General features: G+C 41.2%; 3 protein-coding genes across 3 annotated transcripts; 1 reads left to right on the forward strand and 2 right to left on the reverse strand.

Moving 5' to 3' along the window:
* Window positions 1-4,925: 4,925 nt before the first annotated feature.
* Window positions 4,926-6,703, reverse strand: LOC143000894 (thiol S-methyltransferase TMT1A-like). Its single transcript, XM_076150370.1, has 2 exons — window positions 6,148-6,703; window positions 4,926-5,539 (listed from the first exon to the last, which is right to left on the reverse strand). The coding sequence occupies exons 1-2, from the start codon at window positions 6,640-6,642 to the stop codon at window positions 5,306-5,308; spliced, it is 729 nt and encodes a 242-aa protein (XP_076006485.1). The 5' UTR covers window positions 6,643-6,703; the 3' UTR covers window positions 4,926-5,305.
* A 249-nt stretch (window positions 6,704-6,952) lies between these two features.
* On the reverse strand, window positions 6,953-11,143 carry LOC143000889 (serine/threonine-protein kinase ULK4-like). The gene is made up of 10 exons (XM_076150365.1): window positions 11,102-11,143; window positions 10,378-10,518; window positions 10,060-10,159; window positions 9,685-9,824; window positions 9,399-9,561; window positions 9,094-9,195; window positions 8,897-8,980; window positions 8,692-8,767; window positions 8,500-8,610; window positions 6,953-8,102 (listed from the first exon to the last, which is right to left on the reverse strand). The coding sequence occupies exons 2-10, from the start codon at window positions 10,513-10,515 to the stop codon at window positions 8,093-8,095; spliced, it is 924 nt and encodes a 307-aa protein (XP_076006480.1). The 5' UTR covers window positions 10,516-10,518; window positions 11,102-11,143; the 3' UTR covers window positions 6,953-8,092.
* Window positions 11,144-24,109: 12,966 nt separating this feature from the next.
* trak1a (trafficking protein, kinesin binding 1a) lies at window positions 24,110-55,380 on the forward strand. Its single transcript, XM_076150378.1, has 16 exons — window positions 24,110-24,377; window positions 27,574-27,768; window positions 39,633-39,709; window positions 42,682-42,798; window positions 43,241-43,341; window positions 43,841-43,949; window positions 44,346-44,424; window positions 44,566-44,696; window positions 44,839-44,913; window positions 45,317-45,454; window positions 45,595-45,671; window positions 45,757-45,993; window positions 46,356-46,687; window positions 48,947-49,420; window positions 50,804-50,900; window positions 52,230-55,380. The coding sequence occupies exons 1-16, from the start codon at window positions 24,374-24,376 to the stop codon at window positions 53,209-53,211; spliced, it is 3,225 nt and encodes a 1,074-aa protein (XP_076006493.1). The 5' UTR covers window positions 24,110-24,373; the 3' UTR covers window positions 53,212-55,380.
* Window positions 55,381-61,230: the final 5,850 nt, after the last annotated feature.

The following is a 61,230-nucleotide window of genomic DNA, read 5'->3' on the forward strand; positions in this document are numbered from 1 at the left end:
GGCCATTGATGTGCCCTTACCTGCGGGTAGGCCATTCCGGGCTGCGGGTATCCCGGGTTGGAGGCGTCGTGGTAGGCCGGAGGAGGCGCTTGGCCCATGGAGGTCTTCTCCTCAGCTGCCCATCCCGGGGCAGGGGCATTTTGTTGCCTTGAGGGGTCCATTCTGCTGTAGCTCTGCTTTCAGATAAAATTGGTTAAAGAAAAAATAAACTTTCTCAGCAACGCCTTGACTGTGTTTGCCGTATCTTCTATGTTTGTGGAGTGAAGTGTGAGTCCCTCAGTTGAAGTCACGCCCAGGCCAGCACAATAAACTTCTTTAATGTGAGCTTTGGACCTTTATGGACGTTTCTGTTGCTAAGCTCGCGAGAATTTCAACCCACATCCGGGCCAGATCTTCAAAACAAAGCACTGCAGGATGTGCGTTGCCTTCTTGAAGATGAAAAAATTAATGACATTCCTATAAATCCGGGGCGTCAAACTCATTTTAGTTTGGGGCCGGATTAGTTTTCCCTTTGTTTTTTAGTGCAAAGAAGTACAGGTTCATATTGCAAATGTCATATTGCAAACTTTACTATCTTTTTACAAAACATATGATGAACAACCTGAAATTTCTTAACTCAGTGGTTCCCAAACTTTTTCTGAAGAGCCCCCCTTCTGTAGATAAGAATATTTTCTCGCCCCTCGCATAGTTTTAAATGTACATACATTTCTCTATGTAGAAATGTGAACTGAACTGACTCACTATCCGCGGATAATTTCAAAAAAGCCTTGGAGGAACATAGTTTAATTCTGCCTGGACACTTTGCTTTCACTGACAACAATACAGGAGAGAAATAATAATAAATCATAATGTGCTTGCTATATGGAGAGAAATTGAAGATAAATTAAAATAAATAAGAGAAGTAAAAGGCAAACTATTCAAAGACATTTCCAGATCAAACACGCAGCATTTACTGGAAAGTGCAAAGCCGGAAATGAACGTAACATAGCGATTCAGTAATTTCCCTCGGGATAATAAACTTTCATCTGATTTTATTTGGATACTGCCGTGGAAAGCTGGCGAGATCGATTTGAGAAGATCGTAAGGCACAGAAAGCCGTTCACAGAGGAAGATTACATGAAAGAATCATTGACTAAAATATCAGAGAATCTATCCTCGGAAAATCACCATCGTTAAACGCTGATCTGACGCTATTTTGGAAACGCTGCATTTATGTGGCGGGATGCCGTCACTTCGCGTGTCATCGATTCGGCCTTGGGTTTGACACTTGTGATATAAATGATAGTATATATATTGTGTGTGGAGGTGAGACCATTTACAACTAAGCCTTCACACAACAGGAAAGATAAGGGTTTCGACATGGCAAAGAAAATACATGCAAGAAATTCGATGTCTTATTGTGATTGTCAGATACATTCGTTAATTACAACCACAGCAGATAAATAGAATATTTTCCCACCCATTTTCTTGTCTCGCATGGGACCTGTAGCACATTCCAGTATTCAGTAGGTGAGATGCAAGGAACCGTCATGCAAGGAATCTTCATGCTTGTCTAACTAATACATTTATTTTGTGATGTAAATTCTTCTAATTTCCGGATTGATCATTAAATCAATCAACCAATTAGTTCTTTATTAATGGGGTTGATTTTTGTTACACTCCCTGATTGCAGTAGCAAGGTCAACAAAGTGGTATTTCACCTCTTATGGATGTTGTTGCAGAAACTCACACTGTCCACTCGATGCACTCAGAGATTTCCAAACTGTTAACTACAAATAATGTGGAACAAAGCCATAATCTTAGTTACATTTTCTTTCTGTTTTGCAGATGTGTGTTTCTTTATTCACTTTCAAGGCTTTGATATTTTGAATATATATTGTGGGGTCCAAAGGTTTGAGACCACTCAGGAAAATGCCTCTATTTTTGTACTATTTTATTATTTGATGCAAACTGGATCGATATTGGATGAATTTGATGAAAGTCCATTATTCAAATAGTTCTTGCAAAGCTTTTAGTGTACATTTTGTGTCATTATCCTGCTGCAGTATGAATCCCTCTCCAAAGATCAGAGGGGGATAGCTTGTCTCTGAAGACTGTAGTAGTACTTTACCTTTCAGGCTCTCGTTATTTATTCAGCACATTCATTCACACTCAGTGAACAAAGCTAAATGTGTTGGTCTTCTGATATTATCATCAGTTTTGCCTTGTTGTGCTTTGCATATAACAGAGTTGCGCAGAACCTTATGAGTTATTATGAATAGTTAACTGAAAAGTTCCTTTAGATTTTGCACATCATACCATTTCTTTGTTGAAAATTGTTCAAAGTGATAGACTTTTGTTTATTTCCAGTTTATTACCTTAACTGGCAGCCAAAGAGTTGCCAGTTTGCCTCCAGGCCATAGCCGAGGTGCCCTTGAGCAAAGCACCGAACCCCAACTTGCTCCACTGGCGCCGGCTCCTGGCTTCCTGCGGTGCCCCCTACAGGGTGTGTGTGTGTGTGTGTGTGTAGGAGGGGGGCGCAAACTTACCATGGGTGTGATTTGCATTGTGTGCGAAACATGTACAGTATGTGTAACATGTATGTATGTGTGTAGCATGTATGCAAAATAACTGCATGAAATGTAAAAAACATGTATTGTAAGACGAATTTCTCAGTCACGAGACAATAAAGGTCTTTCTTTCTTTCTTTCTTTCTTTCTTTCTTTCTTTCTTTCTTTCTTTTTTTCTTTCTCCTCTGTATACCTATGAAAAAACAAAAGTTTCAGTCATTGGTCTTGTCTTGTCTAATCGTATCGTATTGTACACTCTAAAAACAAAAGCATTGGCTCAACAAAAAAAATTAGTTTGCATCAATGTTTAACCAACAAACTACATTAAGTTAGGGAAATTAGCATTTCCGCTACAATCAAACTTATTTTTAATTACCGCTTACTTAAAAATTGATAGCATTAACACAAGTTTTTAAGTTGATTACTCAAAAAATTTAGTTGTATCAACTAGTTTTTCCAAACTGTTAGTTGTATCACAATAGTAACCAAAGTCCAATTTACAATACAAATATCTTACCTAACATAGACATAAAAGCAACATTGGATGAAATGAGCAAATGAATTTAGATTGCACAATGTAGTTGACAGTTACGCAATTAATCATGCCTTTCCTCGCCCCAGGACAAATGAAAAGCCCTCTCTAGCTGAGCAGATTTGTCAAATGAGACTTTATCATTCTTCACTGTTATGCTAAAATAAAGGGTTGGATGGCCAAATTACACTGCTAAATATGACTAGCGTTAGCTACATATAGTAGTACAACATATTCCATCAACTGTATTAGCAGGTGTAGCCTAACGTCTGTGCATGGGTCCACTATTGGTCATATTACAATTGAGAATGTGCCCAAATACATTTCTTTAGTAGAATGTATTTGTAAATGAAATTATAGTAACCTTGAAAATTTCCTTTGTAACGTATTTCTTCAGCTACAGGTCCTCTAACACACAGTCTTAACTTGTGTTAGAATTTGTCCAGGCATGTTACCTGGGGGGGAGGGGACTTGAACTCAAGGTGGAGAATAATTAAGTTACCAAGCCAATTTCATTAAGTTACTACAACTTGAATTTAGTTTTGAATCAATTAACGCAGAAATTTGAGTTTAAATTACACACAATATTAAGTTGATGTAATTACCAACATTATTATGTAAACACAAGTCATCAAAATAATTTTTGCAACTTAAAAAATTTATCTAAATCAATAAATTTGAATTTTCATCTTGCAACCATGCATCTAATTAATTGGTGGTAAAAGGTCCCCTGAATTACTGTGTATTGTATCTTATCTTGAACTCCACTGTACAGTGTATGAAGTTTTTCTCTGGTGAATCAAGAAGTCATTTCAAATGATTCAAACCAATTCATTTGTAAATTTCATCAAAGCATTCCCAGACAGGTGAATGGGTAAGGTTGGGGTGACAGGGGGGAAACTAGAGCAAAGCACCAAAAGGGCCTGAAGGGCCAACAAGTCCCCAGAGGGAACACCTGTAACAACGAGTTGAGTAATGTTCTCGTTTTAAGTAATTTTTTGGTGATGGTAAACCAGTATATTTGAATGTACTATTCTGAGCTAGATTCTGAAATTAAAAGTAACAGATGTCTTAAGGTTCAACTTCAGATTCAAAATGCAAAGGTCGGTGGATGTTGGTGATGATGAGCCGCACTCATGATGTCATTGGGATGGACTGGAAAATTCTGAAACGACAGTAGTAAAATGACACCCATGGGTACTGCTGGGTTGCACCTTTGAATATATACTTTTATTGGCTTGAGTCATTGATATCTGTAAAGGAAATTTTCACCAACACCTGAATGCATCTTGATCGATGCGTTGCGCCCCCTGCAGGACTAGCTGCACTTTGTTGACAGACACCATCATCCACACACACTCGTCCTTCACTCCTTCCATGTCTTCTACAGACACAGCTGCAAACTCTGCATTCTTCTGTAGACTGATAGACTGAATGAGTCTCCAGGACTCAGGACTCATCTGTGTCCTAAACATGAAGGTTATATTCAGTACAACAGCAGCATTAACTGCAACTAACTGCACTACGGGAAAAATTGCCGTAGAGCAGAAATGCCGCCTCTGTACAGTCTTTGTGTCGCAGCGTCCTCTTGTGGCTGATGTCGATAATAGCAGTTTCTGTGTCCTCAGAGGGAGAGGGAGTTTAATCAGGTCAGAGGAGGTTGTATAAATGTAATAGCGCTGAAACTAGCAATCCATTTATTAAGCGACAGTCAATTCATCAATAATCTAAATGATTAATCAATTGTTTCATTGTATTTGTATCAGGTGAATCCATGTTGAGTTGGATTATGAAAAGCATAATAAAGATGTACCTAATATAAATATGGAAATGTACCCACCCAATCACAGCAAAATATAATTCTTTATTATATATTTTTCAAATCATAAACAAATAAGCAACAACCACTTGGTTATAATCTAAGTGTTTGCAATCACAACAACATAATTCCCTATGGTAATACAATAATATATGTTTACCATCATGCAACTGGGAGATAAGGAATAGCGAAAGTATTCTGCAAATAAGCTTCTATAAAATATGAAGATCTGGTGTTCTACGTCACACAAACAAGAAAAGATTATTTAAAAAAATCTTGTTAATATCAAAGATGCTGTTATTTGTGTCACTGAGCAGTCACATTAAATATGACAGCAGAGACACGTTGTGCTTAGCACGTTCAGGTACACTGGTGATGAAAAGAACAAAGCTCATGAGTCAGAATCTATTTGACAGCATAGCCTGAAATGTGTGGTCTGATTATAAAGTAGAGTGGAGCGTCCAGGTGTCGGAGTTTGAGATCAGAGAAGCCAGCCGCCTCCAGCTCTTTCCATGTTGTCCGGGTGAGATCACATCCGTCCCCCACGAAATAGAACACGGGCTGAAGAACATGCTGGAAGAAGTAAATCCAAGAGGAGGCGTCTCCTAGAACGTGCTCCATGAAGAAGAACGCTCCTCCCTGCAAGGCAAATATGAACAACTCAACAAGGATCCATCCATCATCATCCATGGTGATAAATAAATTAAAGCCTTTATCTTAGAGCGTTCAGTGCGACTGTATGTAAATAATATACAGATATACAGTATCACTTGAAAATTTTACTTTATACATTGTTGCTTGATGGTTAAGCTTTGGCAATCAAAACTAACTTAGGGACCTTATAAAAGGATGCACTGAGTACAAGGTAATAAAAAACCACAATAAAATGCTACTACTACTACATAATAACATTGTAGAAAAGGCCATTCTTTCTAATCATTTACTCCCATTACTCCTACATAAGCCAGCTGTTTACTTTTACTTAAAGAGACACACACCAATTTCACATGCCAACATCAGTGTTTTTGGTTATTAGAACACTATTCTACATGTTTAATGTGTATCCATATGTTAAATAATGCTGCCTAGTATTTCTTCATATGAGTTATGGAGTAAAGCTATGTAGCCTGGACATATATAATGGCGACTGGACAAAAACGCAGTTGTCCCGAATATCGGGTGGAAGAAATGACGGAGTATCAACACGTTATATATAACCTAAAGTTATTTGGCAGTTGTTGACTTACTGGACGCAGAATCCGCTGCACCTCCAGCAGAGTTTGCTTCGCGCTGTCGACCGAGCAGAGGACCAGAGTGCAGACCACCACGTCAACAGAGTTGTCCTCGATTGACCCCAAGTCTTCTCCAGCCGCCACCACGAATGAGTCAAAGGTAAGGTGGCTACTGTTCGCCATGCTCTTCTGCAGGAATTTCTGGAAATGAGGGTTTGGGTCCGTGCAGGTCACTTTGCACCCGGCCGGATAAAACTCAAAATTGGTGCCTGTGCCGCAACCGATCTCCAGAATCCTGAGGTGTCCAGCGGGGTTTCTGAACTCTGGAATACTGCGGAACAGGTCTTTCTTCTTCTCGCGCATTTTCTTGTTGTACGATTCTGACAGACGATGCAAACAAAACGGGAAGGCGCGCTTGTAAAATTTGTTCAGGCCGATCGCTTCCAGCAGATAAAGGGGAAGACATAACACATTGACAAGTAAAACGCAAAATCTCATGAGCATCGCCATGTCAGCTGGGTCAGGTCTCACTGCAAACCTGTGAGAACTGAGAAGACGAAACAGGAAGTAAGCTACAACGACATCCGGTCTGTACTTTCAAAACAAAAGCCGAAGGCGTTTCGGCCGTACTATGGAGGGAAGTTCGTCAACATGAACGCCCAGGGCAGTAGGCGCAACATCACATTTAATAATTCCTACCAACCTTAATTTGGCCAGAAAATTCTGAACTCAAAACAACCAAAACCCCAACCTCAACACATGCGAAGACGCAAACATTTCGTACGATAATCCACTGAAGCACTTTTTAAGGAGTGTGGAGCACAATCATTTCACAAATACAATTTTTACACTTAATATACATTTGTAGAATGTGCTGGAATCAATTACACGATGGGGAACTCTAGGAAACTATTGCCCTTCACATCTGGTGCTGATTCGTCAGTTTTTAATGATGCATTTGTGAACTCTGGTAAAACGAGGCATCGTTTCAAGTAATTTAAACCATCCACTTGTAATAAAGCGCCACTCTTTGTTGGTGGTTCGGGTATCTTATTACGATCCATGCATAGTTTCAAACCTACATATTGTTTTACATTCATTGTTTATATTGGCTTGTTGCCTGTTTCTTCTCTCTTTCCTGCAGTATTGCCGTACATGGCCACCAGTAACCTCAGATGTGTTTTCAGTCGCAGTAAGAATGTCCGTAAATATTAAACGTAGTGGATATAGCGAATATGAAGAAAAAAAAGAAGAAGATGCGTGTGTCGTTAGCTAAGAACACAACTACAGCGCTACTAGTGGTCAAACTGCGATAGTGTACCGTTACTCGGCAGGTAACCGGTTCGTTTGCAATGAACTATAAGGTATAAAAGACTCAACACTAAAGAAAACAAGACCACTAAATTCAAAGGGTGTACCACCGCTATAAACAAGATGATGATGTGGGGATATGGGAGAAACAATTGGACCATAGTGCAAAAAATGTCATAAGCTTATGTAAACATTAAACCTAGGACTGCAAAAAACCACCTGCAACTTCAATAACCTTTTTTGCAATAGTGACAAATGTACAGTTCACAGTGAATCCAGCTGTCAGACAGGTGAGCAGTTGTACAGTGGGATGGTGAACAGTAGGAGTGATTTCCTGAAGCGCTCTTTGCCACAGTGGAGCAGAATGAGTCTGTAAGAACAGATCAGAAGATCTCCAGCATCTTGCGGCACACATTGTGGGATCTCCGCTACCTCAGGAAATAAGAGTCTGCTCATCCCCTGTACTGTTGGCCTTCCAGTCCAGTCTGTTGTCCAAGTGGAGAGCCAAGTACTTGAAATCCTCCACAACCCCCACCTCTTCACCCAGGATGTGAATGAGCTCAATCACTGAACTTTTCCTCCTCAAATCCACCACCATCTCCCTGGTCTTGTTGACATTCAGTTTCCTGGTCTTCACGATGACAAACGTTTAAAAGATGCTGACAAAAGATAGGGCACATATTTTTAAATTAAACAGGAATGACTATATGTGCACAATAGGAACATTTGCAAATGATAAGGCAGTTAACATTGAGAAAATAAAATGCTTGCAGGGGTTGCCTATATAGATAAATATAAATGAAGTAAATGAAAAAATACGGATAAAGATACTGTATGTATGAGGGATTATTGCTCAACTTGTTCTCTATCTCGAAAATGAGAAGGTGTACATATTACAATAAGACATGAATACATACCATAAACTTATGTGTCTATGTCTCATAAAACTATGTCTCATAAAGGTGCAGAACTGGATAAGTGTAACTGACAATGGTGGGAACAGCACGTCACATATTAGACTATCAGTGTGTGTTTGTGGTTTAGACATGAACACACCTCGTGCTTGCTGAGCCTCCATCACCATTTTCTTTCTCTTGCTCCAGTTCCCTTTCGTCCTTTATTACTTGTGCCCAGAATGGATGATCAAGCAACTCTGGCCAATCCATCCTAGAGGAAAAACAGAAGATTGGTAAACTGTGAGCCCATGAAATGTAACAGACAGTTATATAAAATCAAAACTGCTATGACCTCTGAAATGTTTCTTTGTGGAGTAAACCTCTAAGAAGGCTTTGGAAATCCTCACTGGGAGGACATGGGGAGGGCACTGGAATAAGTAGGACAGCAGAATATCATTTCATTAATTAAGTATAAAGACATTCCTAATATGACCTCAAACCTGCTGTCATAAGAGCCAATAAATATCTGTAAGAAATATCAGGTTGTGTGTGTATACCTGGCTGAGTGAGAGGTGGTGGATCCTGGTGTAAAATCATGTCAAGCAGTTTATTGTCATTTTCAGAATAAAATGGAGGTTTACCTGGAAAACAGAAAAACAGTAGTTTGCTGTACAGTAGTTACAGTACAACCATTTCAGTGTTGAATGGATGGATATCTAGTAATGTGTGTGCAAGCATGTGTGTGTGTAGGTACCAGTGTACATGTAGTAGAGTATACAACCCAGAGCCCAGAGATCAGAGCTCCTGCTGGTTTCTGATCCCTGCAAAACCTCTGGAGCACTGTAAGCTGCAGGGCCTGGCAACAAAGACACATGCAGAGAAGGACAAGAGAATGAGCTTCTTATAGAGATGGATATGAAGCTATCAGTCCTTCAAGCCTCTAAATATCTACATATTTCAACATCTAGCAAATCCATCATTGAGCTTCTACCTCCATCAACAAATTCAGAAGTGCAGGTCATGCAGAATCAACGGGGAAAGAAAAGATGCACATCTGACCTCGACATCTTCTCTTCAAGTTGTCAAAGTTTTCTCTGCCCTCTCCTCCTCCTTCTTCCTCAGATGTAGCCATATGGTTAAAGAAGTCCTCTTGTCTCTCTCCCTCTGGCTTGGACAGACAGAAGCTGGCCAACTTCAGAACGCCACTAACATCCAGAAGGATCTATGGGACCACAAAGGATACTCACAGCATTCATAACATCAAAATCACAGTGCAGTTACCTACAATGCTGTGCAGAAACAGAAACAAAGTTGAACAGATAATTATTCTCATTGTCTTTGAAACCTTGGCAGGAGTGAAGCCAGAAAAGACGATTCCTGATTCGTGGATGTGTTTCAGTCCCTTGACTAAGCCCCATCCCAACTCCCTCACCACCTCTTCTGGCAGATATCCATCTAGATCTATCATAGACTCCAGAGAGCCACCTAGAGGGGGAGGGAGGGAGAGCAGGAGAGGGAGAGAGAGAGAAAGAGAGAGAGTGAGAAAGAGAGAGAGAGAGCGAGAGCGAGAGAGAGTGAGAGAGAAAATGGCATATTCTGGATATGTGTCCATTTAAAACCTAAAACCCTATTACTCAAATGTAAATAGTTGAAATAGGAATAATGTACAACATCTAATGCACATGGTTGCTTATCAGGAATGCCAGTCACAAGAACAAACCTGAACAGAGCTCCACTACCAACCAGAGGTGGCTACTGGTCTCATACCACTCATAGAATGATACGATGTTTGGATGCTCCAAAGAACTGCTCCTACAGACCTAAAGACAGAAATGACAGAGCTCATATTTGCACTCAGCAGACAACTGTTTAAAGAGAAGTGTGTTTAGAAGTGGGTGAGCTTGTCTTTCTGATAACAGCATATTTGACAGATATGTATGTTAATATACAGTTATTCATTATTCACATGGAGGGTAGAATCCATTCATCTAGTGCAAAATTATGTTAAAAAAGTAATAAATTAAAAGCATGCTCTTACATGGTTGGTAACTTCAGGTCTCCTGCCTTTATCCGTGCGAATGATGGCTACATAGTTGAGGCAGCCTATTCTTCTTGCTTTATACACCACAGAGCTGCTGCCTTTGCCCAGCTTATTACACAGGATGAAGTTCTCCATGTGCTGCCGAAGGAATGAAGGAAATGCAATATAATATAAAATTATGCATTTTCATTACACCATAAATGTGCATTTATATGTCAACTTTTGTTAAAAGTTGTCAACATTAGGTGAAATATTTGAAACACACTGTTCATAAATAAAGTTGATATTTTACATACCACGAAATTGGCTATATGCACTGTAAATACTAGGCAACACATTACCGTGGCAACCGATTACCGTAAAACGTATAATTTGACCAGAAATAACAGTTTATCATTACACAGCTAGATATCAGACTCGTTATAGAAAATAATGACGTTCTGAAAGTGTTTCACATACGACAGTGAATGACGTTAGGTTTTTGATCAAAGTACCTTGCGAACGCGCTGTTTGTTACCGGAAATATTATGGAGCACAGCATTCCACCCAAAAGAGGGAAGTCGAAGAGGTTCGGTTTAAAAATATCCCGAATTATTCTAACCAAAGTCGTTGCCTTTACTTACCTGAGTGAAAGTATATGCCTTTATCAGCAATCAATGCGCAAGTTCCAAGCATAACATTGGTGTTATTGTATTAGTTGTATTCGTTGTATCGATGTTACCTCCAAATGATCTAGTCCCCCGTTGCCGTGATACAGACCGAACAGACCTCAGTGCGCATGCTCAGCTGGGCAAACGCAAAATCGGTACTTCACTCCCACAATAGTAGTGGATATAGTCCCAGTGAGGAAATATAAGATAACAGACAGCAAGAATGCAAGACAAACTGCAGAAACAGGAACAACTAAATTTATCTTAGGTGTACATTCTGTATTAAGTCTAAATAATTGACTTAATACCTGTAAAACTTAGAATGTTACAGGTCAGAAACATAAATCCATCCATCCATCTTGTCTGTACAGGCTCATCCTGTGGAGGGCTGCAGGTCACTCAGTCTACATCACCGGGCAAGACTCAGGTTACATCCTGGACAAATGGGCACCCTATCACTTACACACACAGACAAACTATTATTATTTACACGTTTGTTTGAGCCTATTTGAGCTCATTTTGTGTATGTTTAAAGCTGTCTATTAAGTGAACAACTTCCCGAGTAATCTCCACATTTGCTCAGGATGATTAATCCAGCTCATCAGGGAGTTTTACTCAGTTACTTATTTATATTTCATGTTTAGCAATAGTTTATGCATTGGAATGTGCACAACACACACTTCAGCTGAGAATATGACTGACCAGTAACACAAATTGCACGCAGAACTTTATAGATCATACATCACATCTGTAACCACAAAATAAAAGTCATTAATAACAAAACAATAATTGCACGTGAAGTTATTGTTCAATTATGTTTCAGAGGCGGAGAGAGGAACAACATAAATCTTCTTAGTATAGATGTATTGTGCTGAAGTTTATAATCAGTGAAGATGCAGTTCCCACAATGAACGATTTCCTGTTAGCCAAATATTTCTTACAAAATAAAAGACGGAAACGCGACAAGAGAAGAATAAATAAATCCCTTGCTGAGCGCAGCGCATGAATGAATGAATCGAAACAAGCTAAAAAAAACATTTTTAAAAAGTTGACACCAGCGATAAACTGGAAGGGAATGAATGGTTTATACGTAATCTAGCAAATACGTTTTGCCATGGTTCTCTCATGCGCTCAAGACTTTGAGTATATGACAGAATGAATAGGTTTCCCCCAATTCCCTATGCTTTGAGTATTGAATCAGGCCAGTCTAACTCAAATTAAAATGTGTACATGACTATGGATAATCTGTCAACACAATACAATAATCAGAGAAAGATGCATGTGTGACAGTTATTGTATTTATCAAACTGAAAGTGAAAAATTTGAATCAAGGTCAATAAAGAGTCCAAAGCCCAAGGATTTGCAAGGAATGATTGACAGAGTTCCAGTATAAATATGGCAGGTACATGAACTATCTGCAGATTAAAGTGATAACAGGTGACTGTTGGAGAGGCTGGTGATTAGTCACATTAATATAGACAATCGACCACTGTTACTTGGAGTATGTTCGTATAGAACTCATTTCGTTAATTGGCAACAATTGATATTTCCAAAATTGCAAATGTACAAAAATGCCTGCTCTCTGTTCTATGCTCTAAAAGCGTATAATAAAAACAGAACAACAATACTACATACATATATACACTACTATGCTATTGTTGTTACTAATGTTACTAATAGGCCGTCATTATATTTAATGTTATTTTAACGAGTGACGTTGCAGTTTTAATCTGTTAAACGCTTGCATAAAACCGGATTTTACTTTAAAAGGACCGGACCGGAAGTACCTTATATTCTTTGTAACGTCCCACCTACTTGTAGCTTTTTGTTTCCAATGGGGGGGTTGTAGAGAAAAGGAAGTCTGAACCCCCTGGAGGTCTCTGCTCAGGCACATGGTTGTGAATTGAAAGTGCATCTAGTTTGTTTTTTTAATTCAACTTGCGTGTTTATTTTTCGCCTTTTTCTCAGGATAACCGACTCATATTAAATTATACAGGATCTGATCGCTGAATTTCGGCACAACTGGAAGTTTTTTCTCGTTCCGATGGTGATAAAGCGACGCACCGGGTGAATCTCCTTGACAAGGCAAAAGGAAGGAGGATTTGTTTTCGCTTCTTTGGAGGATTCTGCTGTGAACTCAAACGGTAAGTCTTTATTCATGTGAAGGTCTCAGATGTGAACTTTAAAGGCTATGATGACACTGGAGCAGGTGCAGAAACACACGGTGTGACAGGCAGCCTGTACATCACTACATACTACACGGAAGGATCCGTTCAATTTGAAGATTTATTTGAAATGTTTTAAGATGTTGAGTTTTTCTTATCCCGAAATCCTTGCCTGGTGTCACATTAAATTGCATTTTTATTCCTATTAAGTCGAGTCAACTGTGACTAACTACCAGATTTCTTTGAGTTTTAATTAATCCTATAATGTTAAATCCCATTAAAAGTTGCTGTAGGGTTTGGTGAAAGTTTCTTATCCTCTGTAAACGGATTAATCACAACAACCTCTCTGACTGATCCAATGTTAGATTGCATGGTGTTATTATTATGCCTTATTCCAGCAAATGTGACCAAAGAACTCATACAGTGAAATTGAATATATTAGGATCTGTACTCAGTTTATACCATCATAATGATTTAACCTAACGGAAATGTAATTAAGATTCTGCCTGCTAACATTGCAGTATTTTGACCTAATGAACACGTTTAGAACTAATCAAGTTGATCATGGCTGCATTCCATTTAAGAGTGTCAGTATTGGGGCACACTGGCATATCTCAATAGAAAAGAGCCATTGTTAGTGTTATCAGTTCTACCTGTGCCTTCCCTCTGTAAGTCAAATAGCCTGTTAGATTCTGTGGAAAAGCTCCATTTTATATATTTAGTTCATTGTAAACAGTTTGTGAAATCCTCTTGGGACATCTCCAGGTATCCCACCACAGGTTTGGCATGCAGCAGTATCCTAAACTATGCTCTTTGGCTGCAAATCAGTGTGTTTTGGTATGTATGTATCTTGGACTTTTCACCGGGAGGCATTGAGATGTGTGTGAGTAATGTGTGGTGGTTAGTGCCAGCTGCTGAGCAGAGATTTTCACTCTGTCCTGAGGGGCTAAATAAGGTTTCTGTAGCTTCGCCAACACACAGCACATGATCTGTCCAAAGGCCTGCATACTGTTTCACTGCAACACATGGCAGATCATCATCAGTCATATCAGAACTTGTGATCTTAAAGTGAATCACATGGTTCAAGGACACATTTCACTTTTGTGCATATTTGGCTGGATCTTTGTCATTATTGAGCAGTAGAGTACAGTGTGAGCTTGTTCTCCTCTGCCAGCATGTGTACGCTGTTACAAGGTGTGAAAGAGATTATGCTGACCCTTTTTTTAGTAAAATATCCTTTCAAAGTACAGGAAAAGCCAAAGGTTGCTTTTATGAATGAAAGCATGATTGATATTCCCCTTTACTGCACAGTTATCACTGAAAAGGAGTTTTATGGCTTAACTACTCAATCTGAGGTTCAGAATACATTTAAAAATGGTACAAGTACTGACATCAGGCTTTATTCATCAATCGTGCCTACCAACACATTTGATCTTATTCCGCGTGTGAGAACAAATTCACACGTGTCCGGAATTCATTAAAAACATTAGTATAAGTATATGAAGTTTTAAGATGTGAATTTAAATGTAAAACAAACAATATTCTAACATTTAGGAGAGGACATTCTACTTTGTTCAATAGAAAATGGTTGATGTTTTCATTGCATTTAGCTTGATTGATGAATGAGGCCGATTGTGCTTCGATACAAAAGCAGTTTGTTTTTATGAGATTTCTCTGATAGAATCTCATGTTTGGCTCATGCCACAGCTGGAACACAATTATTGTTCCTCCACTCTCGTCTGAAGTCGATGTAACTCTTCTCTCTGGTGAGATATAAGCTGGAAGGAAGAATATAACAGAATCTTGAACAGTAACATATTGCACATTATATAGCCTGAACTGTGACACGGTGCAGCATGGTTAATGTAAATACAGTGCAGGCTACTTACAGTACAGCAAACAGGAAGAATGTTATTTTTAGTGTTAGAGTTTACCAGCATGTGATCAGTGTGCTGAACTGACACAGCTGTATCTGAACACACACAGACTGAAGGTAGAAATGAATCGTGTGTGTGTGTGTGTGTGTGTGTGTGTGTGTGTGTGTGTGTGTGTGTGTGTGTGTGTGTGTGTGTGTGTGTGTGTGTGTGTGTGTGTGTGTGTGTGTGTGTGTGTGTAGTTCAAATATGTCTTCTATACCGTCATTGACACTGAGTGCTGTGGGAGAGGGTGAGGCCATGAAGAAAACGCCTTCATGCTTTGCGTGACACAATGATGCCTCATGAATACATTTTAGGTGGAAGTTGATCGAGCCCGTAGTGCACATAGTCCTCTGAACTTACCTGAAGCCGTAGCTAGAGAGGATGCTGCAGGTGTAGTAAAGTCTGCGCTGATTGGTGGAGCTGATGTGTGCTGTGATAGGTCGGAGCAGCTGATGCTCGTCTCGTCTGGAGACATTAATTGTCGACTGGTTTTCCTCAGATTGTTTCAAAATTCCACAATTAATCCAGAGGATGCATTCCACGAAGAAATGAAAGGAAACAGAAGTTTTAAAATGCATTTGTGAGACAGAAATGTATTTGCGAAATTGAAAAGAATGTCTGTTGTGACTCAAACGATGTATGTGTAGTAATCATTCCCTCCTCTGTAGGACTCGTGCAGCCTTAAAGGCCCTAATACACTTTTAAACATCTAAGATGACATAATGATACATGCACAATAATACACAGTTCTTTGGGACTTAATCTTGTCTCCGTTGAATCAGTAAGGGAGTAATACTGAAACCAAATTGGGAGAAGTGAAAGGTACTAAAACAGGCTGTAAGACCACTTGATTCAAGGCCAAAGACAAGCGGATAAGATAAGATAGAACTTAATTTATCCCAATGGAAATTGTTGCTTAACAGCTGCAATGGAAACGTATGGTAAATATGATATACAACTACGTATTGTGCGATAGTAACCATGCTGTAAAAAGCAATTGTCCAATGATCAGCGACAGAGTCCACAGATTTGTGGCACATTGATAGTAATACAGGCTACCACATAAAAGCAAAGTAAAAGTTCAGTTTGGTTCAGCTGAATGATCATCAGTCCGTAAGCAATAAGCAGGAACTACGCTGCCAACACATTCAACACCATGCATTTGAGAATGTAGTAATAGTTGGCATACAACAGCAGTGTAAACATTATGTAAGAGTTCAACATCCAGCAAGAATCATCAAAAGTCAAAGATCACAGAACCTCCATTTCTAATTATGAAGAGTTTTTGTTTCTTTCTAAATGTAAGCTCATATCGACAAACTATGACAAACTTCAATAAAATGATTCACATGTCACAGTCAGCTAATGAACTGAAACTTAGCTGGATTCTAGGGGCACTTGATGTCCTTTGACTGGTCATGTGACCTGTTGGTTTCACAATACAGTCACAACTTGCTGCTTCTCATCTCCCCTCAACAAAAAGTAATTGAAAAAACCAAAAAGATTGCAAACAAAATTTGATCAAAAGAAGGAGGCAAAACTGCACATTCCTGTTGTCATTTCGTAGACAAAGATAGATGGTCTGTTTTGTAACAGGAAGTGTGTGTGTGTGTGTGTGTGTGTGTGTGTGTGTGTGTGTGTGAGAGAAGGGGCCCCATTGGAGCTCAGTGTTAAGCGTGGAGCAGCAGTTAGTTCAACGTAAAAGTGCCGTTGCTGAATGTTAATGAGTTGGTAGAAACAGAGCCGATGGCATCTTCTTAACGACGTTTCATGCCTCTGTTTCTCTGCACTTGTCTGTACTTCAGGCGCCATCACAAACAACTGAACTGGAAATGTCTTCTAAAAACAAATGTGTTGGTGAAAAGTCATAGATTTTAACGCCTTTATTTGTCACTAGTTCATCAACAAATTGACATTATTAGAAAGCTACATCTGCCATTTTGGTCTGAAATGAGTAATGCACACAAAAAGAGAATTTATGTTTTTGTTATTTTTGTATTTCTCAAATTAAAGAGATTCATGTTTCTAAAAGTCAGTTTGTGTAAGAGGTCAGACAGCAAGAATGGCACAACTTTAGAGCCCCGACATGCCACTGCTGTGTGATAAATGCTACGTGATGAAATGTGTTTGAATCAAACCGTTCACATCTTTCAGACTTGTATCCACTCTATTTTATTCACTTATATTTCCACCCTTTACATATCCCAGTGACAGAAAGAGACAAAGAGTGTTGAGGGGAGAATCAGTACAGATTCTGACCATTATTGATTTGCTCAAATGGAGGATATTGGAATATTGATTGGATTGATTGATTTACAAAGGGTCTGACAGGAAGGATTGTTGCCTCGATTGATTTTGATCCAAACCTTTTGTAAGAGTGAGAGTTTCTTATAATGAGTTCTAAAGAGTTAAAGTCAGATTTTATTGTTATATCAAAAATGTTTTTTTGTGGAAATCTGCAAGAGAACGGAGCACATTTTTGTGAGAAGGTGTTAATATTCTATGCGTTTTAGACTCTAACATGTTCATGAGAGTTGAACCAAAAGAGTGGGATGACCCTGCTGCCAGAGGTCAGATCATCATTAATCGATTATCAATGAATTAACTGTTATGAATTGATGATGGTTGGGATCATTTGGTTTCAGATTCAAAGCTCAGCATCGTTTCCCTTTTTAACATAGAGTCAAACAGTAGCTAGAAGGTTGTTGTGTTAAGCGGATAACGTTGACATTGCACTTTTCGTCTCCTGACCCGTGCCTGTTTCTGATTTACAAGCGATCTTATCTTACAGATCGTTTCATGGTGGTCCTCTGTCCATGGAGCAGAAACATGAAACCATGAAATCAATACTGCCACTCTGAAGGGTTTCCTGGTGATTTATAGCCAATTTATGCACAACTCTGATAAGATTCAACCTGGTAAAGTCTCTTAGACCGAGTGGAAAAGAAGGAGAGACTGAGGAGGAATGTTTATGAGACTTTACCTCTCATGCTCACTGTTACCTCTAAATAGCTGCCCATCGCTGTATCGCCATTTATTCCATTAGCAAGGACACACTCATGCACATACATACACATGCACTCTCTCACACACACACACACACACACACACACACACTGTACTGGAAACCTTGATCTATCTACCCTATCTACAGGACCAGCTGTGGAAAGTAAGGAAATCCCCTCTAGCAAGTACAAATCACTCTAGCACTTAGCTGTTGAAAGGCACTGCAGAGTTCTGTCCTGTATTGACTGCCACAGTGCCCTCGAGCAGACAGACGGGGATGTTTCACAACTCAAATATCGATTCGATTTATTATTTTTTTATCAGTCATGATGTTCTATACTGACTCCCACAGCATCATTACCTTGTATCATGTGGAAGGATTTTGTTTTGGAAAACACAGTCGATAAAATCCGACACATCAATCATCAGAGCCATGCAGCCTCATTCAAAGTGTATTTAGAATATGATACCCATATTGACTTGTTTCAGGTGCCTAATGGCCACAAGTTTTGTTTCCTTGTGTGTGTTGAAAGGGAAACATACGTATCTACATGTTTTTAAAGAGAGAAGAAGTCAAAAGTCAGTCAAAATGCAGCAGGAGACAGTTTAGTTTGAGTAAATGTTTGCAGTCAATGTTGTTATGTTCACATTGTTGTAGGTTTGTGTGTTAGGATCAAATCAATGCTACATAGGCTTGAATGTTCTTTTGTAACAAATAAGGCATAAGAAAGTTTCTGGCCACAAATCGTCCCCAAGAGTAAAATCACAGTTGCTGTTGTATTCTTGAGCTCCATCAGTACAATGAGGCGTTTACTTCCTCTTAACTCGACCAGGCTCAGGGTGGGAGTGTTGTTGTCAACGCAGACTAAATCCTGGTGCTAACTGCTAAAACTTTGGTTTCTTAAGATGTAACTATGCCTAAACCTTGTTCTAACATCAAGTGACGCATTCAGGCAACAATCAAAACATGGGATATTTGGACTTCATGTAAACCAGGTCATCCATCCGTCTCATTAAAGTGTTGATAACATGATAGCAGGCTCGTTACCAAGGGTCTTTACTCTTCTCCATCAAAGCCTGAGCTCCAACCTTTCCACCCTGCGACCCACATGAGATGTCTTATGTTTAGAAAGACACACGTTAGTTCCTGACCTATACCAGCAACATCACTGCAGCATGTCATGTGTTTTTGTTTGGGGAGTGTATGGTTTGTTGCCATTAGCAACCGTGTTTATAGGATTTGGTTGTCCTTTATTCTTACTTCCCACAACACACCAGGATCTGACTCAATGTTTTTGAGAAGCAATGCAGAGATGAATGTAGTCAGATGGGAGAGAGAGACGGGGGAGGAAAGAAAGGGAGTGAGCAAGACTGGAAACAAAGTCCAGGAAGTGTGTTCAGTGAACACACTGCTGTGTTTTCAGTAGACAGGGTGAGCTGTAATAAACATCAAGTTGGTGTTTGTGAGTTATGACGGTTTGACGATTGATGGTGACCAAGAATCTGCTGACGGCCTGCTGATGGCTGAGTCAGTCCATCAGGCAAAAATTTGAATTTGTTTATACAGTATATATAATAAGCCTTATTTTTCTGAGGTTTCCTATAATCATTTGATTGATTATATACTTGTATACAATAAATACTTATTCATTGTGTACATGCAAGCATTAAAAAATAAAAGATAACATAACATTAGATATCCAGACAGACAGTACCTGCACTTTATACGGTACATAGACCCAACAATAACCCTTAATAAGCCTCTAGTTCACATACGGAACACATGTGACATGCAGAGACAAACAGTTCAAACCTTAATTCCCCAAAAATTGAGACATTGTGTAAAATGCAAATAACAACAGAAAGCAGATTAAGGTTATAACTGATCAACTTTGATGAATCCATTTCTGCGTTGTGGATTTTGTGATTTATTCTCCACATAATACAGTTTTGGAATCTCCTTGTTTATGTCTGTGTCTTTTCAGAACTTGTCATTTTTTTCTCCATATGTTTTTTGGAGCTCATACATAGAAGCAAATGAACATTCTCTGTTTGCTCTCCCTCTGCTTTCACTTTCAGGCATGCACCGGAAAGCCTCTGTAGATCCACGAGTTTGGTTCTTATTCTCCAGCCACTCCTGAATACTCCAGTGTCCACTCCAGTGTCGGTGCGTCCATGTTTTGTCCATGGCTGGTCCTGTTTTAACTCAGTGACCAAACGGTGCCAAGCTGGACCCGAAGGCTTCACCTCTCCACACCTGTTCCTGCCCCTCTGTCCCGCCCGCCGAGCAGGCATCCAATCACATAGCTGTGTTCCCCAACCCAGGGCTTCAGGAAGAGGAGGAGTATGTCAGTGAGGCAAGTCTCCAAGCTGCAGTCAAGGAGTTCAAGGAGTTCAAGGCCACCTACAGAGATGCAGAGACCATTACCGGTAATGATGCATGCATGTGTTATAACTATACAGTACATACAGACGTACAACGCACTGGAAACCATTTGGCAGCGTTGAATCAGCCCTATAAACATTAATATGTAATTCAGTTGTCAAGCTGCAACATCTGATTCAAAAATAGAGTAAAAGCTTTGCAACCAACAAGCTCCACAAAATCCCTAACCCAAAGCAACGCACTGTCTCGCATGACAATCACAACAACTGACCGCAGTCTTTGATTTGTTCATTGCACATACCGTAACACAACTTTGACTTATGGATGAAGCTGAAAGGCAAATGGAAGGCTACAGAAGTGTGTGCGTGTGTGTTTGAGAGACATTGAGCTGTGAGAAATGTTTGCTCCCTATCACCCTCTTCTAATGTCACATCCTGTCACTAGAGCAGCTCTAGGAGACTCAGCTGTGTGTTTGTGTACTGGCATGTTAAATAGGGAAAAGCTCCCAGTAGACAGACGCTCTACATACAAACTACATCTCTCCACTTTTCTTCCTTCTTCTTCTCATTCTTCTTCCTCTCCTCTCAGGACTCAAAGGGGTCTCTGAGTTGAGCTGCCCGGGCCGTCTGTCCTCTCCTTATACAGTCTGGTAGCCTGTTAGGGCCAAATATGTGCCAGATACCATCATAACCAAAAGAAAACAACACGGAGGACTAATGGATATTAATTCTAAAACAAAGCTTTTCTTTTAATGCTAATCATACTATGACCATTTAAACCCGACTTAGACAACAATTCCTTTACAACTGCAGTCTTGGTTGGAGGCCCAGAACTCTGAGACTGCAGCACTACAAGACTTCATCCTGCACGCTGTCTCCTCCTGCATTTCTCAATATGATTTCTCAAGCTTACTTTCCAAGTAAGATTGTTTAGTGCAGCAGTAATCAGCTACTGTTTCCTGCGGGGCTTAGGACCCTGTGGAACATGGAGCAACAGGCTCACAATGGAATGGGAAGGGAGGCTGAGTGGAGCCCGGCCAAAAATATCTCAACATGGCTAGAACAGTGACAAGTCCTGAACAGGGCACAGATTCAGACTGGAGAGTCAGATCACCCACTGTGTCTCAGTCTCAGTGTGGCCGTTGCTTAACACTGTCACAGACCACAGGGCAGAGTCCACCTCAAACCCACCCCCCCCTCTGGACCATGACCTCAATTCCTTTTATTATATTGAACAGCAAGTCCCTCCAGCCTCTTGTGTTGTAACTGGCAAGAAGCAAGACATTAACAGTCTGGAGTGCTTAGCGGTTTGTCACCATGGCTGTAATGTTCACTACTTTAAGTCCCGAGTATATAGACCAAGATATATATCAACGTAACTACTCTCTGTACTCTCTACCACAAAAAGGCTCATTTACGGTTTGAGTACCGTCCCCCCACCCTTGTCATTGTGTTGTGGCTCCATGTTCTTCCTGTGTTTGTTACAGTTTTCGCCCACAGTACAACAACAGCCAAGTCAAAAGGCACTTATAAACTTACAGTATCACGTACACTTTTAGTCAGAAACGGTTTGGGAACATATCGGTGCTGCAACACATGGGGCAATACTTAACTTAGATTTTGAAATATCCTGTAAGTCATTCAGGGCCAGTAAACGTGCAGACGCTCCAGGTTAGTGCTGCCCTCTGTTGGTGTCTTAGCATAACCATAAAGCTTCTCTCTTTCTTGCTCTCCCTCTCTGTCCCTCTCATCTCTCTCTGTATTGTATCATTTCATTAAAACAAATTGCGTGTACACATACTGTAGTTCACTTCCATGCTGCAGGGAATGAGAGTGAGACAGAGAAGAGTGACATGGCCAAGATAGATGAGTGAACAATTAGAAAGTACAATCTAAACTGCTGAGCGTGCTTCCTGACTCTAATCCAGTCACGGCGTGTGAAAACAACCATTGTATCGGCCAAAGGAGGGCTTGCTTCTTATTCACTTGAGTTTTATCACACACAGTGGAGACAGATAACACCAGATTGGCAATGGTTTCCGTCCAGTATATGACAATGAATGTGTATGTGTTGACAGATCTACTCATGCAGTCAGTGGTGTTGACTTTATTTGGAGTCCGTGTCATCGTTCTGTTGGATTCTGACTGAAGTCTGCTTACTCAAAGTGTTGCCAAGGACTCAGTGTTTTTGTCCATAAACAGAGTGGCTGGTCGCATACTTCAACGATTTAGTCCACTCCGGAAACTTTTAGTAATATGGCATGCTAGTCTAGTCTATTTATCTACTTATTCTTGAGTCTGACAAGCTATTATTAACTATTAAGCTATTCTGCATCTGAATATGAAACATGGAGTTTTTTGGTACAGGTTCTAAACAATGATAATAGGGATTTTGGCTTTACACACAACCGCCCCTGAGCCACTAGACCTGACCATAGGTAAGCAAGTGCACTGCCTAATAGGTTATTAAAATAATCTACTCTTAAACACAAGTGTTGTAAACATGTGTTTATGTATTTAAGGAGGACTAAGATGTGCGCCTGAAAAGAGGATTGCAATAGAGTTCGAGGAGGTGGAGGAAGCAAGATAGGACTTATTTTGTGTTCTGAGTGTTTCATCAGACTGAACTGTATTTTACTTGTTTCCATCCTGCAAAATGTAAACCTAAACAAATGCCTTCACGTCAGTCTTCTTAGAATTATATTCATAACCTTTGATTTGTGCAAGTAACAGCTGATTCTGTATCATTTTCTCAATCCGTATTTGTGCCAATTGGGAGGAATTCAGTATGTTATGCTTTCGTAGTCCAAAGAAATACCTTACTGAGTGCACACTGAGTAACCTTCAAGTACTGACTGATTTAAAGGGTTAGTGACATTTGAACACGTCGGTGTAGCTTCCACACACTGATGGAGGCTGCCAGTGATATTTGAACACGGTGACTTACTCTCTTGTATTTCACGTGCATATCCTGGTCTAATTCTGGACCGGGCTAAGGGTTTTAATCAGGTTTACCCCTTTGACCCACCTGTGTGCCAACAAGAAATATACAGCGCTGAATCCAAAAATGTTTGTCTAAAAGAAAGCAAAGAAGCATATGGTATAGTACAGATTCTTAGTGAGCATTTCTGCTCACTAAGAATCTATAGACTCTAAGAAATTCTATCCTTTGCTGCTCAGCTCATTTAGTTACGATGATGAATATTGCTGTAATGAACTTCACACTGTAACATTAACAAACCCTCCTTACTCTTGTCTTACACTGCCATGGTTGGAAATGTGTCTCTGCCCTTTGTTAAGTTGGAAGTGAGAGTGCGAATGCAGTAAAAGACAAGCACACTTTAGAATCTTCCGTAAGGTTTCATTGGCTTGATCCGTGTTTTCCTGTTTGAGTACATGTGAGTGCAACAGACGGAGACCGAAGCAGCTAGAAAGTCAAATAGTAAAACAGTAGCCAGGCCTGCACTTAACATGGCCATGTTTAAAGAGAGAGGGAGACAGAGGGGGGCGGGGGGGAGAAGTGAGAGAGGGAGAGAAGAGGTAGAGAGAGGGAGAGAGAGAGAGAGGCGGTCCATGTGGATAACGTCATTGGCATGTCAAGCATGACGAACCAGTTTGGCTCCGGTCTCTTCTCCTCCTCACTCCTCCCTTTCCTCCCTCTCCCTCTCTCTCCCCCCCTCTCTCTCCCTCCCTGTCGGTCTCTCCATGCCGTGCCTTCCTCTAACTCTTGTTCTCACTGTCTCTCGCCCTCTGAACTCTCGCTCTCTCTCTTCTATCTGTCATTTCTGGTGACCTTGCTCTTTCCCGGACCACTGGAAAATGTGATTGGAGGGCAGCGGGGGTTTGTGGTCGTTGGGCTTCAGGCACCATGAGTGAGTACACAGTGCAAGGGTTTCTAACAGTTTCTCCCTTTGTCCTTCTCTCAGTCTCTGTTTATTTGTCTGTCTCTCTCTCTGTCAGTTGTCTCCTCCCCTTTTGACTTTAAATAGTCCAGGGACCTTTCAGAAGTTAGTGTTTTGAATTTAACACTTTAATGTCAAAGTCTTTTGTCTATCGTAAAACGTCTGGTAAATATAAGCTTAGGAAAAAGTCCTTGTTTAGTTTGAACTTTAAGTCTGGCGTGACACTTGGATTCAAAAGCATTTCTTAACAATATCTTGGTGGTTCTGCAGGCTAAGGCAGGTTTGTGTTTATGTAGGATAATTGATAAAAAGATACTGCTCTACCGCCTACATACCGCCCTTATACTATCACTTACGCCCCTTTAAGGTGTTTGGCCTTATTTTGACCAAACATGATCAAGTCTGTCTTTCTGTCTCCGTTAGTGTGAGACATGGGGACATTGTTAAATTTGAACTTGACCTTTTTTTCCTCCAGTGGCTACGAGCTGCCAGCAGCCTGTCCCAGGACTTGAGTTCTTTATGCCCGTCAGTCTATATTTACATTTGAGCATTGTCTATAATTAGATGCAAACTTTTCGATCCCAAATCACTTTTTCTAGTGTAGATCAATCAGTGGTTCTCAGTCATGGTCCTCCAGTCCCACAGCACTGAATATTTTCCATCTACCCACCTGTTGGTGCCTCACAGATCTCGATTGGTTAAATACATCTGGTTTCCTCTGTGAGTGCTGTGTGAGAATGAGAATGTAAACCTGCCTCACTGGGGACATTCTGACTTGTAAAAACAGATGTAGCCAATGTCTTTTAACATTGTGGTGTCTGTGTGTGCTGACACACCTAAATGAGCCATCATTAATCTAATTAGTCACACATGTGCTTGTCTGCTATGATGAGCCAAAATGTCAACTTTGAGAAAGATGTAGGGAGAATGAAAAGTGCCAGTGTAGTGCGGTTAGGTCGGAAACATTCCTAGTGAAAGGAAAGAGTGAAAAGTAGTTTGCATTGTGGAAAGAAGAGAGAAAGTTTTTCTTCACAGGTTTCCGTCCAGTCCTGTAGATTTTCTTCCCTGCTTGTCATTGCTTTCACCTGGTATCCATGGTTACTGAGTGCGACACCAGCTGAAAGCAATTAGTTGCATGACAGGGTAGAAAATGTGCAGGACTGGACCTTTGTGAGAACTCAGGTCAACCTACTAATGTCTCTGTATTCTTTAGCGTTAAAACACTGGCATTATAATAGTGAGCTCAATGAAATTTCAGTGATGCAGTCATGTGAGTCATCCCTCCTCAGTTGAAATTGAAATTTCCAATTATAATTTAGTGTATGAAATGTTTTCTGCTTGAACGAGTCAAATAATCCAAAGGTATTCGGCTTCAGTGATGTGAAAAAATAAAAGCTGCAGAATTTGTCTAATATTCTGATGAATTAAAAACATATGCCTACACACACACACATGTGTGTTTCTGTTGACCTTTTACCTCATAGGTTTGTACTATGATCGTTCCCATCCGCCACTGGTCAGTGTTTGTTAGAAGAATTGTTTGACTGCTTTGGTTCAATTTCTCATAATTCACATTTTCTTTTAAGCTTTTATTTTGACGATAGAATATTTTCCGCTTGACTCCCAAAGGTAGTACTCTAACTGAGGCAGTAGTCAATCATCTCAAAAAGTGGTCCATTAATAAGGTTTTCTGACATTCCTACCCAAACCTCACAGGGTGTCATTGAAACCTTACTTGTTTTTGTAATGTTAACTGAATGGGAAAAGGTCCCACTTAACACTTTGCTCACATGCTGTTAAGTTGGCGTCAACGTCAAAAACTGTCCTGGCCAATTATTTCATTTACAGGGATTGAATAACAACAAATAGCCAGGAGTTGTAAGTCAGCCGATGTACAGAATGTTTGCCTGATGAATTTGTTCTTGTGTAGGAATGGTGTGGAAGGAGTGGAAGAGTGGAAAGAAAAATGTCTTTCATTTTTTTGTATTATTTCATTCATTCTCTTTTAGTGTGTACATGGTGTCACCGTGTTTTGCATTCAAGTCTCATGCTTGCTTCTGTGCTGGAAATGTACTGGTTTGTACTTGTTCAATGATTCCCCAGCTGTTGTGTGTGTTTGCCGCTGTGTGTGTGTGAGTTCCTTTTTCAGCACAGTCAGTCATTCTGTCTGGATTAGAGAACTGTGAGAGAAGGCATTGTTAGACAAACAGCGAGCGGCAGACAGCAGAGACAAATGGACAGGAAGAGACAGAAACAAATCTCATGATTCTAACTCATTTTGTGTAGTTTTGCTAATTCTATGTAAAAGTTTAGACATATATAGTTCAGTTCAGTTTTGGGTGTTGGCAGGTGGAGCGCTAAAGTGATGTGTGAACAGAGAAACTCGGTAAGATTCAGATTCATTCGTCCCACCTCTGGTTGACTGAGTGGATTTCAGTAGAAAGCGCTTGTTGACTTTGAAGGAGCTGCAGTGAGCATGCAGACCAGTTTGCCTGTGTAGTCTTGTTATGGCTAAGATGTCTGCGGGGGGATCTGTTGTGATTGCAGCTTTTATTTGTTGTTACTTGTAACTGCTCTGCGTGGTATATCTCATCTATCACTGTGAAAGATATATGATACATAGATAACATAGATAGACGTTGTGGTAGCTGCTCCAATGTTGTTCAAGTTTGTTTGATTCTGAGCTTCTTCATAGCATTAATTGCATAGTGCATATACTGTAAGTGTTACAGTTAAGTCCCACTGTGTAGCCAAATTAGAAGTCAGTATTTGATACAAGTGAACAATTTTTGAAAGCTGAGGAATAGACATGGGGTAGTTCTTCAGTATGCCGCTAGAGGGCACCATACACCTTTAGATAGCACTGATTGCTGACACATTTTCTGTTCAGGCTGCCTCTGAGAAGGATAGCAAATACCCAGAACTGTTATGTTGCTAGGTCTGTTTTAATTCTTTGATTTACACTTTCACTGAGAATATTTTAGGAAAAGTAAGTAGTAATGTAACAAATGGATACTTTCTTATCAATATTTCTACCCACTTTGCTTTGAGTCCTTCTTTGTGTCTCTGCTATGGTTGATCTTTACATAATGCACAACTCACAACACAAAATCTGCTACTTCAAAATAACATACAATGCAAATTGTCTCTCTTTCTCTCTTCATAGATGTGTGTAACAGTACTGATTTGCCGGAGCTTGAGATCATCAGCTTATTGGAGGAACAGCTACCAGTCTACAAGCTGAGGGCCGATACCGTCTTTGGCTATGACCATGATGATTGGGTGCACACACCGCTCGTCTCCTCTGACTCTGCCTTCGACCTCACTGCCGAACAGATAGAGGAGACCCTCAAATATTTCTGTAAGTAAATGAAATGCAATGTGGAGATGATGCATTTGATGGTGTGAGAAATGGGTTTTCTGATTCTACAAAGTATGTGCAACATATGATGCTGAACACTGGACCAAGTCTTAAACCACAACTCTTGAATATAAAGCTATTGCTGTGATATAATGGATTTCGGGTGACTGCTAGATGTGGTGGTTTTTAAGCACGTGCCCACACTCCCATTGTGGGCACGTGCAGATCAAGTACCTATATGAACAAAGTTGCCTGTGACCTGAGTCATGTAGTCCAATACCCCCAGTACTAAAGGCATGCTCACCCAGGAGTGACTGCCAATTCTGGAGGTCATCCGAAAGTCGGAGAACCACGGTTACATGCTGTATCTAGCTCTTGTTTCTATTTCATTTATACTGACCACTAGAGGCGCTGTTATTAGCACCTGGATGATTAATACCAACAAGGTCACAAGAAAGCCTTACTCACCCCATAAAGGGAGCTGTGTAAGAGTGCATGATGGCTGTTGCCACTGGGTTATGCAAGACTACATTAACCTTGTAGAAACACACAGAAGTGGAGGACAAAGATACTGCTGCACAGATGTTCAAAAAGGAAATCCCGCTTAGCACATAAGATGTAGAAGCGCTCCGAGTCAAGTCGGGAGACCATTGCCCTTAGAAGCATTGATTGTAGCATTAACGATCCATTTCAAAAGCAGCTGGGCAAGGCTTACCCACGCCTTTATCCTGCATGACTGACAAATAGTGAATCTGACTGCTGAAACCAGCTGCCATTCAAATATAGGTCCTTAGAGGGACACACCAGTTTCCAGCGTTCGGCATGTGTAGAGCAGCCGATTTGGCCACAGTTGGCCTAATGAATCCCAGTTCAGAGGGCTTGTTGGTTCAACCAGTGAGAACAATTGCAGATAGTGGGTTGAGGACAGTTAGGCAAACAGAGGGGCACAACTGGCACATTGTTCAAAATGAAGAGTATACCTGCTGTGCTGGTGCGTCCCTACAGACATCTGAATGACTCATCCCTGTGGGATTGTGAGCACTACCTAATGACTTAAAATTTCAGATACAAAGATATCAACTGTGCTGGGCAAAACTATATTTTTGCCATAAAGTATGGAAAATATCCAGCTGTTTTGTAAAGGCTAAATGCCCCTTGTTGTTGTTGTTAAAACTATTGCAACAGAGAATGAGGCAACTACTAAAGGTCTTCACTCACTGTGGAGGTGTGTGTGCTGCTGGTGATAGCCTACTCACGCACGCATAATGGCTATAAGGCTTGAAAGCCACGATGCATAAGCAGTGATGATCACACGTTGAACTGTACTGACATATGAGAATGGAGAATCAGTTTAAATTTTCTTTCTTTGTAGCCATGTTGTGTAAGTGTTTATGCATTTGTTTTCTGAAATCATTGGAATCCTTTGTCTTCTCCAACATACATCATCTTGAGTTCCTATGTGGCAAAATGTTTGATATTTGTGAGTGCACAGTATTGCATCACACCATGGGTAGCAGGTGACTTAATACATATAGTCTATAACCTGCTGCATCAGGCATAGCAGAGGAGATGATGACACATGGAGTCAGCCGACCAATAGTGAAGAGAGCTGTGTGCTATGCTACCTGCTGGGATGATATCACACCCCTGACTCAGTGGAAAGGAGATTAGCTTTTTGATCAGCAGATCAGCTTGATATCTTTTGTGTTGTTGGATTAAATGAAACTATCGTTCAGATAAGTCAAATTCGATGCCAGGGCTGTTCATGTGCGTTTAAAATGTTATGTACTGTATTTCTGTGATAAATGGATTGGATTTTAGTCCCTTTTTTTGCAAGATCATTTTATTTCACTTATTCAGAAAATTATATAAATGTGTACAAATCATAACAAGGTGTCCTTTTTCACACAGCATCAGACACACAACTCTGTAGGACAGCTTGCTCCCTGTCAGATCTCGTGGGATGGGGTCAAGGCCTAATAATGGCTCTTCTTTCACTGAGCATTGCAATGAGTAAACAAACCTAAACATTCTATAATATGATTATCACATTTAAACTCTCTGACATTAAATTTGATCACATTGTCATTGAGGTGAACATTGTTTTGTTGCCATGATGAGGGCTTTTTCCTCTGTGTAGTTTCATCATTCCCCAGTAATAAATGACACAGCCATGAATAGCCGTTCTGTCTATTCAGTTTTGGTTTGCCACGTCACCTCTGCCAACACGGCAGTGCTTTCCTGCCCTCCTGCCAACAGCCTTTACATGCTGCTCAGCCTCAGGCCTTGGAGTCTGAGCCTGTTACTATAGTAACTACACAGAAGGACAAAGTAGAGGAGAGGAGGGGGAGATGCTCACATGTGAATTGAGGGCGGGAGCAAGCTTATGAGATTGCTCCCTCTGATTGGCCAAGTGCATCCTCAAACCCCGCCCCCAGACCTGTGAGTCATGATTGTCATCATTTCTGCTGCAAAACCCGTGACTGCTGCTGCTGCTGCTGCTCTCTCCCTCTCACCCTCACTCTGTCTCTGTATATATTGAGTCATTGTTAGTGATGCGGTGGTCCATGTGTACAACTAGTGTTGTCACTGAGCAAAACGGAAGACAACAACCATCTCAGAGCCTGGACTCAGCCAGAGTCCCACAGAGGACACATTTACAAGAAAATCAGCCAGAGCTAAAAATGGACGGATATGAGAGGCTACAGTCTGACACATTTGCAGAAGCTTTGAACACCAACGGAGTGATTTAGGAAAAAACTAAACATGGGCTGGAAGCAAGTCTGATGACCTGATGAGAGAGCACTGACCATTGAACAAAAGGACAACATGGTGACAAGCTTTTTTTGGATGGAAGTGCTATGAGATGGCACACAGACAAATATGGAGCATAATACGGAGACAGTTTGCTGCTAATGAGTGTGGGACAGAAATGACATGTTGAGCCTGGGCAAACTCTCATCAACAATGACTGTGGGACAAAACCTTGTGCCAGTTGGTAACTGCTGAGCATGCTGGGATAACGGATGTGCATATCGACTGATTGGCGGACACTATCAGGGACCGTTAAGACCCCAGTGAAAGCTCAATATTGCTAAGCATGTTGGGACGGTGGATTTATCAGAGATGGTCCGACTAATACCTTGGAAACAATACAGCTGTCTATCAGAGCAGTGAGGATGAAGAGACGAGGTCAGAGGTTTGTCAGGGGAGACTACTATGAGCTGGACTGGTACTATGAGGAGTGCACTGATGGTAAGACGGACAGTTTTATGCAGTGACATGTAACTATTGAGGTATTGAATGAAAACTGCACTGATGCTACAGAGGACACTGATGCTTGTCAAGTTAATACACCTGCATTTGATCACATGAATGAATTGATCGCATGAATAGATGTATATGGCACTGATGATAACAAAGCAAGTCCTGAAATGAACTGGCATAATGACGAAGAGTTTGCAGCACAGTGCATTGGATCTCGGCTTATTAGTGTTGAAGCTAAAGAGACACACACAAAATAGTGTAATGCAGCTCCCATGTCAAGTGCTTAAGGTGTTTTGGAATCAAAGTATATCTAAGGCTGATGGTTGTGTAGCATCACTGCCATGCAGCAGGAAGCACCATCCTTACAGGCCTGGTGTCATAACATGCCCTTGGTCACATGCGAGTCCAGGCTGGAGTGAAGAGGCACAGTGGCAGCGGGAAGAGTGACTGAACATGAAACATTTCCCCCCTGAAATAGCAGTAAGCATTGATTTTATTTTCATTTTCTTCCCATTTTCACATAAATACTGTCATCCAAGGGATGAAGAGTACATTCTGACTTTTCAATCCTGTACTACCTCCAATCCCATGATCAGACACTGTGACCTGTTGGGGTTTGTCTTCGTAATAGTACAGTAAAGGCAAACGGAGCCAGTGTTTCAGCCATGGCTCCAGTGGGTGGAAGCTGCTGATTCAGTGGGTGTGATAACATGCTGTGTGGGAGCTGAGTGGGTTCTAAAATAACACCAAAAGGAGAAGCTTATGTGACTGGGACAGTGTTCCGTGTTTGGAATAGGAGTGGGACTCATTATGGTTCCAGGTTCCAGGTTTGTTTGGTAACAGGGCCGGCATGCTTGGATGGTTTATTAGTCTATTGGCACTGCCTCTATCTCTCTCCTGTCTCTCTCCTCTCCTGTCTCTCTCATGTCTGGTTATCTGGTTGTGTCCCTTGATTGGATTTGGATTATTTTATCCAAAGTAGCAGGCTGCAATATTGTCAACTGTGAGGAATTGCTGAGATAAATTCAAATGACTTCGTCCATCCCCTTCGTACCTGCTGCACTCACCGAGCACCCTCAACTCCTGCCATCATCTCGTGCAACCGTAACAAATGTAAACAAGAAACCCGGTTTCTGCTGATACACACACACAGCTGCGGTTCAGTCGATTTATGGTTCAAGAATGAGCTGAAAACAGTGCAGTTATGTTGATCGTCAGCAGCCTCCTGGTTTAACACGGCACACAGTCATTCAGCAGTCAGGCCAGCGTAACTCACTCTGAATAAATCACTCCTAAACAAGACGCGTTTCCATGAACCATGCACCATAAGCGGCTGCTAGTAAATCTTCCAAACACATCACATATGGGTCATGTAGAACACAAATGCTGATTTCAAAATGATCAACAACAGCACAACAGTAACCCACAGTGTGCAATTCTTACGTTTTAGTTTTTACAAACACTCTGTTGTGCAGCACTGAGGGCCGTCATGAAAGCGTTTCCTAAATAATACATTGAGTAGCAGAGGAGGCATGAACACCCATACAGGTTTAGTGACCAACAAAGACACATTCTAATGGTAAAAGTGTAACCTTTTACGTCAAATACTGCATCTAAAATCAAATGAGAGCTTAGTTTCATTGTTGCAGGTTTCGGCAGGACAGTGTCCCTCAGAGGACTCGCCTATCAAATATCTACACAGGGCATAAGGGGGATTCAATCAAATTCACTAAATATTCATTTTGTTCAAGGTTGCAGACTAGTACTTTGATATTGCGATCATGTACAATAACTTTCCATTTTGCCGACCACATATTAGGTGCATATTCGTGCATTTGTATAATATTGATGTATATTGCTAGAAGTGAACAGGATATATGCTTCAAAGGTCTGCGAGTTAATAGATAGGGCAACACGTGAGAGAATAAATTTAACAGTAGTAATTATGAGCACTACATTATCGAGCTTGTTGAGGATTATCTGTGGAAATTGTTTCCTAACCTCCTTCTAACGTGAGCTCATCCCCTGAAATGTTTCATGAAAATAGGTTCCTGCAAGCCACTGAGAATATTATTGTAACATTTGTTGTAATAATCATGTCAGCAAACAATCAGGGCGCAAGCAATATGCTGTGCCTTGGATAAATGTTCTTGTCAAGTGCGGGAGCAGAAATAGAAAGCAGCTGGTTCGGTGTTATTCGTAGATATACAGGGAGCAAGATGGAAGTAGGTTGGTTTATATTTAGCCCACTGATTTGCAAGCGGCACAGGCTGCTCTCATCAATATCAACCTGCCAGATCTACTCTGGTACTTTCAAAGTAAAGATGGGATAGGTGAAGAACAACCATCACAGAGGGGCTGCACTGAGTGAGGGGAAGAGAGGTGATGACAGCGCACAGAATGAGTTAGTCCTAAAACATCAGCTTTTTGGTCGTTTTAAGCAACACGTCAATAACTGCCAAATCCACTAACTACTTCATTTCATGGAGTGCAGTCCAGTTTTTTTGAGTTTCATGTAACAGATATTTGCGAAAACCTTGATGTGATTGTCATTAGTATCTCTTTATGTGCTTTAGGTGAGTTAACTATACCAGGAAATCACCTACTTTTTTTTGTTTACAACTGGGTTGGAGAGGCGGGGGTGTATGAAGGGGCGAGAGGACAAAGTAGTGAAGTGTAAAGAGTGAATGTGACTAGAAAAGTAATTGGAGAGCCAAACACTGAGGCACTGAGCATCGTGTGTCCCAGTCTTTTGTTGCAGCATTCCATCCATCTGACCACTGAGTAGATTTACTCAAGCATACAGCACAAGTACAATAATAATTATACCCATTTAGCGTCAACCTGAAAGTTTGGCTGCTTTGATGGAGCCCATATTTAGAAGGGTGGGAGGGTCTTATCAGAGCTCAGATGGACTGACAGGTGCTTTCATTATGGTCCAAAGAAAAGTCTGGAAAACTACATTTCTCATTAATTTTATGATAATACTCCTTTAAAGATGATTTGGGTGATAATAATCAGTAATGCAGCCTTTCCATGCTTGTTGTTGATGGAAAGACTACACACTCACACAGGTCACCACATGGCCTTGAACCCAGGTTGATTGTTATGATTGCTCAATATCAATAAAGTTTATGTTTGTGCTTAACCGCTGGATCATAACTGAGCCATTAAAACGATATGGCAAAGTTCATATGTTCTCTGGCGCCAAGGAAGTCTAGTATCAAGGATTGAATGGTTCAATGAGCAGGGATAACAAACTGCACTGTAACAAAAATACTTAAAAGGTTTACGAAAGACACTTTGTCACTATGGAAACACTTAGACTTGTTTTCCAGGGACTCAGCCCTTGTGTCAATTCTCCAAACCTCCTTCTCGCCATGTGTAAACTGGCAACAGTGCCTGATAAAACGTAACCCATTGTTGCTTGGATTGTACCTTTTGGAAGTGACTTTATTTTGGAGCCATTATTTGGAATTATTATTTTCAGACAAAGTCTATGAAGCTTGCATATTTGTACCAATACAGTACCTGTTTACTTGTTCTGTTGTTCAGTCAGTGTTGTTCAGTTTGGTGGCTCAGTTAGCAGTTCAAGTCGTTGATCAAATCCTCTGATGTGACCAAATTAAACTATTGTTATATTGTTTAGTTTTTCTGCACAAAGTGAGTGTGCATGTCGGGTTTGGTTACAGTAAACTAACTAATTCATGAAATACAACACTGTTTGAAGAATGAGGCACGCCCTCTCTACTCTAGAAATGGCAGAAATCCAGGAAAAATTATTTTTGATTCTATGACCTATGGTTACTCAAGTTATTGTATCGTAAAATGAGTTATTACAGCGGCAACATCAGGCTGACATGAGCCAACATTTAATGGCCCTGCCCTCAAATGTCATAGAACTCCACCTGTAATGTTTGGAGATATCCTACTAATGGACAAACACACATACAGAAAAAGATCACAAAAACATACCCTCCTCTCCTCTGTAAGCAACCTTTCAACACATGAACCAGTATTTATAATTTATACATGAGTGAACACAAGAGACAGGCTCAGGGAGAGAATATGATGCAAGTGACATAGATGTTATCACAACTTTTATAGCATGGTGCACTTTACCACATGAAAGGACATCCCTGTATTCATACTCATGGCAGTCAGAACTGGGCCACTTTCAAACCTAATTTAAAAGTGTGCCACCCTCTTAAGAAGACCAGGTTCTTACGCCAAGATAGCAGCTTAGCCACTGATCCCTCAGACAGCAGAACATTCACCTGTGCATGTTTCACTGTGACTGGCTCCACCCTACAAACTGGTTCGCGTCTCCGATTGTTGTCGCTTCCCTGCTGTTGCCATAGAGGCTGAACTAGGCTGTACCATGTTACTTTCACTTGAGGGGGGAGGGGGCGACTTGGTCTTTATTGTGTATATCCTACCTGACAATCGGGCGTCTCTCTCTCTCTCTCTCCCTCTCTCAGCTTTGTTTTGCTCTTATAGATGTCGGTCTAAGATATCAGTGCTGTAAATGGTCTGAGTGCGGTGAAATGGCTAAAGTTGAAAGGTTGAGTGTTATGGAGCTAAAGATTAATTCAACAGATTATTTTCAAAGCTATCATCTGTAATGTCATGGTTAACCTAGTTTTATATCCACAAAAACCTGACGGGCAGCTTTCTGTGTGTGTGTGTGTGCTCGTATGTGTGTTTACATCCCTCCTGTCTGTGATAAAGTAGGGTAAGCCATTCACTCACCACTCACAGAGGAGACGGGGAGGAGCCAGGTGATCTGGTCACTGCGAGCCACCAAAGGGACAAATGATACACACACTACAAACTGGAGGAGCAGACGGATCAATTTCAGAAAGAGGCAGTCTTGAATACATACAGACTTTGCCTGCCAATCAGGAAAAATTACACAGCTCCTCCTCCAGCCATTTGTGGGACGTGCACTTTCACACCTAGGCACACATAGATTAAACACACACCCACAAAGGCACACACAGCTCAGGGCCGGGGCCATGGCGTTGCACCTGTGCTTCAGCAGTTAGCCTTAGTGCCTGAGTGGAGGATGGCACTGCCCACATCTGCCACTGAGGACGAGCTGGAGTATTCTAATCAGCCAGAGGACGAGGAAGAGGAATATGTTTATCTCTCCAGTCACGGAAGCACAGAGCAGGAGGAGGAGGGCGAGGAGGAGGAGGAGGAGGACGAAGAGCAGCAAGTTCTGTGCGAAGGTAGTCTGTGGTCATCTTTGTCCTTTAGCCTTTGTTTATTCCGCTGTGAAGTTGTTAGGAGCAGGGAGTCCTCCAAGGATCTCTCAGAACGAGCTGCACACTCCTCGGTAAAGTATCTTTGCAATGTCTCCTGAAAGGTACGATCAAAGCTATTCAAAGTGTCTGGTCTCCTGTGGCTCTCAGCTTTAACCGCAGTCCCGCTGGATAGTTTAAAGTCACAGGAGAGCACACTTCATCTCCCTGCTTGTTTGACAAGTTCAAACATGGGCTTGCCTCCTAATCCTGGCACTCACTTCCACATTTTAGTTTATTATGAAATGTTACCTTTAACAAAAGATTCAGCTCAGCATTGTTGTTCTTGTTGTCGGTGAAAAAGGTTTCATCCCGGACAGACATACGGTACATTTCCACAGAAACGGACAGATAGATGACTGACAGTCTGAGAAAGGAACATGTAGCCCCATTAATCTAAATCTACATATCGAATTCCTTTTGATGCATGATGACATTACGATCATTTAGCAGACGCTTTTATCCAAAGCCACTTACATTACATTACCACCCATTACAGAGGGGGGAGCAATTGAGGGTTCGGTGCCTTGCTCAGGGGCACCTCGGCAGGGACTCAAACCAGCGACCCTTTGGTTCCCAGGCGGAGGCTCTACCGACTGAGCCACTGCCCTCCCACAGTGACATTTAGCATCATGATGGTGTTGTTTTTGATAGTGAATGGTGTTGCATTGGATAGAAGCATTGGAAAGTAAATGATAGTGTAGCAAAGCCATTTCTTTGTATTGGCTTTCATTCCAACAATGAAATCACGACGGTCATTGTTGCTCCCAAAGGTTAAAAAATTATCGTGGCAGACGTCCTTTCTGCCTGTTGCCTTGGTGTGTGTGTGTGTTTGTTGTCCTTGAACCTGTGTGTCGTGTGTTGTCTGTTGCCCAGGAGCAGGATTGTTAGTCTGTCACTTCAGACTTCTCAACTCCATGGACCCCCTGCTGGAAAACCAGACAGGGAGGAACGCAGCGCCTGCTAATGTGACAGTTAATCATATTTTGTCTGATAACTAAGCTGAAATAGTTACTTCATTATCAGAACTTTGTTGTTACACCTCTTGTGAACATTATAACTTAGTTTAAATATTGGACCCTCTATCCTTGACCCTCTAATTGAAAGTGCGAGAGAGGCCATATCTGTCATAAGTCACCTATTGTGTGTATTAAACACTTAGGGGGGGAAACACCATGATCACCTTTCAATATCAAGTTCATCTTACTTTTACACAATCCAAGTTGCAGAAGTTTTCTCTGACTTGTGTCTTTGTCTTCACCCTCTGTTTATGATTGATGTGGATTTAATAAAGTGAGTCAGGATGGGTCGATCTTATTGAGGGAGCACTGAGTAATTACTTAAGTTAATGAGCTTTCATAATTATACACGATTGCTTGAAATATTGTTTTTGGACAAAGCGTGTGTGCCGTGCATCACATTTCTCCGGTCATCCCTCATAAGCTTCATACAATGAGCAGCACAAAGGGTGTCATGGCCCAAGTGCTGTTGGTAGGTGGAGTGTGTCTCTGGTAATTAATCAGAATGAATAGTTGTTGGAAACACAACAATGATACAAAGCACGACAGGTAAGCGGGCTGGTCCACGTCCAATCAAACCTTCATCTCAGGAGGGCCAAGATTGCATCCAGGTTGATGAATTTTTTTGTGTCTGAGTTTCCTTGTGCTTTGTATCATCCTTGTTTGTTGCCTTGGTGACATCTTACCCAGGAGAGAGACTGTTGGTTCAGGTGATGTTTGTATCACATGTTTGTGTTGCCTGAACATGACTGTGACACTCTTGTATTAGAGAGTTTTACAGGAGTGGCCATATACTTGCAGAGGGAAAGAATCATATAACCATAAGATTGTGATCATGATCGAATTTGTGATATTTACTGCCATACATGTTTACATATAGATGTAATTGAATGTGCAGATCAATGCATGTGGTTGTTACAGGTGTTGCAGGTTCATTTGTTCAGGGTAGTGGTTCAAATCCCTGACCCACTAGGAAAAATCGTGGGATGAAAAATGAATTGAGGGACACATCAGAATGCTCTTGAGGTGCCGTTGTCCAATAACAAACGGCTTCTATAAAGCTGCTGAGTGGGCCAAATAAGCAACAGCAAGTTCCGTATCTTAGCTGACATTGATGAACACTGAGTATCTTTCTCTGAAGCAGGACCAGCTTGAGGGCCATGTAAGGCCCTGTGGTTTCTCCCAGCAGTCATACACTGCCTCTACTGTGTTGTGATATGAAAATATGTGGTTTGCATATGGCAACTCCTATTTTGCATTCTGATAGGCTTGTTTTTTCCAGTAGCACGTGTGTATGCTCTGTGTTCTCTGTGTGTGTGTGTACTGTGTCAACACTGGCACAAAATTTATCATTTTAAATGGACATATTGTAGGACTGAGGGCGACAGCTCTAAAAAGTTTTATGCTGCTACATTCCTCATGCTGGGCGTATCGTTTAACATTGACCACAGTGATTACAGTGAATGGCTTATCGTTTCTTGTAGGCGTGTACTTCTCAGGTATCTGATATGACTCATGAACTTAAAATCAGTAAAAAAAAAAAAAACATGTAAGAGGCAGAAGTATTCTTTTTCAGTCTCTTTTCAGCCTTGAGCGTTGTATCTGACACCTTTCACTGCTACATGAAGCTGCCTGGGTTCTTATGTAATCCAGATTTATGTCATCATTTATGTAACTTTGAATTATTGAAACAAAATATTAGAACGATATGTATTCAGTTTTGTTATGGTATTGGGTGGTATTGACAAATATAATATTGCGATAACACTTCCATTACTCAGAATCACATAGATAAAGATCACATGGAGATGTTTGGTCTAGTGAGGCAAATGTTTTTGAATTTTTACTTGTATTTTTGTTACATCATACACTATTACGATAACATTACATAAATAGGCAGGTGTTATAAAGTGGAATGTGAACGATGAATGACAGTGTTTTATTTATTTTGTAATACATTTTATTTTTAGTATTAAAAAAATCGAATTTTAGAACTAAGAAATGCATGTTTTTTATTTTTAAGCGATTAGAACTCAGATGTTCTATTGCTGTGGCTACAATGTAGAATACAAAGATTTCTATGTTCATACTTTCATTTGGGATTATCATTGCTTCAGTCTGCAAAACACTTATTGTTCCACTTGGACATGCCTAACCGGGTGTGTAGATTAAATGCAAATGTTTTATACTTTGATGTAAAGATGTAGAGGTGTAGTGAAATAGAATGAGGATTATGCCTAATAAATTATGTATCCGTCTTTGTGTTGTGTAGTGCTGTGTGCAGACAGAGTGGGCCAGATGACGAAGACCTACAGCGACATTGACGCTGTCACACGACTGCTGGAGGAGGTAAGAGTACTTTGATTAGAATTAGGGCTGAATAAAGGCAAAGAGTGTGAGGGACTTTAGTCAGACGCTCCCACTAAATGGTTTCTATTCAACCATAATGAGATCTAATGATATTCATCAGAAAGTAGATTTGATAAAACTTGCGTCACAAAACCTGTTTGCTGATATGAACTGATATGATCTGATATGCAAAAAGTATATCTGGCTCACGAATGTCAAGCATTCATTCTCAACATAATGGTGTTATCAGCTGTTAAATGAACCATGTGATTACACACACATTACGTTCTTGCTGATGGGTCTTTCATACCAGTTTGCTAATACTAAAGGTTGAACCTGCTGATGTGTATTTGTGTGAAGTTGTTTTACTCTCTAGCAGTTGTTTTTATGTTTGTAATCATTATGGGCAGTGGCATTGCAGGTATTGATCCCCACTGCACATGTGAAACTTTTTAAAAGAAAGAGCTGGCATTGTTCTGTATTTAATGAATATGAGACATGGTTCACTCCATGTGCCTTTTGTAAGGACAATAGGCAAAGACCTCATGACAAACAAGAATTACTGGTAGGTACTATGTATTCATCATTTCAGCATACATTTGAACTACAACTGAGAGGCGTGTGATGAAAGTTAGCACAGACGACATTCATGCTGTTGTGGTTCTTAAAGGGCTCATATTTTCAAAATTGTTTGTGTCATTGCACCTATAAGTCAGTCGTCGTCTGTAGAAACACAGAAAGTCTAAAATGGTGAAATGTTCACTCTGCCTGGTTTATCCTGGTTTATGCAAAGCAGTCTGAAAAAAGTGTACAAATGTAAATTGGGTGTGTGATTCTTGACAGTGTTATAAATATGTATATCTGGAACGCACAGTTAATAATAAACAGGAAGGCTCCAGGATGTGAATAATAATGACACAGTAGTTACATTTGATTTGACAGTTGCTGTATTTATTATGAAATGAAAGTAATGAGAATTCAAAGGAAGTGGCATACCTGAGGGCTCCCTGCAAACATTTTCAGTGTATTGATGCAGTTGCCACACACCCATCAGAAATCAAGTCATTATTAACCGCTGAGCACTTCCTGGTCCTTCAGTGTCAGTTACATTACATTACATTACGATCATTTGGCAGACGCTTTTATCCAAAGCGACTTACATTACAGTTACCACCCTTCGCAGAGGGGGGAGCAATTGTGGGTTCGGTGCCTTGCTCAGGGGCACCTTGGCAGGGGCTCGAACCGGCAACCCTCCGGTTCCAAAGCGGAAGCTCTACCCACTGAGCCACTGCCACCCAGTTGGTGGGTCATGTGACTCGGGTAAACCCCTTATCACCCCCACCCTCCACTTAGCTCACCGTAGACATCTTGGCCTCCTTCTGTAATGATAAGGTATCCGTCATCAGTAAACAGTTCTCTGAGTCAGAGCAACTCAGACCAGTGGCCCAGGGGTCACTGTGCTGATAATATATTCTGGGTTGAGAATTCCAAGCCAGTCTCGCGGCTTCTCTTTCTGTGTGTAGTCTTTTGCCAAGTCTCAAACTGTCTGTCTGGGAACAACCTGCATGACCCCAACCAGTCTGGCTTCAAGCAAGGGCAGTCCACTGAAGCTGCCTTCTTATATTTAGTTGGAACTATGCTATGAACAAGAGCTGCTGGCCAATCCTCAGCCCTCAAGCTGCTTGAGCTATCGGCTGCCTTTAACACAGTCACCCATCAAATTCTTCTCTTCACCCTCTCTGAGCTTGGCCTCTCAGGATCAGCTCTCGGCTGGTTTGACTTCTTTCTCTCAGGGAGATCTTGTGTCATGGAGGAGGGAAGGTTCGGTGCTTGGACCCCTTCTCTTTTCCATATAAACAAACTCACTTGGCACAATCATCTACTCGCATGGCGTCTCCTACCATTGCTATGCTGACGACATGCAACTATTTCTGTCCTTCCTGCCAGAAGTATGTGCAGTCTTGATGAGGATATCAGCATGCCTCACAAATAATTCGACCTGGATGAAGGACTGGCACCTTCAGCTCAACCTATCAAAGATGTCATCCCAGCCAATACTTGCATACGACCAGCTTGACTCCTCTCAAGTCGATCCAACAGAGTCTGACAGGAACTTGGGTGTCACGATTGATAACCAACTAACACACAGAACACGTTGCTCCAGTCTCCTGGTCATGCAGATTTGCCCTGTATGACATCAGGAAAATCAGACCCTACCTGTCTGAGTATGCAGCACAGCTCCTGGTTCAGGCTCTTGCCATCTCATGCCAGCATGTCCATTCAAACCGCACAAGTCAATCAGCAGTTTATATCCCTCCATTGGCTACCAGTCGCTGCTAGCATCAAGTTCAAGACCTTGATAGTCGCCTACTAAGCAGCGTCCAATATGGCACCTATTTATATATGTACCACTTATCTTAACTCCATCATTGAGGTTAATGCTGTTTACGCTCTGCTGTGCCAATGAATCACACCTGGTGCTGCCACCAGAACAAGGCCATAAGTCCCTACTCAGACATTTCTCCTTTGTGGTCCCTAGTTGGTGGACTGAGTTACCAAACTCCAATCGGCTGGGTCCATCTCGGTATTTAAAAACCCTTTACAGGCCTGACTTTTTCTCGAGCACCTTCGTACCAAATGTCTACCTATTGATTTGGAAAAAACAAAACAAACCCTTCTTATCTATACCTGTCTCTATGCACTGCCCCTTGCCTCTTGCTCTATGTCCTTTTCAACTACAACTTCCTCAAAATGTTGTTCCCTCCATGACTAGATCTTTACTTGTGTTGTATTCAGATCTCACCGTACCTCGCTTTGGATAAAAGCATCTGACAAATAAGTACATGCAAATGTGAAAGTTATCAATTCTGACCCTGGGCTGAAGAAAAAACTGCACATTCAAACAATTTGATATCATTTTGTTGTGTACATCATAAACTAAAGAAATCTGGGTTTTTTTTCTGGCTGTGCAGAAAGAACGTGACTTGGAGTTAGCAGCTCGCATTGGACAGTCCCTGCTGAAGAAGAACAAGGCCCTGAGCGAGAGGAATGAAGTGCTGGAGGAGCAAGTAGGGCACATGCGAGAAGAGGTACAGAGCTTGTTTGCATGCGTGCATGCGTGCATGTGTGCGTGTATGCTTTTGTATGAGGGCATACACAAGGAAACATATACTGTATTTTAAATTGATTTCCTACCTGATAGACATCAATTTGTTTCCTAGTCATCCATAGTCCTAGTCAGGAAATAATAAAGGAAAAATAATAATCATGATAACAAAATAATGAACATCAACTTGCATAGTTTTGAAACATGGGATTTATCATCATTTGTCCATCACATCTGAAATCTCTTGTACATGTGATATTATTACCTTGCTGTGCTGCTTGAGGGAGCGTTCAACAATGTGCCATAACTCAGGTGTTGGAGCTTTGAGCCCAACAAGTTGTATCTACACAGTATATTAGAGTTGTACTTTGTAGTTGTACACCGTTTCTACATGGATCTTTTGCCTCATGTATGTTTATTCATAGGTCTCTCAGCTACGTCATGACTTGTCTATGAAAGATGAACTGTTGCAGTTCTACACCACCGCTGCTGAGGAGAGTGAGGGGGAGTCGACTGTCTCCACACCGTAAGATTATCCTCCCCTCCCCGCCTTTATAATCTAGTTATGCAATGGGTTTTAAATCTAATGTAAACATTTGTCAAATACGACATGCGCAAAAAAAACGTCCCTGTTTGCTCTCTGATGAACGCTGCTGCTCGCTGTAGTCATGTGACGTCTTCCAGACTGCTTGTGCAATAGAATGTCACAGTCGATACAGGGGAGGCCTAACTCGTAACATTAGTGTAGAAAATAAGTGTTGATAAGATGTTAAGTATCTGGCACTGTACAGTAATGAGTTGCATTCCATCAGTTCTAGTTCAAGTATTGATTTCTTCAGCTGTCCACCACGGCCTAGTTACTCATGTTACTCATCACTTCCCTCACTGCTGCTGGTTTATTCTTTCTTGCTGTTCTCGTACATTGTTGTTGGTTTTGGATCTAAAACATTTTTTTTATTATCTGATGATTGATGACAAACCGACCAACTAGTTATGCTGCATCCTTGTCATATGTGTGCATGCAGTGTGCGTCTCATTGAACCCAGTGTATCGACGCCCAGTTATTTCCCCTTGGACTCCTTACAAAAGAAGCTCAAAGACCTGGAGGAGGAAAACAAGTCATTACGATCCGAGGTACATGCACACACACACGTACACACATTCTCGTGCACTTCCTTCAAAGACCTAGAGATCACTTATTTGCTCTGGGATCATTTGCTATGACCTGTAACTGATAAATGATCTCAGGTTAACAATGTGTATATTTTTTTTTATTTGCGCTCACATATACACACATAGGGATGTTAAGATTGTGTAATGAAGTGGGTTTAAAATGCATGTAGGTTGTGTCAGATGCAGAATCACAATACTGACTGTTTTGTGAAGTCTTCCTCTCTGGGCTTTGCTTCCTTGTTATTCTTGTTATCCCTCTTTGTTCACTGAGACAAGGATGTATTTCATTTGGTTGATTCATAATATCTAAACTGTGTGGTTATTGATTGGTAATGTCTCTGTTTGTTCCTGTTCCAGGCCAGTCACTTGGAGACGGAAACGATCTGCTATGAGGAGAAAGAGCAGCAGTTGGTCAACGACTGTGTCAAAGAACTACGTGAGCATTTTACTGATGAATTAACAATTAACGTAACACCCATCTTTGTTATTCAGTAATGTTCTCTACCGCCACACCTGGTATGCAGTAGGCAGAGGCTTTGATAGTCTCATTTTGGTTGAACACTGTCGATGTCTGCAGGTGACGCCAACCTGCAGATTTCGTCCTTGGCTGAGGAGCTGGCCAGGAAAACTGAGGACGCGTCCAGACAGCAGGAAGAGATCACACACCTCCTCTCCCAGATTGTAGACCTCCAGAAGAAGGCCAAGATGGTACGTAACCCTACTGAAGTCAGCATTTCTTCTGGAGAACTGAATTTGGCCAATGGGTTCAAAATGAATCTACGGGCAAATAAATGAAATTATAATCTTATTTCTACCTGTTGTCTCATGCTTTGGTCTGGTGTGTTTGCAGTTTGCTGTGGAGAACGAGGAGCTGACTCAGCACTTAGGAGCAGCCAAAGACGCCCAGAGACAGCTCACTGCTGAGGTAAGGCAGTGTACACGCCACGAAAAGACACCAACTCCTGTGGTGAAGTCAGCCGGAGATGCTCTGTCACGTTTTCCCCTGTTTCTTATTATGTGTTTACTAGAATATCAAGCCCACGCCTCCCATCACTACAGTATCGCTGTGGTTGCAACATCTGTCATGCTTTACAATGATAAATGTTGCAAAATGTTGACATTGTGGACCTTCAACAGTTAACAAGTTGTGTGTAATACTTTGCTCAGAGCCTACATGATCACAAAAATGAATGAAAAGCTATGAATGACATAAATATAAAATATACTCCACATGCTTTTAATCAGTGTTATCTTCCACTCATGATTTATGTTACTTGGCTTAGATTATTTCAATTTTTCGACGCGTCTTTGTCTTTGTTCTCCTACAGTTGCGAGAGTTACAAGATAAGTATGCCGAGTGTATGGAGATGCTTCATGAGGCTCAGGAGGAGCTGAAGAACTTCAGGAATAAAACTATGCCACTCAGCACACCGAGGCGCTTCCATTCCCTGGGCCTGTTTCCCCTGGTGAGACACGGAGGGATGGTAGTAGTTTGATCAAATTGCAGTTGTTGCAGTCCTGTTCCAAAGTTCACCTGTGCCAGGGATCATGTAGACTTGTACTGCTGTAGCATGTTTCATATATACTTCCTCTTTTTACCTGCCAGGACTCTCTAGCAGCAGAAATAGAGGGAACAATGAGGAAAGAACTTCAGATGGAGGACCCAGAAGTGGAAGAACAGAGGTAGATCCAGAAGAAAACAAAGATAACATTTGTCCTTGATTTGGTGTCTTTTTTTAATGCAATATCCATGTGTGTGTTTCTCCAGGCTGCATCCTAAACGAGTGTTCCAGACAGTGAAAAACCTAAACCTGATGCGTCAGCAGCGTTCATCACCAGCCTCTTCCCTCAACATCCCAGGATCCAATCAGATGTCGGGTTTCACTTCGGGTCGGTCCAGCCGGGAGGGAACTCCGTGCTCCAACTCCTTGTATGGTAGCGAGACAGGAAGTGGGATTATCCTGTACAACAAAACAGGCTGTATCCTAGAGACTCCAGATGATGGGTATGAACAGCATGACTCAGCACCAAACATATTAGATTGGGATCATTTAGCTGACTGAGCTTCCCAAACCACAGAGAGAGAGAGAGAGAGAGAGAGAGAGAGAGAGAGAGAGAGAGAGAGAGAGAGAGAGAGAGAGAGAGAGAGAGAGAGAGAGAGAGAGAGAGAGAGAGAGAGAGAGAGAGAGAGAGAGAGAGAGAGAGAGAGAGAGAGAGAGAGAGAGAGAGAGAGAGAGAGAGAGAGAGAGAGAGAGAGAGAGGTTCCACTTTGACTTTCAGGTTAAACGAGACTATGAGACGACCTTTAACATGTCTCTCCTCCTCTCACACATTTTCCTTGGCAACCTCCTTCGCTTTTCTCCCCAGGTCAGAGGACTCAAACAAGCGGCCCCCTGGCACCCCTGGGACCCCGGGCAGCAGAGACCTGGAAGCAGCCCTGCACCGCCTGTCTCTCCGGCGTGACAACTACCTCTCAGAAAAACGCTTCTTTGAGGAGGAGAGGGAGAGGAAGCTGGCCTATTTGGCCAAAGAGGAGGAAAAAGGAGGAGGCGGAGGGAGCAGCGGAGGTCCAGGGACCCCAACAGAGAGTCTGTTGTCACTGTGCTCACATCCGTCCCTTGGAAGCATCTGGTCCGGGTACTCATTCACAGCACGGTCCTACCTGCCCGACAAGCTGCAGATTGTAAAGCCACTGGAAGGTGAATATTTATTTCAAATCCGTTATCTGAAACAGAATGAGAATCGGCCTCATGGTCCGAGCAGTCAGGAAGCCTCACTAAATGAAAATGCGACTTACCAGAAACAGAATGTAAACCAGCCCTCTAAGAACCAAAAGCACAATCACTTTCAAAATGCCCATCAGAAGCAAAATCAGGCCTTTCAGTATCAGCAACTAGATCAAAGTCAGACTTTTCTGAATTGTAGACAGTCCAGAATCTCTCTGACTAGCCTGAGGGATCCACATACGCTGAGTTGGAGCTCCAGACTGCTGGTGTTGGGCAGCCGGCCGAGCTCGCAACCGCACATGGGAGCTCCGCTGGCTTTAGTCACAGGCCTGCTGGAGGTGCTAGAACAGCAAGACGGTAGTTTGAATCTACAGCACTCCTTTTATTTCAGACACACACAGCCACGCTGCTGGTTTGAAATATAGAATGCAAACAAAATTGGATTTATATAGCACAAATAATTGCACTGATCACATTGCACAAAGAAGTCCTTCGCTAAACTACACACCTAAACTCTCTCTCTATATATATATATATCTATGTATGGATCACTAAAAGAAAAATGGATTTGACTGAAAAATAAGGATTCTGAAAAGTCAATTCTGCTAAATGCCTAAATTGCTGAATGATCAATGAACCAAAATGGTGTAAGCACTTTAGCTTTAGATGACACTCAAGTATGCACTAAGTAGTGCGTCTTAGTAGGGAGAGTAATAGTAGTATTGTGCCTTTTCTTTTAAGAGAGGATGTTTATTTTCATATGATTATTTTCACCCTATGTTCAGACTAGTGTTGGCTGAATGAGCTGAGAGAAAGAATTTGTATGTACAATAGAATGTTAAAGATCTATACCCATGTCCCACAGTAAACCTGTGAAAGCATTTTTTTACATTTTAAAAAGATGGAGAAATTGTGAAAAGATTACCCCAAAGCTATTCCTGCCATGTAGCTGTGGTGCCACCTAGTGGTCCAAGTCACTAACACCACTTACATGATCAACGTTTGGAAAGAACCAACATAAATGTGTGTAAGCACTTTACATATTTACAAATAGATAAATAAATTAGATACTAGACATTTGCTTGTCTATGGATAGGAATTTTCACATTTTAATTCAAGTCTAATGATGGTTAAGATTTAATAGAAAAAGATAAAGTCTGCATGTGTCTACATAACTATTATTTGCATAGAATTGTTCTATGTTTCTAGATTCATCATACTTAATCATTATGACTGCTGTTATAAAAAGTCTACCAGGAAAAATTAATATCCAGGGTTCATAATGACTTAGGTAAATTATGAAAATAACACATAGAACATAAAAGTACCAAACTGTGTGTTGTGTATATATCTATCTTTCACCAAGTTTGGTTTGCCTCTTTTCTTCAGTGTTGGTTTCATCTTTCCTTTCATCTTTCCACACTTTTCACATGTCTCTATTCACCTTATCTGTTTTCATTTTTGATGATTTCTTGAATAAAACAGTACTTAATATTCTCACCTTTCCTTTCTCTTTCTTTTTCTATTTGTGTCTTTGCCTGACATATACAGTGTCCTGGTTTACTGTACTGACATCCAAAATATCTCACCTTCATGTGCTCTTTAAACATGTTGGTTCTAATGTGCCTTTACATTTGTGTCCCTGTCTGTGTGACTAAGTGTGACATGAAGGCATGTGTGTGTCCGTGTAGATCTGTGTGTGTGTGTGTGTGTGTGTGTGTGAATGTGTCTTCCACAAACAGCTGAAGGTTATTTAGATCCACTTTAACACCGGTAAACATGGAACTGACATTTACAGAACAGACGGATGAACTGTACGTCTGCATACAGTCGGCCACTTTTGTTCTTTAGATTGCAGTTATGAAAAGGTAACTGCCAAAGGTTGCAGTATTGAATGCGCTTTGAATTGACGATTGAATGCTGATTGAATGTCAGGAGAATGTGGTCATGTCTGTGCTACATATTATTTATGTATCCTACCAGGCATTTCATTTTATTTTTGTGATAGAATTCAACTAAAATGTTCCCAGTACTAATGGTGTCCTGTGCTCATCATGGGGGTGTTTTTTTATTTGAGACGTTTTATTCATTTGTGCATTTTGTTTATGTGAGTCTCAACAAGAATCATTTTCAATTCACTCAAAATATGTTGGTTGAACATATAGATTAGGAGATACATTTCTTCCACCAGTGATGTGACATCCATTGAATTTTGTCCTGGCTTCTCCACAGGTTCTGCTACCCTGCATGCATGGCAGCAATTGGCCCAACCCCACTTAGGAGGACTGCTGGACCCTCGGCCTGGTGTGGTCACTAAGGGCTTCCGCACTTTAGCGCATGAGCAGGAACAGGAAGACAGCTGGCAGCTGGACCAACCAGAGGAGGATGAAATGAGCGATTCATTCCTTGGCCTTTCAGGAGACGGTCCAGCTCTCTTTGATCAGCCATGTTCTACCTCTACTCCCTCTGTCTGCCACAACCAAAATGGAGACTCTGATGACCGAAGCCCATCAGAAACTTTGCACGGAGACATTTGCGGGTTCAGAGGAGCACTAAGAGGAAAAGATGGACGTGTTGCAAACGTGTCCGTCCCCTCACTCATCCCCTCCCCTCCTCTTACTCCCCTGTCTTCCTCTGAGATGAACGGGCAGGTGAACCATAAGGAGTTCCAGGCCTCACAGCCCAGCACAGTGGACAGCATGGCCGGTGAGGGAGCCTCTTAGCTGGGTTCATAACTCTCCAACCATACCCCCACCTCAACTTTCAACACTGGAACCCCAAGGGAGGGGAGGGCAAGGAGAGCTTGGGTGGAGGGAGTGGGGGAGGCATGCACTGGACATCTCACTACCACACTGTAACGTCCCTTCCACACCCACCCATCCACCCATCCATCCCACCGGCAGTCCTCATGTATGCAGCCATGGTACCCCATCAAATCAGAGTACTTTTTTATTCTTTTTTTACTACATTTCACATCTTCCTCGTCTTTTCTTCACAATTCATACTTTTTTCACCTTATTTGAACCAATCATGCTTATTTTTGGATCTGATTCCACGCACATCTTCCCTCTTCAACCAATTCTCCTGAAGGCAGCATCTTTATGGGGCTTTTGCAACACTACTGATCTCTAAAGACATGATTTCAAGGATTGAAGGTCATACTTAGAAAGCTGTATATAAGTATTTTTTGTGATTGATAGTCACAAAAATATAGATATCTATTTATAGTCGTCATAGTATATCTATCTATTTATTTACAAGTGTTAGTTACTATGATCAATCACAACATGCTTCTAAGAGCAGTCAGCCCTTACACCCGTGGCACCGTGTGGTACACAAACACACACGCATGCACACACGAGAATCAGGTGTCCAAGTGCAGCTGTCCAAGTCACATGAACTCGTGGCACCATTTGCTTAGTTAATATTGGATTTGACCTTGTAGCTTTGGTTTAAGGTCACCTTCTCTGTTACACTCACACATGCACAAAGGGGGACACACTGCTCTTCACAGGTGCATTTTAGTGCAGTAAACCCATGCATTATGCAGGTGTATAGAGTATAAAGTGGCACTGCTGCATGTCTATAGAGATCAGTAATGTATGTGGTGAAGCTGGTGAATGAACAGAACTAAGTAAAGGGGAAACACCTTTATTTCCTTTATTCTGCAGTTAAATGTCAAAGCCTTGCTGAGCGAGCCTGCAGGTGTCACTGCTCATCTTCCTTGCATTAAAACAAAGCTGGTTCAGATTAGCCCTGAGGAGCTACTTCACCATGATGTAAAAGAAGTTGCCCCTGAGGTTTATTGATTATTCGAAAATCATTCTTTTTGCCCTTTTGCTGTGAGATGCGTTTGTGCACCAGCTGTGTTTTGCTGCAAGGTGTGTGATTGTTTTTAGATGAGATGCAAACGCAGGCTTCTTACTGTGCAGCTCAGGTGCAAACAGGCAGATACAAAGTGTGCTGGTGCTTCTGCTCTGGGTCTGCAGCTGTTATTTCCTCCTCTTAATTGTCTGCACAATCAGTTTTTGTTTGGCACCGTGCGTCTCACTCAGTACTAATCGTTTCTGTTATCCTCCTCTTCTCTAGTTAACTTCCCAGGGAAGTGTGCGTCTCACACCAGCTCCACATACACCTTCACCAACTGCAGGATTCTCCACCCGTCTGATCAGCTGACGTCTGTGTCCTCCAGGTACAAATACACACGTGATGATGACGTATAGATGCTATTTTAGCTTGTATCATATATTTAGAAAAACTTGATGGCAGATTATTTTCCCTCCCGTCGTCTCGGAATCTGCATTATAGCTATAAGAATGATTATTAGTTTCTTAATTTCTATTCTATTTCTATTTCTATATAACAGTTGATTGATTAGTTGATTGTGGCTCGAACCAAACCAAGCAGCAAAACACCCTCCACTCCCCCCTGCTGCAGCTTTTGGTTACTTCGATGCCATAGAACATTGCTGACTTGACGTTCTCTGTTTCCCTGCTGTCTGATTGGCTATGGCAGGTCATGTGATGAGGACGAGGAAGTGGGGTTGTATCATATGGTTGTGATGGCCAGCATAGAGCAGAGCCTCTGAGTTTGCCCCGTGAGCGTACATGTGGGTGAGGCGCTGCATGGGGGTGCAGTCCCATAGAGAGTGTGTGTGTGAGGAAACCAAAGTAACTCCACTTCTTCTAACTCTGCTCTCTTAGACAATGATGATGATACTGCATCAAATGATAAGATAATGTTGGCGGATCAAATTAGCTTCTGTTGTTTCTGTCAGCATGTTCCTAACTAACAATCCAGCATCTAACATGGCCACTTCAACCACTGATCAAATCTAACTGGAGTGTGAATAATGAGCCGCTGTAATGTACTGTGATTCTCAAATGTTATGAGTCAAGCACCAACCAGACAAACCAAAACTTCAGCTGTAAGTACCACCTGATGATCACATTGGAAAGTTCATAATTAAATAAACACAAACACGATAAAGCAAACAGTAAATGAGACCAACAAAGCACAGCAGCACAGTAAACACATGGAGAGAGTTATTAGTACATAAATGAATAAGAAGGAACCACCAGGGGGCAGTCAAAACACCTCCTGTGAAACATGTACCACTGTTTGAGAACCACTTGCTTAGTGTGTGTAGAGGGTGTGTTATGTCTTGCTGCTCCTTGCTGTGGATTTCACTGAGATATTAAAAAAAAAAATGTATTGGGAGTGATCCTCAGTAAGTCTACGTTCTGTCACTAAACTGTAATTAGTTTTCAATGAGCATGTCAGTCGCTAAAATGGAACAAAAACTTAATTTCATGCAGTAATTAGTCACTTTGAGTTGTATTTGTCAAGACTGTTCTGGCAGCGGAGGCATCAATCACAATCAGTGACAACTTTAAACACGTATAACTACGTCAGATAAATAATCAAATCAAGTATTAAGACTTGATGTCTAATACCAGCTGATGGCTGATTGTAACTCTTACCTTTCTCCTCTTCCATCCTCTCTCCTCTCCACCTCCAGCCCAGCTGTTGCTTCTTGTCAGAGCAGCGTTTGCACCCCGACGCCCACCGCCTCCCCCGTAGTGTTCTCCACCCTGGCTACTCCCTCATACACTCCCTGCTGCACCCCGCGCCGCCTCTCTCTCTCCCTCTCCCTGGCCGAGTCCTCCACCAACCTGAGAGACTCCACCAAGACCACCAGTACCTCCCTGGGCCTGGTGCGCCTCCTGCTGGAGCGCGGGATATCAGCGTCCGTGTACGACCCCCAGAGCTGGGACCGAGGCGTGGACTCCAGCGGAGCGTCGACGCCTACGGGAGACTCGCAGGCGCGTAGGAGCACCGACACACCGGAGGAGGCAGAGGAGAGACGGTTGGAGAAGCGACCACAAACCCTCCTCCTACCCACCACCCCTCCCAACTCGCCCACGCCTCACTCCCGCTTCAAATCTCTGCCCTCTCCTGCCTCATCCCCCATCTTTCAGTTCAGCCCCTCTCATGACAACCCGCCCTATTATGACACCTTCCTAGCCTCCAAGCCGGCCCGTACCATTCTGAGGGAAATGCTGAGCGAGGCAGAGAGAGAGAGAGAGACAGACGACGGGCAAACAGAGATGCTGAATCTGCGACTTGTGGACAAGCTGAAACGTTTCCGCACACGCTCACCTCACGGCACTTCCATTTCATCTGGAAGCACTTTATTGGCTCCGTTCGCCCCCCCTGGACTGGGAACCAGTGTGTTAGCCGGGGGCCTCCCTGTTCTGAACGCAGGGCTGCGGAGGAATCGGAGCTACCCCGCCATGGTAGGGGCCAGCATGGCTATGAAAGACCCAGGAGGACCCCACGACACAGAGATACTCATACCACACACAATGCAAAACCCAAACTCAACGCAAGAAACGGGGAAAAACGCAAAGAAATCCCAGACTGGACACAGCAGAGGTGCTACAGGCACGGACAATAACACACGCACGCACAGACGGAAAACCAGCAGTGACTGACAAAACCGAGAGCAGTTACCATGACAACTGGGACGTAAACATTCTGCGCGATAATCGGCTTATTAGTACGTCACTGTAACATTATCACAAACATGCACACTAATAATGAATTTACATCTAAACCTGACAACCCGACACAACAATAACAAAGAAAAAGAGTCAAATCGAAGACTCAACTAAACAATTACTCATCAACTCGTACTAATAAAACAATGATCATCGCAGAATCACTTTAAACTGAGTGAAATAGTGATGATGAAGATGAAGCTGACACTGTTGCACTGTGTTTTCTGATATACTTGCTGCTGACGGAGCATGTTGCCTTCTTCTGTGTCCATTTCAGCTGTGTGTTGTATATAATTCTGTATACAATATGCTGTATTCTATATAGTATATTGTCAGGCCCACGTCAGGAAATGGACCCGTCCCACATTTCTCCCTTTTTAATCCTCCTTTCCAATGTCGAACAATGCACTGCTACCTGAAGGATGTTCGTGATGGCTGAACATGAATTTTAGAAGTATTTTTAAACCTTAAATGATTTATGTCCACATTGCTTTTCAGCACTGGAGTTCAAATGGAAGTGTGGTGTGGTGACATGCTGGAAGAAAAATGATGGTGATTTTTCCACCAGCAAATCATGTTCCTGTGTAACTGAAACCTTCGGATTGGGGCTTTAATCTGTCCTCTCTCTGTGACTGAATGTTCTAATGTGCCTATAAAACAGTAAACACCCTGTAGCTCGTCGGTGTGTGGGTTTGCATTCATGATTGGCTCGATTACATTTGTTGTATTTGGTGTTTATGTCCGGTGGTATGCAGAGGAGATGGTGTGAGAGAATAATAGAGCAAATGAATTCATTGCTTACATCTGAAGCCCCCCCCCTCCCCTCACACACACAGGCTTTTCTCTTCTGTCTGGACTTTCATCATGAATTCTCTCCTCACTCTCCCTTTCTTTGTTTCACAGCACTCTTGTTGTTTTGCTCCTTCTGCATTCTAATCCAGCGTCTCTCCTCTCTTCTCCTCTCTGCTCACTCAGACAAACACTGTGACTTCAGACAGACAAACATGATTTTCCCCTCACGTCCTCTCCCATCTGTCCCATATCTATAACAGTGTCTCTGCCATACTCATCCAGCGTAAATGTAGAAAACAGGACAAACTTGAATCGATCAAACATATAAGACTGAAATATTTCACACAATAAAACACTCCACTACATCACATATTCCACTCCAGGCTGCTGCTCACCCCTAACCAAAGGCTGGGGTCATAGTGAACGCGCTGGTGAAACCTTGTATCTCCAAAAAGTCTGCTTAAGGCTTAATAAAGGCAGAGCTATAAGCATTACAGGTCGGTGTGGGGGACATATGAGACTAATGTGTTTCTTTGTAAGAGTGACTAGAATTATCTCATTATTTTATGAGGCTGTTCATAGATTTGAGTTTTGTCATTGCTGACTGAAGTCCTGAAGTGATTACGGTGTTGAACAAATGATGTCAAACCTGATGAGTGAGACATTAATAAGCATATATATTTATGACATCTACGGATGGTTAGAAGCACATATTTAACTGATTATCCATCCTGTAGGTTTAAGTGACGACCAGCTGGATCATTTATTTATACTTTAGCTTTCAATGGTCACATTTTACATTTTGGATCACAGGTATTTGTCAGTGGAGGTTAGATATGTTGGGGGGGCGCTCACAGTAAAATGTCAACATTGGCTGCTGAAACATTTTGAGCTTTGATGCCTCATAATAATTGCACATTTTGGAGAGAAATCTTCAACAAAAATTCTGCTATGATTGCCAGACTGATGCAATGAGGAAGTGTTTGCTTGGTAGTGTGTGTGTGTGTGTGTGTGTGTCAGCCACTTGAATCACAAGAATGAAAGCTATTGCAAATGTTGCTCCTGTTGTAAATCCATATATGTGTGTATGTTAATTTAGCAATATTTCTTTGTGTTGATTCCTCAATGGGAATGATTTCATTGTAAATGGAAAGTATGCAACACATAGTCAGGCTAACTTTTTAAAATAAAGTGTAAACATAAAGAAAATGGAAATTATGTTGCTTAATTTGAGTTAAGGGAAAGAGAAACTGTTCAGGGATTTTAAGTTCTACAGAACAGATTGTACTATCAATAAAGAAGAAAACTAAACATGGGTCTGTCTGAGTTATTGAGCTGTTTAAAGTGCAATTAATTGAGTCAAACTTTTCTGTCAGACACATTGTGGAGGATTTGCTCATGTTATTCCTTATTCCTGTGCCTGTAGCTCCACACAACAAATTCTTTAAGAGGGATCAATGGCGTGATGCTCTCTCTCTCTCTCTCTCTCTCTCTCTCTCTCTCTCTCTCTCTCTCTCTCTCTCTCTCTCTCTCTCTTTCTCTCTCTCTCACACACACACACACACACACACCTTTCACAGAGTAGACAAGGTGGTTAAAATGAATCAAATCATTCAAAGCATCAAATCCAATTTGGTACAAATGACCCATATCACATTTCACACTGAATGGTGGTGAATGAGTCAGTTTGTTTGCAACTAACGAGCCCAGTAATTGTTGTTTTGGCTGTAAAATAAATGGTTTGTTGATTATATCTTGTCAATGACCTTCCTTCCATCCATCCTCTATATTCTCTAGAGTTGTGGGAGCATGAAACCTCTGCAGAACACAAAGTTTCAGGACTTTCCTACTGCCATAGAGTCCAATGCAGTTAATCACGAGCTGCCTTGCTCAAGGCTTTGCTGTGGCCCTTTGCTGTGGCCCGACCTGAGTGTGGACCCTCCAGGCAGCCATCAGTCTAAATATTTGATCTTATTTATGTCGTATAGTGACTGGGGTGGTTTCATTACCATTAAAGACTTAATAATCAAACCTTTACTACTTTGTGATTCATAAATGCATTATAATGTCCCGCTTTTCCAGTTATTCTGAATAATGGCCTACATTTGCATACACAAAGTTGCCTAAAGTCTTGACAGTTAGAACTTTATTCTAACTCTATTCCACAGGGTGGCAGTGTGTCTCAGAGCAGCGAGCTGACAGCTGGCGTAAACACACGGCAGGACACACAGTAAACCGAAAGGAAGAGAGCAAACAACACTTAAAGATTAAGAAATGCATCTAAAGCTGGCTGAGTAAACATGCAAGGCCTCACAAGCAGTTCATCCAAACTGTCTGCAGTCTGCATCAGCATAGAGAATCTGACAAGTTATGAATTCACCCCATCACTCTTTATACAATATTGGATCTCCTATATGTACATACATACTGTGTGAGACATTAATTATTTGTAATTTGCCAGTTTGCCAGGTTTAATAAGTTTTACCACTGTTTTCTTTAACACAATACAATTTTTATTTTAGATTCATTGTTCATTATATTTATTAATTCAGGATATTCCTTTTTATTTCACATGTGCCTTTTTGTGTATTGATCCTTGTTAATTGTTTTCTGAACAGTGCTGCTGCTGTGAAGCAGATTTCAAATTAGAGACCAAATCTATTGAGGCGTTGCTTTCACCTTTCTGAAGGGAAATTACATGCGAGCTCACGCATGCTTATTCATTACACTGCAACATGGGACCTCTGAAGCTATCTGCCTGTAATTGCACTGATCAGTTCAAAGACACTGCCTTGTGGTGGGATTCTGTAAATCTAGGTCCCCCTTTAAAAATCAATATTTATCTCCACACACACACAAATGCACACACCTGCATGCGCGCGCACACACACACACACACACACACACACACACACACACACACACACACACACACACACACACTTGTCGATCATTGGCTGAACTTTGATTTGAGTTTGATTCCTCTGCTGGTCGCTGATCATTGTATAAACGCATGTCAGATGTTTTATTACTGTTCATAATTGCACCAACAATACAAATGAGTTCTCTGAAGGGATTTATTCTGTTTGGATGAGCTCATATTAATATTGCTTAATGCTTCCTCATAAACAATTGGTTTGATATTAAAGAATATCATTGTGCATAGCAGCTACATATTCTGTCATCTAAAACATTTCTATGTTTGTATGTAATTACATTGTGATTCTATAATAATCTGGACACAGGAAAACTATGTTCACTTTGATCATGGCTGTTTACTGCAGAAGCATCTTTCAAGTGATTAGCAGCACTGAGTTAAAGGACAGAGACTTACTTCTGTGTTTTGTGAATGTGGAACATCTAAGATGAGGTCATCCTGTCTCTTCCTCTGTCATTAGTTTTACTGTAATATCTTTAACTTAAACAATATCTTTAACTTAAACCTATACCAAACAGCAAATTCAACATCAAATCAAGTACATTCACATTTCTCTCAGGGAATCAAATATAACCACAAGCCGGCAGCATTCCCATACTGAAGTGATCTAACTTGCCTCACATCTCCTGGCAAATGGGACAAAAAAAAAAAATCTGAATCATAACTACCAACAGTTTACTACAGACACACGCAGGCGTAATGAAACTGCGTCATTCACATTTCTCCTCCGTCAGTGGAATGACTGCAGTAGATTACATATCTCAGAAAGTAATTAGAATAATTTGCAGCCTGTGGTAAAATTTGAGTCAGTTAAGCAGGATGTGAACAGTATCAAATCAGAAGAATTATCAGGCCTCTCCCTGGTAATTTGCATCTCATTTCAATAAAGATGTCAAGGAAACTGACATTTTTCATGTGCTGGAGAAAGTAGGAACGATTCTGATGCCAACTCGTGACAACTTTATTGTTCCTGCTCCCAAGTGCAGCAGCTGAATGTAACAATTATATGAATGTGTTGTTGAATGGGACAATTTTGTGTCCTCAGTTCACAAACGACTGCTTAGTGTTGTTAGAAGGAAAGTAAACATGGTATTAAATTCAGAATGTACATAAGAGTGTAAAATTACAAAAACAATAACGTTGATTAGTTAAAAAATGTTTTCATACTGATTTCAATGAAGTATAGGCTCGTCTGGCTTGGCCCAGACATTCTATATGTTTAATTTTGTGACAACTGAGCTAAAATTGTGTTAGGAGATGCGGAAAAAACTGTTTCGGAACAAATTCCAAATAGAGGAAAATCATGTAGAACATTATAAATATCAAATGCTGAACAAAAAGAAAGAAACAAACCAAATGAAAGATCCTGACCCAAACCCCTATCAACCTGCCACATTTGATCCAAACCAAGTTCAAGTTATCAATGTGGCAGGCACATGGACAGACAGATGGACAAGCAGATGGACGATTCACATGCTCGACTTCACACGGATGTAATGAAGTGTATTCATCCCATGATAGACTATCGATCGGAGCAATAACATAATAATGTGGGGCACATTAGTTGTCATTGCTAATGCATGGAGAATATATAGGTCAAAGGTTTAAACATTTCTGATCGTAACGTTTAGAATCAAAATTCTGCTCTCCTCTGATTCTTTAGGCCGAGTCAAAAGCTCACAATGCATTTAGTTTCCTGCATATTGCATATTCAACTCTCACACATTTATCAGACAACCTTTAAAGGTTTTGACAATCTACAATTTTAGTGCAAGATTTAGAAAAATTGAATCTTTGGACCAATCAAAAGTTAGGAAAAGGATAAACAGATGTATTGTTGATTTCTGCACGAATGAATCTGAATACAAAGACGACAAACAGGAGGTGAGGCAGTGGAGCAGGTGCAGCATCTAGAAACTATCCACGTTTGATCTTTTTATTTTTCGGATGAAGGATGATCAACTTTTAATTTCAACGATCCAGTAGAACAGCAGAAAGCAAAGAACAATAGAAGATGGTTGAGATGAGAGACCTGCAGACAGAATGTGAGAAACTGATGAATACATGTAAAACAGACAGAAGATAGATTCCAATCCACAGCTTTACTTTGGGCCACAAGAACAACAAGCAGATTAGATTTAGAGTTATGGGGAGGAATCTAAGGGAGAAGAAGATATTTCCAGTGTTGTGACTTATTCTTGGTCCCTCACTGCATCATCAGAGGAATGCAGAACAGGGTGACATGACATAGAGGAGGAGACATCCCTCTATTTTTTGCACGTATGTCTAAGTGTATTTGTATCCTGTCATACCTTACAACATAAAAAATTGAACAACTCTCAGATCCAAGCAGGTTCCGAGAACAGCATTCAAAACATACAAACACATTATAGATAGAACTATGACATGCAAATGAAATAACAGAGAATTGGATCAAGCTGCGGTTGAAATTGTGGAGCACGCAGTCACTGACGTATCAATATTATGTTTTTAAATTTTTCATAAACCACGTAAAAACCATTACCAGGAAATGACGAGTGAACCTGACAGAACAGCTGCTAGAAAGTGATCAGTACTGCTTTATGAAACATTAAAGAAACACCAAGTCTGAGAAATGAAGCGTGCAGCAACAGATTTATACCTTTGATTGGTGTGCAATTTCTTCAAACAACCCAGAGAAAAGATTGTAAGAACAGATTTCAACCTTGTAAATCTTATAATAATAAAATACATTCTGACATTTATAGTCTGTAAGCATTCATTACTGTACTTTTCTGTTCTTACTTATTCAACTGAATGAGACACTGCATGGGAAAACCCAAATAAACACATTTGTAGACATTTTACAAGCGTATGAAAATGTTATTGTAACATCAGAGCGCCATGGCATCATCAGCAAGGTTTTGTTTATCTTTAATGAAATTACAAGTAACAAAAGTCTCACGCATGGAGTATGAGACCTATAACATCATTACATCGTACACACCTTAACAAAATGACTTCTTAAATGTTTACTTATCTGAAAAGTCATTGTCTTCGTCTTATCGAGACAAGAGTCATCTTCCCAGCAGCCTCTTCCATTAGTCTCTGGGCGTAAAGCTTTAAGCTTTGTGTGTGTGTGTGTGTGTGTGTGTGTGTGTGTGTGTGTGTGTGTGTGCATGTGTGCACATTCCATCATTTTTGACAGTAATGTAAACGGGTGTTGCCTTGTAGAAAAAGCTGCTTTGACCACTCACACCATCAGATGCAAACATGCATGGATGCTTTTAAACCACAAAAGCTTCATAACATGACTTTGTCCCTCAGTGGGTCATTTCACTTTGGTGGTGAAGACCAAAGAAGTCAAAACTGTCCTTTATTATACAAAGGCACAATATCCTTGAGATTTGACGGACTGGCGTACTTTTGTGGCATAAATATTACTAAGAATCCTGGAGGTTGAACAGTCTCTTTGTATCTCTGTACTTATCACGCCGCACTGCAAGGAAAATTAATTTCTGACCTGTTTATCAGAAAGTATTAATCTGATGTGGTTTTCTGGTAATAAAATCATGACACCACAAACATTCAATAAAACATCATTTGATCCATTAATAATTACTTGCGCCATTAATAATGATAATGCCTTTTTAGTGTATATTAATCTGCCCACTTATATACACACACATACACACACACACAGTATTTTCCTGGCTGGCATCTACATTTGAAACGATAATAATGAAAGTTTGCTGGGTTCCTTATCTCCTCTCCTCTCAAAGCCATATGGATATCAACTGGATCCTGATGATTTTCCAGCTTTATGGGCTTCATCTTCCTCTCAGAGTGTGTGTATGTGTGTGTTTTATGGCTTCTATCTCCTGCGGTTATACCACTAATGTCTTTATGATTGTTTGTAATGGTCAACAAGAGAGGAAAGGGAAGGAAAGGAGGATGAAGGAGAGAGAGAGAGTTTGACTGAAGCCACTGTGTGTGAACACCTATGTCTGCTGTATTTGTGTATATGTTTAACAGTGTGTATGTTTAACAGTGTGTATGTGTTTTAAGACAAATGCAATTAGCTATTAGGAGCAATGCCAGGAACATTTAAACCAAAAGTTAAATTTTCTGACAGCAAATGTCAGAGAAATCAGATGTTGTACAGCTGTTCATGGAGGAACGGCTGCTTAACTCATTCTGTTCTGCTCTGTCTGCCAGTGATGTTTGTATCTATAGAGATGCAA

The sequence above is a fragment of the Genypterus blacodes genome, unplaced genomic scaffold, assembly GCF_046128005.1.
Source record: "Genypterus blacodes isolate CSIRO-AG114 ecotype Tasmania unplaced genomic scaffold, CSIRO-AGI_Gbla_v1 ptg000052l_1, whole genome shotgun sequence".
Classification (NCBI taxonomy): Eukaryota; Metazoa; Chordata; class Actinopteri; order Ophidiiformes; family Ophidiidae; genus Genypterus; species Genypterus blacodes.

What these genes read in the sequence shown, in the direction of transcription:
- LOC143000894 (XM_076150370.1), bottom strand. Translation starts at nt 6,642, where the DNA reads ATGGCGATGCTCATGAGATTTTGCGTTTTACTTGTCAATGTGTTATGT. An exon ending in TGCAGCGGATTCTGCGTCCA is followed by an intron (nt 5,540 to 6,147) that starts GTAAGTCAACAA and finishes TTTGCCTTGCAG; the next exon opens with GGAGGAGCGTTCTTCTTCAT.
- LOC143000889 (XM_076150365.1), bottom strand. Translation starts at nt 10,515, where the DNA reads ATGGAGAACTTCATCCTGTGTAATAAGCTGGGCAAAGGCAGCAGCTCT. An exon ending in GGTAGTGGAGCTCTGTTCAG is followed by an intron (nt 9,825 to 10,059) that starts GTTTGTTCTTGT and finishes CTCCCCCTCTAG; the next exon opens with GTGGCTCTCTGGAGTCTATG. An exon ending in CTTGAAGAGAAGATGTCGAG is followed by an intron (nt 9,196 to 9,398) that starts GTCAGATGTGCA and finishes CTTTGTTGCCAG; the next exon opens with GCCCTGCAGCTTACAGTGCT.
- trak1a (XM_076150378.1), top strand. An exon ending in GGAGACCCTCAAATATTTCT is followed by an intron (nt 27,769 to 39,632) that starts GTAAGTAAATGA and finishes TGTGTTGTGTAG; the next exon opens with TGCTGTGTGCAGACAGAGTG. An exon ending in CGACTGTGTCAAAGAACTAC is followed by an intron (nt 44,425 to 44,565) that starts GTGAGCATTTTA and finishes CGATGTCTGCAG; the next exon opens with GTGACGCCAACCTGCAGATT.